The sequence below is a fragment of the Bos indicus x Bos taurus genome, chromosome 29, assembly GCF_003369695.1.
Source record: "Bos indicus x Bos taurus breed Angus x Brahman F1 hybrid chromosome 29, Bos_hybrid_MaternalHap_v2.0, whole genome shotgun sequence".
Taxonomy (NCBI): Eukaryota; Metazoa; Chordata; class Mammalia; order Artiodactyla; family Bovidae; genus Bos; species Bos indicus x Bos taurus.
The window spans coordinates 23,781,040-23,853,128 of NC_040104.1; the positions used below are offsets into that span (position 1 = coordinate 23,781,040).

At 38.6% G+C, this 72,089-nt stretch overlaps 4 protein-coding genes and 2 pseudogenes across 4 annotated transcripts; 5 read left to right on the forward strand and 1 right to left on the reverse strand.

Annotated features, from left to right (window-relative positions):
* Positions 1 to 6,393: 6,393 nt before the first annotated feature.
* Positions 6,394 to 7,328, reverse strand: LOC113886421 (annotated as a pseudogene).
* Positions 7,329 to 17,240: 9,912 nt separating this feature from the next.
* Positions 17,241 to 18,176, forward strand: LOC113886465 (olfactory receptor 143-like). The gene has a single exon (XM_027532670.1). The coding sequence runs from the start codon at positions 17,244 to 17,246 to the stop codon at positions 18,174 to 18,176; it is 933 nt and encodes a 310-aa protein (XP_027388471.1). The 5' UTR covers positions 17,241 to 17,243.
* Positions 18,177 to 31,562: 13,386 nt separating this feature from the next.
* LOC113886211 (olfactory receptor 8B3-like) lies at positions 31,563 to 32,489 on the forward strand. Its single transcript, XM_027532236.1, has one exon. It carries the CDS (start codon positions 31,563 to 31,565, stop codon positions 32,487 to 32,489), a length of 927 nt encoding a protein of 308 aa, XP_027388037.1.
* A 22,464-nt stretch (positions 32,490 to 54,953) lies between these two features.
* Positions 54,954 to 55,880, forward strand: LOC113886229 (olfactory receptor 8B3-like). The gene has a single exon (XM_027532267.1). The coding sequence runs from the start codon at positions 54,954 to 54,956 to the stop codon at positions 55,878 to 55,880; it is 927 nt and encodes a 308-aa protein (XP_027388068.1).
* A 5,391-nt stretch (positions 55,881 to 61,271) lies between these two features.
* Positions 61,272 to 62,206, forward strand: LOC113885948 (annotated as a pseudogene).
* A 6,384-nt stretch (positions 62,207 to 68,590) lies between these two features.
* Positions 68,591 to 69,523, forward strand: LOC113886313 (olfactory receptor 8B8-like). The gene has a single exon (XM_027532411.1). The coding sequence runs from the start codon at positions 68,591 to 68,593 to the stop codon at positions 69,521 to 69,523; it is 933 nt and encodes a 310-aa protein (XP_027388212.1).
* The last annotated feature ends 2,566 nt before the right edge of the window (positions 69,524 to 72,089 follow it).

Genomic DNA, 72,089 nt, shown 5'->3' on the forward strand with positions numbered 1-72,089 from the left:
CAAAATTTTAGGAAATATTTAAGACCTGCATTAAAGGAACATTCTAAAGTGATTTCACACAAGTGATAAAGAAAAAATTGAAAAAAATCTTTGTGTGCAATAGTTGAATGATTTTTTTCTCATTGACCTATATTTAACTATATTTAGATAACATGATGTATTTATAAAACAGTAGTACTTGAAATATTTTAACACGCAGGCTGCAGGAAGGTTTCACCTGGTTACTTTCATTACCCATGAAAAGTCCCTAACAAGTAGAATAAGTTAATGACACTAATTCTATAAATAAGAGAAATATTGAGGAATAATATAGAGATCTGTCAATGTTAAAAAATTTGCTTAAAATATAGAGTAATAAAAAAAAATCACATTCTGGTTTAAGGTGGCAATCTAGGAAGATCCACAACTCTGACTGCAACAGTATAACTCATATTTTTTTTATCTTTAAACTAAATACATTGAACTATAATTTACATGGATAAAATTCTACATACTAAGAATTTTCTCAATGTCAATATAGGTGAAGTTTTTTTCCAATCTAGGTATGGGAAACCATAGTATTTTAGACCGGAGTGTTCAAGTTCCAGGTACCACTGTATCTCTAGATTTGCTGTGTTGACCCATCAGATAACAAATATACATATTATTTTTTAATGCATGTATGTTGTATGCTTGATAACCAAGAGTTTTGCTTCAAGTATTTTGGGTTTTTGACTTTATTTAATGACTTAAGAAATCAGGTGTTCGCAAGTTATCTTACCTGCACTCGGGTTTGATATAGAAGTTACTCAAGTTCATGCTTCTAAAAATTTGTATAGAAATAATTTAGGATGTCATCAGTTTTATTGCAGATTTTTTTTAAATTTTAAATTTATTTTAATTGGAGGCTAATTACTTTACAATATTGTACTTGTTCTGCCACACATCAACATGAATCCACCACTGGTTCATGTTGCTCCCCATCCTGAACCCCCCTCCCAACTCCCTCCCCGTACCATTCCTCTGGGTCATCCCAGTGCACCAGCCCCAAGGATCCTATATCAAACCTGGACTGGCGATTCGTTTCTTATATTACTATACATGTTTCCATGCCAATCTCCCAAATCATCCCACCCTCTCCCTCTCCCACAGAGCCCAAAAGACTGTTCTATATTTTTGAAGAACTCTTCAAACATAAATTTAATTGATTTTAACTGTTAGAAGTCATATGTAGATAATTGGAGAAAGTAATGAAAAAAGACAGTATGAAATATATATGGCTTCCCATAAATATTTTTTAAAAGAAAATAAGAAAATTGTCAAGGTGTTTCCAGTGTCAGGAACTATCTTATGTCCTGCATATATGGCAATGAAATACATGAATAGGGATAATCTTCATGAACATTACAGTACATTTTGGACAATAAGCACGCAAGTACACACCCGCAACAATAAATGGCATAGTAGGAGGCATACAGGTTTGAGCAATGGTACAAAGCATGAAGGAGATCTTAACTCAGATTGTAAGCTCTGGTAAGGATTTTGAAGTAAGAGAACCATATATCCATACAATATAATAAGCAAAGACTAGCTCTAAAATATCATGTTCATATTATGTCTGATCACAAAAATATTCTTCTGTCAAGTATTTTCATCAGGAAAACACTGACATCTTTATACCTGAGCTGTTGATCAGGGGATTCAGCATGGGCAAAACAATAGTATAAAACACAGAGGACATTTTTCCTTGGTCCATGGATCTCACAGGTGATGGTTTCAGGCACATGAATGCTGTAGACACATAGAAAACAGCAACATCTGAGATGTGGAAGCTGCCTGTGCTCAAGTCTTTGGATCTGCCTCCGTGGAATGAATGTGGATGCTGCTGGAACTGATGAAGATGTAGGAGCTGAAAATGATCAGGATGGAGACAAAGATGTTAAGTACAGCAAAACATAGAACCAGTAATTCATTGAGATAGGTGCTAGATCAGGAGAGCTTGAGGAGGGGAAGAAGATCATAGCAACAATGGTTGAGTGCAGTTCAACTCTGTTCTGTTGCTCAGTCATGTCTAACTCTTTGTGACCCCATGGATAGGGGCAGGCCAGTTTTCCCTGTCCAAAACCAACTCCAGCATCTTACTCAAAATCATGTCCATCGACTTGGTGATGCGATTCAAAAATCTCATACTCTGTCATTCCCTTCTTCTGAATTCAATCTTTACCAGCATCAGAGTCTTTTCCAATGAGTCACTTCTTCACATCAGGTGGCCAAAGTATTGGAATTTCAGCTTCAGCAATAGTCCTTCCAATGAATATTCAGGTCTGATTTCCTTTATGATGGACTGATTGGATCTCCTTGCAGTCCAAGGGACTCGCAAGAGTCTTCTCCAACACCACAGTTCCAAAGCATCAATTCTTTGGCCCTCAGCTTTCTTTATAGCCCAACTCTCACATCCATACATGACTATGGAAAAACCATAGCTTTGACTAGACAGACATTTGTTGGCAAAGTAATGTCTCTGCTTTTTAGTATGCTGTCTAGGTTGGTCACAGCTTTTCTTCCATAGAGCAAGAGACTTTTAATGTCATGGCTGCAGTCACCATCTGCAGTGACTTTCGAGCCCCCAGAAGTAAAGTCTGTCACTGTTTCCCCATCTATTTGCCATGCAGTGATAGGACCAGAGGCCATGATCTTAGTTTTCTGATTGTTGAGCATTAAGCCAACCTTTTCACTCTCCTCTTTTACTTTCATCAAGAGGCTCTTTAGTTCTTCGCTTTCTGCCATAAGGATGGTGTCTTCTGCATATCTGAGGTTATCGATATTTCCCCCAGCAAACTTGTTTCCAACTTGTGCTTCATTCATCCCAGCATTTCTCATGATGTACTCTGCATATAAGTGAAATAAGCAGGCTGACAATATACAGCCTTGATGTACTCCTCCTATTTGGAACCAGTCTGTTGTTCCATGTCCAGTTCTCACTGTTGCTTCCTGACCTGCATATAGGTTTGTCAAGAGGCAGGTCAGGTGGTCTGGTATTCCCATCTCTTTCAGAATTTTCCACAGTTTATTGTGATCCACACAGTCAAAGGCTTTGGCATAGTCAAGAAAGGAGAAATAGATGTTTTTCTGGAACTCCCTTGCTTTTTCAATAATCCAACAGATATTTATCAGTTTGATCTCTGGTTCCTATGACTTTTCTAAATCCAACTTGAACATCTGGAAGTTCATGGTTGACGTACTGTTGAAGCCTGGCTTGGAGAATTTTGAGCATTACTTTACTAGCGTGTTGGACAAGTCCAGTTATTTGGTAGTTAGAGCATTCTTTGGCATGTGTGATATTATTAACATTTAAAACTGTGTCACTTCCCTATTAAAAAAGAATTAGCAGCTCCCTTCACACACAAAAAAAAAGTAAATAAATAAAAATTGACATCTCGTAGCGATCCACACGTGATTCATGAACTGTCTGCTGTCTACTTTGCTGCTGCCGCTGCTTTTCTAGTCTGGTAGAATGATCACTTCATGTGAAGTATGATCTGTTTTTTTCTGGATCTACATAGGCTTTTCTTGTCTAGTGGTCTAGTGGTCTAATGAGACCATTTCCTGTCACTTACCTATGTTTTACTTAGGAGCCTAAGCCCTAGTAATTCAAGGATTTTCCATCAAAACTCTTATTATCTGTCCTCTGTTAATCCATTTGTGCTTGTTGGGAAAAGCACTGGACTAGAAATGTTTCCTATGACAGGAGTTGTGATTGTAACCATCTCCCTTCCTTTATACCCCAGGCTTCCCAGGTGGCTCTAGGGGTAAAGCATCCCCCTGACAATGCAGGAGATAGAGATGTGGGTTTGGGAAGATCCTCTGAAGTAGGAAATGGCACTCCACCACACTATTCTCACCTGGAAAATTCCATCAGGAGAGGAGCCTGGTGGGCTACAGTCCATTGGGCTGCAAAGAGTTGGACACGACTGAGCAAATAAGACTGATGTAAATTAAGTCAAATGATAAATATGAATGTTCTTTGAAAATGATTATCTGCTATTGAATTAATGTTTAATGAAATACAAGGAGGTAAAGTTATATTATGTGGTTCCCCTGTGGCTCAGCAGTAAAGAATCCACTTGCAAATGCAGGAGTCATGCATCTTCCACTGCATTGGGATGATCTTTTGGGAAGATCCTTAGAGAAGGAAATAGAAACCCACTCCAGTATTCCTACTTGGGAAATCCCATGGACAGAAAAGCCTGGCAGGCTACAATCCATGGGGTTGGAAAGAGTTGGATAGAATTTAGTGAGTAAAAAGCAACAAAGTTATATTATATATTTGTCCAATATTTGTATACTATAAGTAAACACTGCAACTTGTTATATTAGGTGAATAGACAGCATACTATTTAAAGGACATTGATATGGCAATAATGAATAGGATGGTTTGAATTAGGAAAAGACAGAAAACAACTGAGCATTTATAATAATATGAGAATTTATAATTATAAGATGTTTAAGAACCACAATCAAAAAGCAATAGTATGAGGGAAAAGAAGAGATGTTTTAAAGAGAACATAACATGAAATGGCAACTGTATAAATTATGGCACAAAAGAGCATTAACATATATCAAGGCTGTATATCGTCACCCTGCTTATTTAACTTATGTGCAGAGTACATGATGCAAAATGCTAAGCTGGATGAAGCACAAGCTGGAATCAAGATTGCCAAGAGAAATATCAATAACCAAAGAAATGCAGATAACACCACTTTTATGCCAGAAAGTGAAGAGGAACTAAAGAGCCTCTTGATGAAAGTAAAGCTGGTTTAAAACTCAACATTGAAAACACTAAGACCATGGCATCTGGACCCATCATTTCATGGAAAATAGATAGGGAAACAATAGAAACAGACAGACTTTATTTTCTTGGGCTCCAAAATCACTGAAGATGGTGACTGCAACCATGAAATTAAAAGATGCTTGCTCCTTGAAAGAAAAGCTATGACCAACCTAGAAAGCATATTAAAAAGTAGAGATATTACTTTGCCAACATTGTCAAACTATGTTTTTTCCAGTAGTCATGTATGGGTGTGAGAGTTGGAGTATAAAGAAAGCTGAGCGCTGAAGAATTGAAGCTTTTGAACTTTGGTGTTGGAGAAGACTCTTGAGAGTCCCTTGGACTGCAAGGGGATCAAACCAGTCAATCCTAAAGGAAATCATTGTTGGATATTCATTGGAAGGAATGATGCTGAAACTGAAGCACGAATACTTTGGACACCTGATGCAAAGAGCTGACTCCTTGGAATAGACTCTGATGCTGGGTAAGATTGAAGGCAGCAGGAGAAAGGGACGACAGAGGATGAGATGGTTGGATGGCATCACCGACTCAATGGACATGAGTTTGAGCAAGCTCCAGGAGTTGGTGATGGACAGGGAAGCCTGGTGTGCTGCAGTCCATGGGGTTGCAACGAGTCAGACACAACTGAGGGACTGAACTGAACATGAATACACAATTCAATAAAGTATGGAACAGAAGAGCATTAACAACATTAAAGTGATATAATCCAGCAGGATTTTTTTCTTTTATGAACAGCTGCTTCATAAATAGTTATAGTGTTATTGGTATAAAGATAAGACAATGTTGTCTGGGCTGCTTTTATAAATATTTACATTTCAATTATAATTTGAATCTCTTTAATGACTGTCTACTGTGAAACCCTGCAATAAATCTCCATCCTTGCAATTGTTGCTTTGACCAATACTGTTTGAAAGATTTTGATTATTTTCATTTTATCAAAGGAAATAAAAGTGAAAATAGCATAGAAGATATCTAGAGAAAAGAAACACAGTCTTATAGGAAAGTGATGATGCTTGACATATAGAAGGGAATTCTCAGGGGGGCATTGGACCTATTCACTATCTTCTTGTGCAAAAGTATCACTTATTATGTTTTCTTTATCATTTATTATGTTTGGGACCATGGCAAAAACACAAATTAAATAACCTTCCATTTCTTCTTTTCAAAGGAAAATAATACTAGAATTTGTTCTGAAGGAATATAGTAAATAAAGATATCCATTTAAAGTACTGGGCATAGTGCTTTATATTTCATAAATCTTGATAATATGCATATTGTGACTTTCACCCTAATCATCATAAGCATTGTTGTTCTTCCTAGATATATTATTATTAAAAAATAAAAGTAAGCTCCTTTAATATTCAAGATTTTTAAAAAATTCTATTATTGTATTTTTCCTTATATAATCATTGAAATGTATGTTCAAAGAAGTAGCCAGGAGAATTTTGGAGATGAGTTATATAGAGAAGTATCAGTAAATTTCCAAAAATTTGAACAATATATCTAATACACTGCGTAGCTCAGCAAACCAAATGACTTCTATGACATCATACTATTGATTCTATTCATATACATTTTCCTGTTTCCAGAATTTTCTTCAGGACAAATTTGACATCCTTATTCCACAGACTGTAAATCAGAGGATTCAGCATGGGAACAATGCAGGTATAAAACACAGAGGACACTTTTCCTTGATCCATGGAACTCACAGATGATGGCTTCAGGTACATGAATGCTGCAGATCCAAAGAAAACAGCAACAGCTAAGATGTGAGAGCTGCAGGTGCTGAAGGCTTTGGACCTGCCCTCAGGGGAGTGATTTGGAGGATGCTGGAGAGGACGAAGAGGTAGCATGTAAGGATGGTTAAGTCAGGAGTCAGGGTGTTAAATGCACTCAAGACTAGAACCAACAATTCATTGACATAGACGCTAGAACAGGATAGCTCCAAGAGTGGAAAGAGATAACAGAAATAATGGTTAACCACATTGTTCTCACAGAAAAGGAGTCTCAACACAAATCCTTTATGGATTGTGGATCCAATGATGACCAAAATATAAACTCCCACTGTGAGGCAGAGGCAGATGTGGTAAGACATGATAACATTTTAAAGCAAGGGATTGCAGATGGCAACATAGCGGTCATATGCTATTGCAGCCAACATGTGACACTCTGAAATAGCTAAAATGCAGAAGAAGTAGAGCTGAATAATGCATTCAGAGTAAGAAATGATGTTCTGCTTTGTCATAAAGTTCACCAGCATTTTGGGGGTAATGACAGTGGGCTGACAGAAGTCAATACAGGACAAATTGCTGAGGAAATAGTACATGGGGGTGTGCAGGTGAGAACTGAGCCCTGTCAGTGTGATCATGTCCAGGTTCTCCACCACCATGACCACATAGATTCCTAGGAAGAGGAGGAAAAGTGACAGCTGGAGTTGTGGCTATTCTGTGACCTCAGAGAGGATGAACTCAGTCACTGAAGAGTGACTTCTAGGGTCCATTATCCTAAGCATAAAAAGAGTAGATGAGTGTACTTTTGTGTTCCTCTATGTGTGTATGTACATATTTATGTGTGAGGAAGAGTAATTCTGGGGAGATCATTAATTTATTCCTCATCAGAAGAAGTTCATAATGTGCTTTATTCCACCTGAGATCTGCTGCTTTAGTGCTCACCTTCTTCCAGCCTGGATCATGATCCAGTAGTTTAGAAACACAACTGCTTAGCAGGCATCATATTTATATCTCAACAGATTTTCCAAGTCCCAGGAAAACCCTGCTCCTATTTCTAATTTGAATACTCTAAGGGAACATAATGGGATGGCATATATTTAAGTCATATATTCCACCCCTGTGACCCTGGGAGCAGTGCACTAAGAATGGTATAGGCAATTTGAGCTTCATGGCTGAAGTACTGGAGGTCAAATAATTATTCATATTTCTAAAATATAATAATGTTTTTTGAAGACAAACTAAGGGTCATTTATGATGTGCTTATTTATTTATTTATTTATTATTATTATTATTTTACTTTACAATATTGTATTGGTTTTGCCATACATCAACATGCATCCGCCACGGGTGTACACATGTACACCATGGGGTCGCAAAGAGTCGACACGACTGAGCGACTTCACTTTCACTTTCTTACTTGCTGTGTGACCTGGGGATAATCCCTTCTATTCTCCAGCTCTCTGAAAAACAAAACTTAAATATCTGCTTTGTTTGAAAACTAAATTAAATGCTGCCTACTTGTTTCTTAGCACAGTTCCTGGTTCTTGGTAATAGGGAGAACAAGATGGCAGAGGAGTAGGTGGATGTGGAGTACTTCTCTCTCCACAGATACATCAGGAATATGACTTCAGACAGAGTGTATGCAGAACACCAGGTGAGAGCCGACAGGAGTACCTGACCAGTGGTAAATAACATGTAGAATCATGCAAAACTTGGTAGGATGAAGAAACTAGGAAGAAAAACAACAGTGTTAGTAGGACTGGATCTGCCCCCTGCAGGTGGGGGAACTGAAGCAGGGGTCTGATCCCCACATTGGGGCAACTGTCTGAGTCAGAGGAGAAACATTTAAGGCTGAGAGTGAAACAGCTGATCTGTGGCAGCCTAAATGGAGACAGTCCTTGTTGTAGCCATACATACCCTAGATGGGGACACAGGTCCCCTAGAAGGTGAAGAAGCTGGGAGCTGGAGTTTAGGAACTGGGGAAATATCCCAGGGCAAAGGCTGCTGTTGACTGTGGAGAAATGGATCGAGGGGATATGATGGAAGATATTGTGCTGGGAAATGCCTGTGGAGGAAAGCCAAGCAGCCATGGAAGCAAGGCCATACTGCTGAGTCATGTGTAGAGGGTGAAGCCATCACCATAGCCTCTCTATCCCCACAGGCCAGCATCCACAGGTGAAAAATAGAGAGGCTGGCTCATTATACCCCTGAGGCACTGAACTACAAGAGTAGGACCCCACCCAGAGTGCTTCTTTAAGTGCCTGACAGGCTGAACAACAGAGAAAGACCCAGGCAATGAAGGCCTCTAAGTGCCTGAATGGGCAGAGCTACAGAGAAAGACTGGCCAAAGAGGCCTTCTGATCGCCAGCTACCAGAGGCTTTAAAAAAGACTCTCATAGGGCCATAACTCCTGAATCAGAGACTGTCCATGTCCCTGCACACTTGGCACCACCACGGTCCCTGCAAGCCAAGCAGCTGTACCACGTTCATGCCCAAACTTCACCCCCTGCCCCGTAATTGTCAATTTTATTGGCACTATGAAATCTAATCACGTTTTTGAGCTTTTTTTTTTTTTTCTCAGCCATATATTTTATTGTTATTACAATTCTCTGCCTCTACATTGGACATTTGCAATTCTGTGGAATTTTTTTTAACTTAATTTTTCATTTTTTAAAACTTATTATTATTTTTTCTACATGTATTCCTTTGCTTTTCATACTGCTCTTTTCCTCTTGCAGTTAATCTTTAATGTATATAAATCTTTCTTACCTACTTCTATTTAACTTTGCATATCTATTCTTTCTTTTCTTTCTTTCCTTTCCTCTCAGCGTATTTGTTAGTTTCTCTTTCATTGCTGTAGTCCCAACTTGGCACCTTGTTTTAGTTTTGTTTACCAGTTTGTGCTTTAGTTAGATTTGCTCTTAACTGGTAGCTATAACTTTTTATTTCCTTTGTTCACCACGTCAATCTACTGTACTTTAGTTGGACCATTTTGATTTTGCTTATGGGTGTATATTCTATTAATTTAATCATTATTTGCCTGATTTTGTAACTGCAATTTGCCTGGGATTGATCTTTGGTTTCTCACTTTTGGGTATTTGCTTTAATCTCACATAATACTCCATCCCAGGTATGGAGGAGACTGGTTGGCTGCCGTCTATGGGGTCACACAGAGTCAGACACGACAGAAGTGTCTTAGCAGCAGCAATGCCATAACAAAGCACTTGGGGAATCTTCATTCCTGACTGAAGATAAAGCCCTGAGACTTTGGAGTGGGAGCACTGACTCCAAGACCCTAGATTACCAAAGACCTAATGCTAGGAAGTATCAAATAATGAGAACTCACACTAAGGAAACCTCTAGAATATGAGACCCAGCATCACTAAGCCACCAGTAGCACCCTGTGCAGGACTCCTCATTTAAACAAAAAAAAAAAACAAAAACAAAACAAAAATACAAACCCAGCAATCAACAGACAGGATTATCACCTCATTCAGCCTTGCCCATCAGAGGAAAAACAAGCAAACAAAAAGAAAAGTCAGCACAAATCTCACCCTATACAGAGCTTACATAAACCACTGGAAGGTGGTTATTTAGAAGGGCAGAAACCAAAAGGAAGAACAAACTCAAACTTGAAGCCTGGGAAAAAGGAGACCTAAAATGCAATAAGTTAAAAAAAAAAAAGTAAAATGAAAACACAGAGAAATACTACACAAATGAAGGAACAAATTAGACACAGAAGTTCAAATAAATGAAGAGTAAATAGGCAAACTACCTGAAAAAGAATTCAGAATAATTATACTAAAGATAATCAAAAACCTTGAAAACAGAATGGAGAAAATACAAGAATCAATTAACAAAGATGTAGAAGAATAAAAGAATAAATGTACAGACACAAGCAACATAACTACTGGTTAAAAATACTCTCGGAGGAATCAATAGCAGAATATCTGAAGCAGAAGAAGGAATCAGTGAGCTGGAAGATAAAATGGTGACAATAATTTCCAAGGAGCAGAATAAAGTAAAAAGAATGGAAAGAACTTAGGATAATCTCAGAGACCTCTGGGACAATATCAAACACAGCAATATTGGAATTATAGGGGTCCAAGAAGAAGAAGAGAACAATAAAGGGTATGAAAACACTTTTGAAGATATTATAGTTGAAAATTTTCCCAGGATGGGAAAGGAAATAGTCAATCAATTCAAGAGACACAAAGAGTCCCATACAGGATAAACCCAGGAAAAACACACCAAGGTACATACTAATAAAACTACCAAAGACTAAACACAAAGAAAGAATAGTAAAAGCTGCAAGGGAAAAGCACCAAGTAACATACAAAGGAAACCCCATATGTTTAACAGCTGATATTTCCACAGAAACTCTTCAGGCCAGAAGGGAATGTCAGGATATATTTAAAGTACTGAAAGGGAAAAAGCTACAACCAAGATTACTCTACCTAGCAAGGATCTCATTCAAAACTGATGGAGAAATCAAAAGCTTTTCAGACAAACACAAGTTAGGAGAATTCAGTACTAACTACCAAACCAGCTTTACAACACATGTTAAAGGAACTTAAATAGTCAAGAAATACAAGAGAACAAAAAGATCTACAAAATCAACACCAAATAATTAAGACAATGACAATAGGAATATATATATATATCAACAATTACTTTAAATGTAAATGGATTAAATGTTCCAACCAAAAGACACAGACTGGTTGAATGGATACAAAAACACGACCAACACATATGCTGTCTACAAGAAACCCACCACAGATCAAAAGACACATATAGACTGAAAGTGAGAGGGTGGAAAAATATATTCCATGCAAATGGGAAGCAAAAGAAAACTGGAGTGGCAATCCTCATATCAGACAAAATAGACTTTAAAATAAAGATTACAAGAGATAAGACAGGATATTATATAATGATAAAGTGACTAACGCAAGAGAAAGACATAACAATTATAAATATCTATGCACCCAACACAGAAGCACCTCAATACATAAGACAAACACTAACAGAGATAAAAAGGAGTAATTGACAGTAACACAAAAATGGAAGGTGACTTTAACAGCTCACTCACACCAATGGATAGATCATCAAAACAGAAAATTAAAAAAAAAAAAAAAAAACTAAAATTAAAAAACACAAACACATGGAGATTAGACAATATGTTTCTAAATAACCAATATGTTACTAAAGTAATCAAAAGAGAAATCAAAAAATTTATAGAAACAAATGACAATAAAAACACTACAACTCAAAACCTATGCAGTGAAACAGTTCTAAGAGGGGAGTTTATTGAAATACAATCCTACCTCAAGAAACAAGAAAAACATTGAATAGACAATCTAATTTTACAGCTAAAACAACTGGAAAAAGAACAACAAAAACCCAAAATTAGTAGAAGGAAAGTAATCATAAAGATCAGAGCAAAAATAAATGAAAAAGAAATAAAAGAAACATTAGTAAAGCTTACTAAAACTATAATTTGGTTCTTTGAGAAGATAAACAAAATTGACAAATATTTAGCGAGACTCATCAAGAAAAAAAAAAGGAGAGAACAATCAATTCAAGAAAATTGGAAATGAAAAAGGGGAGGTTACAATAGACAATGCAGAAATAAAAATGATTATAAAAGACTATTATGAACAACTATATGGGAATAAAATGGATAACCTGGAAGAAATAGACAAATTCTTAGAAAAGTTCAATCTTCCAAGACTGAACTAGGAATAAATAGAAATTATGAGCAACCCAATTACAAACACTGAAATTGAAGTTGTGATAAAAAAAATAAAAAAAACTCCCAAAAAACAAAAGCCCAGGATCAGATGGCTTCACGGGAGGATTCTATCAAACATTTAGAGAAGAGCTACTACCTATCCTTCTAAAACTCTTTCAAAAAATTGCAGAGGAAGGAACACTTCCAAACTCATTTTACGAGGTCACCATCACCCTGATATCAAACCCGAAATAAAAAAAATATTTTGATACCAAAATAAAAAAAAGAAAGCTACAGGCCAATATCACTGATAAACATAGATGCAAAATCCTCAACAAAATTTTTGCAAACAGAATTCAGCAACACATCAAAACGTTCATACACCATGATTAAGTTGGGATGCAAGAATTCTTCAATATACTCAAATCAATCAATGTGATACCCCATATTAACAAATTGAAAGATAAAAACCATATGATAATCTCAATAGATGCAGAAAAAGCCTTTGACAAAATTCAGCACCCATTTATGATTAAAACTCTTCACAAAATGGTCAGAGAAGGAACCTATCTCAAAATAGTAAATAAGCTGAAATTACTGAAATAAGCCTTTCAGCAAACAGTATTCTCTAGTGAAAAGCTGAATGCATTGCACCTAAGATCAGGAACAAGATAAAGTTGTCCACTTTCCCTGCTATTATTCTTCATAGTTCTGGAAGTCATAGCTGCAGCAATCAGAGAATAAAGATTAACAAAAGGAATCCATATAAGAAAAGAAGAAGTAAAGCTCTCATGGTTTGCAGATATCATGATACTGAACATTGTAAACCCTAAAGGTAGTATTAGGAAAATTACTAGAGCTAATCAGTGAATTTAGCAAAGTTGCAGGATACAAAATCAATACACAGAAATCACCTGTATTTCTATATGTATATATATATATATATATATATATATATATATATATATATATAAACAATGAAAAATCAGAAAGACAAATTAAAGAATCAATCCCATTCACCATTGCAACAAAAATAATTAAATATCTAGGAATAAACTTGCCTAATGTAATAAAAGAACTATACATTCTAAATTATAAGATACTGATGAAAGAAATCCAAGACGTCATAAACAGATGAAGAGATATTCCACATTCCTTGGTAGGAAGAATCAATATTGTGAAAATGACTACTACCAAATGCAATCTACAGATGCAATGTGATACCTATCAAATTACCAAAGACATTTTTCACAGAACTAGAACAAAAAATTTTCACAATTCATATGGGAACACAAAAGACCCTGGATAGCAAAAGCAGTCTTGAGAAAGAAGAACAAAGCTGGAGGAATCAACCTTCCTGACTTCAGATTATATTAAAAAGCTACAGTCATCAAGACAGTATGGTACTGGCACAAAAACAGAATATAGACTAATGGAAAATGATATAAAATAATAATAATAATAAAAAAGTGGGGAAAAGAACTAAACAGACATTTCTCCAAAGACATACAGATGGCTACCAAACACATGAAAAGATGCTCAACATCACTCATTACTTGTGAAATACAAATCAAAAGTACAATGAAATATCACCACAGACCAGTCAGAATGGCCATCATCAGAAAGTCTGCAAACAATAAATGCTGGATAGGGTGTGGAGAAAAGGGAATGCTCTTGCACTGTTGATGGGAATGTAATTTGATATAGCCACTATGGAAGATGGTATGGAGATTCCTTAAAAAACTAGGAATAAAACCGCCATATGATCCAGCCATCCCACTCCTAGGCATATACCCTGAGGAAACCAAACTTGAAAAAGACACAAGTATTCCATTGTTTATTGCAGCACTATTTACAATAGCTAGAACATGGAAGCAATCTAGATGTCCATCAACAGACGAATGGATAAAGAAGTTGTGGTATATATACAGATTGGAATATTACTCAGCCATTAAATGGAATGCATTTGAATCAGTTCTAATGAGTTGAATGAACTTAGAGCCTGTTATACAGAATGAAGTAAGTCAGAAAGAGAAAGATAAATGTAATATTCTAACACATGTATACAGAATCTAGAAAAATGGTACAGAAGAATGTATTTACAGGAAAGCAATGGAGAAACAGACATAGAGAATAGACTTACAGACATGGACAGAAGGGAGGAGAGGGTGAGATGTATGGAAAGAGCAACATGGAAGCTTATATTACCATATGTGAAATAGATAGCCAGTGGGGATTTGATGAATGACTCAGGAAACTCAAACAGGGTCTCTGTATCAATCTAGAAGGTTGGGATGAGGAGGGAGATTCCAAAGGGAGGGGATATATGTATACCTTTGGCTGATCCATGTTGAGTTTGACAGGAAACAACAAAATTCTGTAAAGCAATTATCTTTCAATTAAAAACAAACAAACAAAAAAGAAGTAACTGGATATTCAGATATTCCTACTTCTCCATGTAGTAAGTTAACCGCTGCCATTATCACCCAGTAAAATCTAGAGATTTATTCCTTAAAAACGCTCAAACACTCTCCAAATTAGGCAATTACCTGCACATTTGAGGGAGGCTTTACCAAACTGAAAAACAGGCATGAAAGCAGAAATTTAAGGAATGTTAACATCATTAACCTTCTTCCTCCTCTTAGAGACTGTTGAACATACAGAAGAGAATTTACCAAGGCTGGAGAAGAAGTCAGAGGAAAATCTGGGAAAGTCTTTGGAATAAAAAGAAAAACAAGAAAGAATATGGAAATAAAAGCAATCATTAAAGAACCACTAGAAAAAAAAATAAATAAAAGCAATCATTAGCAAGATGGATTCACTATGATTAGTGCTTAAATGGTATTAATAACGTACCTCAAGAATATTGATCTCACCTAATTTATGTTGAAAATCATATAGGTATGAATTAGGGATGGAGAACAGGAAGAGAAAGAGGGATATTTGTGTGTATTTGTGTGTGTGTGTGTGTTTGTTTCAGTGAGCATCTGTACAGTGATGATGAGCAGGTGACAGTGATACCTATTGTCAAATTCCATAGGGATCCACATTAGAAAACTCTTAGAGTAATTGAAATTTGAGATGAAGAGACACTGCAGAAGCTATGTAAGTGAGAAGAAAGGCCAAAATTTTCAAGGAGATGGATTCTCTGGGTTCTTGAAGACCAGATGAAAATGATGAGTGAGAATTGCTTATGCTTCATTCATGGATTCATTGTTTGGAGATTGGTGAAAATAGCTTTGAAAAGTATAACCCAGAAGACCAGCAGTGGAAACTGTAAGAAAATGCTGAATTCAATTTGGGGCACATTGAGCTGGAGGGACATAAGTAGAAATAAGAGAGAATTGTCTCAAAGGCCATTATGTTATAAGACCAGGTATAAGTAAACATCAGTCAACAATTCTTAAACACAGGTTTTTGCTACTGAGGGAACGTATGACAGTGTCTGGAGAACATTTTCATTTTCACAATTGGTGATGGGGAACATATGACAGTGTCTGGAGAACATTTTCATTTTCACAATTGGTGATGGGGAGACACTAATGGGTTGCAGAAAGGGATGATTTGCATCCTGTAATACACAGGATCATCCTGCCAAAATTATCTAGACCAAAATGTCAGTAGTGCCAGATTTCATTCGAGCCAAGTTGAGAAATCCTGATATTATGAATACAGTTGGGGAGAAGTGCCAACATTTCTCAATCTCTTATTACATTTTGTGTGACATAACTCATTTAACCCTCAAAATGGTCCTACGAGATAGCTCACTTGCAAGTCTCATTTTATAAATATACATATATCTGTCTACCTATATATATGCAAGGATCAGACAGATTATATCATTGTCTATAGTCTCACAATTAAGAAGTTTAACTTCAAGAATTAAACTTTAGGGGCACACTAATAGTCTCATAACCATTTTGCTGCACTTCTTTACAGAGATGAAATCCATAAGCAAGAAAATGCTAAAGCTATGATATACTAATGCAATCCTAGAGATGCTAGGAAAGTGCTAACCATGGCAAGTAATCATGCCCCAGATGTTCCTTTTAAGAACTGGGCATAAGTTCCAGGAGATGATGAAGAAGTGAATATTAGCTCACACACCCATCTTCTTTGGGGACTAAGAATTCTTATTGTGAAACTGTAAATTGAGTAGAACATTGTGTCCCAAAAGATCAATGACACAGGGTGGAAACACAGACTCATTAATTTCCACCCTCAGTGGGCTCATTTAACTCGAAAGGAAATCTCAAGGGAGAGAATAATTTTCTGTTTTTCTTCTCAACTTTCCCAGAAAGACAAGGAATGGGATAGATTCCCATTTGCATCACCTGATTGTTTTGGAGATCCTATGAGGTTGCTTTCCTCTTTGCAAATGAAGAAGACCTTCTGGAAAAATTCTCAAATTTATGGCCTGTTCTGTAGCATGTCAAAGACTGAGGACCACAGCAATGGATACTGACTCATTCATTGTCAGAAACTTTGAACCTCATGGAACGTAGGGCAGAAGGAGCCTTAAGGTTCAGTGGCAGTGAGCCATCGAGGAAAAAGCAGGTGAATGTTGAATTGCCTTTGTCTCAATTCCCCTCAAACCTCAAACTATATAAATGAAGGTTTTGGGGAACACTGACTGTTTATTGCTGTTTTCAGCCCTTATCTTGAACAGAGCCTGGAGAGAGGCAGGAACGTTGTGCAGAGACACTGAGAGTCTATCTGCATTTGTTCAGCACAGAGACAAACAAAAGGAGTTAAGGGCAGAAAGAAGAAAATGAGAAATCTGCAGTAATAATCATCAGAAGTCTTGTATTTTGAATGCTTTGCTGAGACAACCCTGGGGTTATAAACCAAGAGATCCAGCTCTCACTCTGGAGACAAAGAGGGAAGTTCCATTAAGTTCCCTTGTTAATCTCACTTTCTGCCCCTGTTCCTCTAGACCACGACTGTGGAGTAAATGACTATGGAAAATACCTCCTCCGTGAGTGAGTTTATCCTTATGGGATTGACAGACCAACCTAAACTCCAGCTACCCCTGTTTTCTCTGTTTCTGCTGAACTACCTGGTCACTGTGGTGGGCAATTTATTCTTGATGATTCTAATTTGTTTAAATTCACACCTGCACACACCCATGTACTTTTATCTCTTCAATCTGTCCTTCATTGATCTCTGTTACTCATCTGTCTTTACTCCCAAAATGCTAATTAGCTTTATTTCCAACAGGAATGTCATCTCCTTTACAGGATGTATGTCTCAGCTGTTTTTCTTCTGCTTTTTTGTCAACTCTGAGTGCTATGTGTTGACAGCGATGGCCTATGATCGCTATGTGGCCATCTGTAAGCCCTTGCTGTATACAGTGGCCATGTCCCCTCAGGTGTGTTCTCAGCTGATGTCTGGTTCATATGTGATGGGTTTTGCTGGGGCCATAGTCCACACAGGATCTATGATGAGGCTGATATTTTGTGATTCCAATATAATTAACCACTACCTGTGTGACATCTTCCCACTGCTCCAGCTCTCCTGCAGCAGCACATATGCCAATGAGATTGTGGTTTCTGCTGTTGTGGGAACAGTTGTCATATTATCTAGCCTCATTATCTTTATTTCTTATGCTTTGATTCTTTTCAATATCCTTCATATACCATCATCTAAAGGTTGGTCCAAAGCCTTGAGCACCTGTGGTTCCCACATTACAACAGTTAGTCTATTCTATGGATTTGGGCTGCTCACTCATGTCAAGCTACCATCTTCTGGGTTTGTGGATCAGGGAAAGTTTTTCACAGTGTTTTCCACCAATGTGGTACCCATGCTGAACCCTCTCATTTATAGCCTCAGGAACAAGGATGTCAAAATTGCTGTGAAAAAAATCCTGAAGAGAATTACAAACTGAACCAAGTCATTTATATTTCTTTGCCTTTTTTCTTTTCTCTGCTCGACTTTATCCTGTTTCTCCCATTCTTTTTTCATATCATTTGTCTTTCTAATGTCTTCTTGACAGAACTTTATCTCTAATGTCTGAGGTCTTTTCTTCTCTTGCCACATAATGTAACTCTGTGAACCTATTCTTTGCCTGAAGAATCATCCTCAGCCCTAAGTGATCCAATACCACTTGCAGACAAGGGACCAATAACCTTTCCCATCTAATGATAAAACTCTTATTTTCCTTATGCGTCATTCTCATCCAAGGTAAGCTATGGGTGTCTGTTCAGTCTAACCAATTCTTTTCTTTCTTGCTTTCCTTACACGGAGCCCTTTGCTATTTCAATAGTATCTTTACTTACCATTGCATTCAAACAGAAATGTAATGACAAAAATGTGGACATGGTAAAGTTGTAAAAATTTCCCCAAAATTTCAGGATTCTTTTAGTAATATCTCCTGTTTTATATTTTATATGCAACATAGGTAAAGAAATTGAATAGTTTGTTGAACCAGCCATAGTTCTTTCTTTTATTCTTGAAGATACTTGAATAAGCTACAGTATTCTACTCACCTTTCTGAATCCAGACCAATAACATATACCTCTTTTTATTGTATTGGTCAGTTGATATGTTGTCATAAATATAATTGAAATTGTCATCAACTTGTCCATTTATCTGTGGGTTGTAATTGTGATTAAATTTACACAGTGATATTTTTGGCTACAGAATATGTTATCAAGTGTTTGGTCAGAATTTGCTGTCTCACTGTGCAAGGAGGCCTCCCCTTTGCAAAGGAAGATGTATTTCCCACTTTCCAAAGCAAAGCAAAAATATCTGGCAGAAACCTTGTTCTATTGTGATGTATTCTATTAATTTGTAAATTTCACTCATTCCTTTTGTCTGTTAGATGAAAAATTAAATCTGTAGTTAATGTGTGTCAGAATTTTATAAATGGTCTTAAAATACAAGTCTCATTTTTTTTCTTTTTTTTGGGGGGGGCGGGGGGGAGGCTGAGTAAATAGTTGTCTTACTTGCTCAGAATCACACAGCTAAAAATGCAGAGACCAGTCTTTAACCCACTGTTCACCTCATGAAAGCATGGAAGGAAAGAAAAGCTGTGAAGGGACAGAGAGAACATCTGGAGAGTTGTTTCTGAAAGAGCTTCAAAATGGGAATTTTCCATTATGAATGTATCTCAAAAAAACTAAAAATAGAAATACAATATATCCCAGCAGTTCCACTCCTGGGTATATATTTGAAAAATATGTGTATGATATTTCAAAAAGATCTCTGTACTTCAATGTTTATAGCAGCATTATCTATCATTGCCAAGATCTGGGAGCAACTGATAAATGTTCAACAGATGAATAGATAAGATGTGGTGAATATATACAATGGAGTATTACTCATCCATCAAAAGCATGAAAATTTCCCATTTACAGCAAAGTGGATGGACTTGGAGGGTATTATGCTAAGTGGAGTAAGTCAGGGAAAAAAGGACAAAGATGATATCACTTATATGTGAAGTCAGAAAACTGTAAAAAAATTAGTGAATATAGCAAAAGAAACACAGACTTACTGATGTAGAGAACAAATTTATGTTTACCTGTGGGGAAAAGGAAGTGGGAAGAGGATAAAGGGATAGGTGATTAAGAGGTATAAATTATTATGCATAAAATAAGCTATAAGGATATATTGCACAACAGAGAAGATATAGCTAAGATATTTATAATAACTAAATGGAAAATAACCTCTAAGAATTGTGAATCACTATATTGTACAATTGTAACTCATATAATATTGTACATCAACTACAATAAAATAAATTAAAAAAAGGGGTTTTGGGTAATTGATATTTCATTCATACAACCAATGGAAAAATTACATTCCAGAAACAAGTACACATTTACATTAGGATTTTTAAGATTTATTTGGAAATGTTATCTAGTAGATAAAATCATCACAATACAGCTTTAAATATAAGAATATTTTCAGTTTTAGATAATTTATGTTAATATGATAAAGGTTGAAAATACCTATTTTTCTTACTTTATCATCAAACATAACAGGCATGCTAGAATGCTCACTGAACATTCATTTATGGTTTAATAAATAATTTAAAATTTAAATTAATATCTACAAAGGTCATGAAATGTTTCCAACATAGTTTATTCAGTACTTACAGCTATATTTTCCCCCATGTGCATTTGTTCTCAAAATCTAGCTAAATGACATGAGATAGATAAGTTTTAAAATAGCTTATTTAGTAATTTTCTGGTGGAGTTTTTAGGATTTTCTATGTAGAGGATCGTGTCATCTGCAAATAGTGAGAGTTTTACTTCTTCTTTTCCAATTTGGATTCCTTTTATTTCTTTTTCTGCTCTGATTGCTGTGGCCAAAACTTCCAGAACTATGTTGAATAGTAGTGGTGAAAGTGGACACCCTTGTCTTGTTCCTGACTTTAGGGGAAATGCTTTCAATTTTTCACCATTGAGGATAATGGTTTCTGTAGGCTTGACATATATAGCTTTTATTATGTTGACGTATGTTCCTTCTATTCCTGCTTTCTGGAGAGTTTTTTTCATAAATGGATGTTGAATTTTGTCAAAGGTTTTCTCTGCATCTTTTGAGATAATCATATGGCTTTTATTTTTCAATTTGTTAATGTGATGTATTACATTGATTGATTTGTGGATATTGAAGAATCCTTGCATCCCTGGGATAAAGCCCACTTGGTCATGATGTACGATCTTTTTAATGTGTTGTTGGATTCTGATTTATAGAATTTTGTTAAGGATTTTTGCATATATGTTCATCAGTGATATTGGCCTGTAATTTTCTTTTTTTGTGGCATCTTTGTCAGGTTTTGGTATTAGGGTGATGGTGGCTTCATAGAATGAGTTTGGAAGTTTACCTTCCTCTACAATTTTCTGGAAGAGTTTGAGTAGGATAAGTGTTAGCTTCTCTAAATTTTTGATAGAATTCAGCTGTGAAGCCGCCTGGACCTGGGCTTTTGTTTGCTGGAAGATTTCTGATTAGTTTCAATTTTCCTTGCTTGTGATGGGTCTGTTAAGATTTTCTATTTCTCCCTGGTTCAGTTTTGGAAAGTTGTACTTTTCTAAGAATTTGTCCATTTCTCCCAAGTTGTCCAGTTTATTGGCATATAATTGCTGATAGTCTCTTATGGTCCTTTGTGTTTCTGTATTGTCTGTTGTGATCTCTCTATTTTCATTTCTAATTTTATTGATTGGATTTTTCTCCCTTTGTTTCTTGATGAGTCTGGTGAATGGTTTGTCAACTTTATTTACCCTCTCAAAGAACCAGCTTTTGGCTTTGTTGATTTTTGCTATGGTCTCTTTTGTTACTTTTGCATTTATTTCTGCCCTAATTTTTAAGATTTCTTTCCTTCTACTAATTAATATACTAAAGTTGCAGGATATAAAATCAACACACAGAAATCCCTTGTATTCCTATACACTAATAATGAGAAAATAGAAAGAGAAATTAAGGAAACAATTCCATTCACCATTGCAATGAAAAGAATAAAATACTTAGGAATAAATCTACCTAAAGAAACAAAGACCTATATATATAAAACTATAAAACACTGGTGAAAGAAATCAAAGAGGACACTAATAGATGGAGAAATATACCGTGTTCATGGACCGGAAGAATCAATATAGTGAAAATGAGAATACTACCCAAACCAATCTATAGGTTCAATGCAATCCCTATCAAGATACCAACGGTATTTTTCACAGAGCTAGAACAAATAATTTCACAATTTGTATGGAAATACAAAAAACTTCGAATAGCCAAAGCAATCTTGAGAAAGAAGAATGGAACTGGAGGAATCAACCTGCCTGACTTCAGGCTCTACTACAAAGCCACAGTCATCAAGACAGTATGGTAGTGGCACAAAGACCAAAATATAGATCCATGGAACAAAATAGAAAGCCCAGAGATAAATCCACGCACCTATGGACACCTTATCTTTGACAAAGGAGGCAAGAATATACAATGGAGAAAAGACAATCTCTTTCACGTGTGGTGCTGGGAAAACTGGTCAAACACTTGTAAAAGAATGAAACTAGAACACTTTCTAACACCCTACACAAAAATAAACTCAAAATGGATTAAAGATCTAAATGTTAAGACCGCAAACTATAAAACTCCTAGAGGAGAACATAGGCAAAACACTCTCCGACATAAATCACAGCAGGATCCTCTATTACGCACTTCCCAGAATATTGGAAATAAAAGCAAAAATAAACAAATGGGACCTAATTAAAATTAAAAGCTTCTGCACAACAAAGGAAACTCTAAGCAAGGTGAAAAGACAGCCTTGAGAATGGAGAAAATAATAGCAAATGAAGCAACTGACAAATAATTAATCTCAAAAATATACAAGCAAATCCTGCAGCTCAATTCCAGAAAAATAAACAACCCAATCCAAAAATGGCCCAAAGAACTAAACAGACATCTCTCCAAAGAAGGATCCTGCTGTGATTTATGTCAGAGAGTGTTTTACCTATGTTGTCCTCTAGGAGTTTTATAGCTTCTGGTCTTATGTTGAGATCTTTAATCCATTTTGAGTTTACTTTTGTGTATGGTGTTAGAAAATGTTCTAGTTTCATTCTTTTACAAGTGGTTGACCAGTTTTCCCAGCACCACTTGTTAAAGAGATTGTCTTTTCTCCATTGTATATTCTTGCCTCCTTTGTCATAGATAAGGTGTCCATAGGTGCGTGGATTTGTCTCTGGGCTTTCTATTTTGTTCCATTGACTTATATTTTGGTCTTTGTGCCACTACCATACTGTCTTGATGACTGTGGCTTTGTAGTAGAGCCTGAAGTCAGGCAGGTTGATTCCTCCAGTTCCATTCTTCTTTCTCAAGATTGCTTTGGCTATTCGAAGTTTTTTGTATTTCCATACAAATTGTGAAATTATTTGTTCTAGCTCTGTGAAAAATACCATTGGTATCTTGATAGGGATTGCATTGAACCTATAGATTGGTTTGGGTAGTATTCTCATTTTCACTATATTGATTCTTCCGGTCCATGAACACGGTATATTTCTCCATCTATTAGTGTCCTCTTTGATTTCTTTCACCAGTGTTTTATAGTTTTCTATATATAAGTCTTTTGTTTCTTTAAGTAGATTTATTCCTAAGTATTTTATTCTTTTCGTTGTAATGCTGTATGGAATTGCCTCCTTAATTTCTCTTTCTGTTTTCTCATTATTAGTGTATAGGAATGCAAAGGATTTCTGTGTGTTGGTGTCTCTTTTTAATATCACAAACATTTCTAGAGTTTCTTAGCAGGATATTTAGTTACAATTCACATAATAATTTTCTATTTATTTTGATTCTTTTCCAAAATGCTACATCATTAATTTTCCCATTCTACCTAATTCTGTGAGTATAGCAGTTTCAAAATCCAATGTGATATACTGGAATGATCCTAAACATAGATCTTAGGTTGTAGATACAAAGAATGAATGAAAAATTTCAAAGTGAAACCTAAAATTAATATGTAAAAATGTACAATCTTTGAGTAAAGACTACTACAGACTGAATATTTGTGTCCTCCTCTAATTCATATGTTGAAACCTAATCCTCGATGTAATGGCCTTCAGTTCAGTTCATTTCAGTTCAGTCCCTCAGTCCTGTCCGACTCTTTGTGACCCCAGGAATTGCAGCACGCCAGGCCTCCCTGTACATCACCAACTCCCGGAGTTCACTCAGATTCATGTCCATCGACTCAGTGATGCATTCCAGCCATCTCCTCCTCTGTCGCCACCTTCTCCTCCTGCCTCCAATCCTTCCCAGCATCAGAGTATTTTCCAATGAGTCAACTCTTCGCATGAGGTGGCCAATGTACTGGAGTTTCAGCTTTAGCATCAGTCCCTCCAAAGAAAACCTAGGGCTGATCTCCTTCAGAATGGACTGGTTGGATCTCCTTGCAGTCCATGGGACTCTCAAGAGTCTTCTCCAACACCACAGTTCAAAAGCATCAATTATTCAGCACTCAGCCTTCTTCACAGTCCAACTGTCACATCCATACATGATCACTGGAAAAACCAGAGCCTTGACTAGACGGACCTTAGTTGGAAAATTAATGTCTCTGCTTTTCAATATGCTATCTAGATTGGTCATAACTTTTCTTCCAAGGAGTAAGCGTCTTTTAATTTCATGGCTGCAGTCACCATCTGCAGTGATTTTGGAGCCCCCCAAAATAAAGTCTGACACTGTTTCCACTGTTTCACCATCTATTTCCCATGAAGTGATGGGACCAGATCCATGATCTTTGTTTTCTGAATGTTGAGCTTTAAACCAACTTTTTCACTCTCCACTTTCATCAGGAGGCTTTTTAGTTCCTCTTCACTTTCTGCCATAAGGGTGGTGTCATCTGCATATCTGAGGTGATTAATATCTCTCCCAGCAATCTTGATTTCAGCTTGCGCTTCTTCCAGCCCAGTGTTTCTCATGATATACTCTGCATATGAGTTAAATAAGCAGGGTGACAATATACAGCCTTGACATACTCATTTCCTGTGTGGAACCAGTCTGTTATTCCATGTCCAGTTCTAACTGGTGCTTCCTGACCTGCATACAAATTTCTCAAGAGACAGGTGAGGTGGTCTGGTATTCCCATCTCTTTCAGAATTTTCCACAGTTTATTGTGATCCACACAGTCAAAGGCTTTGGCATAGTCAATAAAGCAGAAATAGATGTGTTTCTGGAAATCTCTTGTTTTCTCTATGATCCAGAGGATTTTGGCAATTTGATCTCTGGTTCCTCTGTCTTCTAAAACCAGCTTGAACATCTGGAAGTTCACGGTTCACATATTGCTGAAGCCTGGCTTGGAGAATTTTGAGCATTACTTTACTAGCATGTGAGATGAGTGTAATTGTGTGGTAGTTTGAGCATTCTTTGGCATTGCCTTTCTTTGGGATTGGAATGAAAACTGACCTTTTCCAGTCCTGCGGCTACTGCTGAGTTTTCCAAATTTTCTGGCATATTGAGTGCAGCACTTTCACAGCATCATCTTTCAGGATTTGAAAGAGCTCAACTGGAATTCCATCACCTCTACTTGCTTTGCTTGTAGCTATGCTTTTTAAGGCCCACTTGACTTCACATTCCAATATGTCTGGCTCTAGGTGAGTGATCATACCTTCGTGATTATCTGGGTCATGAAGATCTTTTTTGTACAGTTTTTCTGTGTATTCCTGCCACCTCTTCTTAATATCTTCTGCTTCTGTTAGGTCCATACAATTTCTGTCCTTTATCAAGCCCATCTTTGCATGAAATATTCCCTTGGTATCTCTAATTTTCTTGAAGAGATCTCTAGTCTTTCCCATTCTGTTGTTTTCCTCTATTTCTTTGTATTGATCACTGAGGAAGGCTTTCTTATCTCTTCTTGCTATTCTTTGGAACTCTGCATTCAGATGCTTATATCTTTCCTTTTCTCCTTTGCTTTTCGCTTGTCTTCTTTTCACAGCTATTTGTAAGGCCTCCCCAGACAGCCATTTTGCTTTTTTGCATTTCTTTTCCATGGGGATGGTCTTGATCCCTGTCTCTTGTACAATGTCATGAACCTCAGTCCATAGTTCATCAGGCACTCTATCTATCAGATCTAGGCCCTTGAATCTATGTCTCACTTCCACTGTATAATCATAAGGGATGTTATTTAGGTCATACCTGAATGGTCAAGTGGTTTTCCCTAATTTCTTCAATTTAAGTCTGAATTTGGCAATAAGGAGTTCATGATCTGAGCCACAGTCAGTTCCTGGTCTTGTTTTTGTTGACTGTATAGAACTTCTCCATCTTTGGCTGCAAAAAATATAATCAATCTGATTTCAGTGTTGACCATCTGGTAATGTTGATGTGTAGAATCTTCTCTTGTGTTGTTGGAAGAGGTGTTTGCTATGACCAGTGCATTATCTTTGCAGAACTCTATTAGTCTTTGCCCTGCTTCATTCCGTCTTCCAAGGCCAAATTTGCCTGTTACTCCAGGTGTTTCTTGACTTCCTACTTTTGCATTCCAATCCCCTATAATGAAAAGGACATCTTTTTTGGGTGTTAGTTCTAAAAGGTCTTTTAGGTCTTCATAAAACCATTCAACTTCAGCTTCTTCAGCACTATTGATTGGGGCATAGTCTTTGATTACTGTGATATTGAGTGATTTGCCTTGGAAACTAACTGAGATCATTCTGTCGTTTCTGAGATTGCATCCAAGTACTGCATTTCGGACTCTTTTGTTGACCAGCATGGCTACTCCATTTCTTCTGAGGGGTTCCTGCCCGCAGTAGTAGATATAATGGTCATCTGAGTTAAATTCACCCATTCCAGTCCATTTTAGTTCGCTGATTCCTAGAATGTCAACGTTCAATCTTGCCATCTCTTGTTTGACCACTTCCAATTTGCCTTGATTCCTGGACCTGACATTCCAGGTTCCTATGCAATATTGCTCTTTACAGCATCGGACCTTGCTTCTATCACCAGTCACATCCACAATTGGGTATTGTTTTTGCTTTGGCTCCATCCCTTCATTCTTTCTGGAGTTATTTCTCCACTGATCTCCAGTAGCATATTGGGCACCTACTGACCTGGGGAGTTCCTCTTTAAGTATCCTACCATTTTGCCTTTTCATACTGTTTATGGGGTTCTCAAGGCAAGGATACTGAAGTGGTTTGCCATTTCCTTCTCCAGTGGACCACATTCTGTCAGATCTCTCCATGACCCGCCCATCTTGTGCGGCCCCACGGGCATGGCTTAGTTTCATTGAGTTAGACACAGCTGTGGTCCTAGTGTGATTAGATTGACTAGTTTTCTGTGAGTATGGTTTCGATGTCTCTGCCTTCTGATGCCCTCTTGCAGCACCTACTGTCTTACTTGGGTTTTTCTTACCTTGGACGTTTTGTATCTCTTCACAGCTGCTCCAGCAAAGCGCAGCTGCTGGTCCTTACCTTGGACAAGGGGTATCTCCTCACCACCGCCCCTCCTGACCTTGAACGTGGAATAGCTCCTCGAGGCCCTCCTGCTCCGGCACAGCCACCTCTCCTTGGACGTGGGTTTGCTCCTCCCAGCTGCCGCCCATGGCCTCAGGCGTGGGGTAGCTCCTCTTGGCCACCGCCCCTAGGGCATGGGGTCTTCCTGTCTTCTGCCCTTGACCTCGGATGTGGGGTAACTCTCCTCGGCCTCGCTAAGTGTCCCAGGCGCAGCTGCCCGCAGCCGCCCATGCTAAGTGCGCCCATGGGAGCCGCCCTAGTGTTAAGTGCGCCTGTCGCAGCCACCCGCGCTAAGCCTTAGGAGGTGAGATGGCCTTAGAAGGTGAGAACTGTGGTAGCTGATTAGATCAGAAGGATAGAGCTCTCATGAGTGGGATCAGTTTTTTTTTTTTTTATAAAAGAGACAGCAGAGAGGTTTCCTTTCTCTTTGGTCCTGAGAGGATATAGCAAGAAATGGCAGGCTTTGAACCAAGAAGAGGGACTTCACCAGACATTGAATCTTCCAATACCTTGATCTTGGACTTGCTTGGATCCAGAACTTTGAGAAATAAACTTTGGTGTTTTATAAGGCCCTCATTCTGTAGATTTTACTGTGTGTGTGTGTTTCAGTGTGTGTGTGTGTGTGTGTGTGTTTGTGTTAGTTTTCAACACATCTGACTCTTTGCCACCCGATGGGCTGGAACCCACCAGGCTTTTCTATCCTGAATTCCCATGGAATTCTCCAGGCAAGAATACTGGAGTGGGTTGCCATTCCTTTCTCCAGGGGATCTTCTCAACCCAGGGATCAAACCTGGGTGTCCTGCATTGTAGGCAGTTACTTTCACATCTGAGCCACCAGGGAAGCCCCAGATTTTATTGTAGCAGCCAAAATGGAATCATGCAATGTCTTTTAATCTTTTCAATATTTCTCCCTTTAGAGTTGCCTTGCAAAAAAAATCCCATATTTGTGGTAGCACAGGTCATTGTTCTGGGTTTTGAATTGTGACCACTTCTTATTCTGTGCAGTTTGACAAATTTCAGAGTCTGGTACTTTCTTTTACTACTTAGGGGACCTTGCTATATAGGTTAAAATGATACTGTTTTTCCCTACTACTGCTGTTGCTAAGTCACTTCAGTCGTGTCTGATTCTGTGCGACCCCATAGATGGCAGCCCACCAGGCTCCCCCGTCACCAGCATTCTCCAGGCAAGAACACTGGAGTGGGTTGCCATTTCCTTCTCCCATGCATGAAAGTGAAAAGTGAAAGTGAAGTCACTCAGTCGTGTCCGACCCTCAGCGACCCAATGGACTGCAGCCTATCAGGCTCCTCCATCATGGGATTTTCCAGGCAAGAGTACTGGAGTGGGGTTCCAATGCCTTCTCCGATTTTTCCCTACTAAATGCTGTTTATCCTCTAGATTGTGTCTGACTCTTCTGTGACCCCATGGACTCTAGACCAGCAGACTCCTCTGTCCATGGGATTTCCCAGGAAAGAATGCTGAAGTGGGTTGCCAGTTTCTTCTCCAGTGTATCTTCCGGACCCAGGGATTGAACCCACATCTCCTTTGCAGGTGGATTCTTTACCACTGAGCCACTAGGGAAGCCCTACTAAATATGTCTGTGTGTGTGTTTAAATAAATTCATATTTATGTATTCTTTAGGCTTACCTGATGGCTCAGACAGTAAAGAATCCTCCTGCAGTGAAAGAGGTTCAGGTTCAATCCCTAGGTTGGGAAGATACCCTGGAGAAGGAGCAACCTTTTCCAGTATTCTTGCCTGGAGAATTCCACGGACAGAGGATCATGGTGGACTATAGTCCACGGGGTCGCAAAGAGTCGGACATGACTGAGTGACATTCTATGTTTTCTCTATTCTATTCTTCAGCTTCATGATTTCTGTTTAGTATTTTTAAGTTTTCTGAATCTTTGTGAAATTCTCATTTTGGTTATGTATTTTTCTCTGATTATGGTAAGCATGATACTTTTTTGAATTCTATGTTAGGTAATATGCATATCCATTCCATTAAAGTCAGTTTGCAGTGCTTTATCTTAATCTTTTGTAGAAAATATTTCAACTTGTCTTCATTTTCATTGACTCTCTGCTTTGGTGTCTGCACATTACACAAAACACCCGTCTGTCCTAATTTTCATGGTCTAGCCTTGTGCTGGAGAAATCACTAATAAGCCTGGTCAGTGTTGACTGCTCAACCTTTGTGTTAGTTCAGCTTTCTCTCTTTATTCTTAGTGGGCTTCCAGGTATTCCAAGTATGCTTCATCCCCTCAGTGGTCTAAAACAAGCAAGACTGAAGCCAAGTCCACATGCAGTCCCCAGATATGCTGTGTCCTGAGATGTATGGTGCACTTCCTTCCTCTCCAGGGAAAGCTGTAAGAGAGGGGTTTTCAGTACTTTGTTCTCTGTTGATCCAGTGAGGGAGAGCTATAGTGGCTTCCAGCCCAATCCATCATCTTGGTTCTCTCTCATCTGGGATAGCTACAGAATTCTGTATCCTGGGTCCCCTATGCTTTCTGACACACAGGCTGTCTTGAAGCCAGTCTCCTGGACAGCCTGAAGAAAAGTTGGGGCTTTGGCCACACAGTTAAGGAGAAGCTAGAACTGGAGAGTTGGTCCCAACCTGAAGGTTCTTTGGAAGAATAAGTATTATGGAAAGAGGATTTCCTGAATTTCCCTATCAGTTTCTGTATAACTAATTTCACACATTACTAGGAGCTGGACCTTTTTTAGTCTCTGGATTTCTTAAAGGAAATCTGTACCTGAAATGTTTCTGAATCAGTGTATTCATGGAAGGTAGGTGGTTCTAGGGCTTCCTTTTAAGTCATCTTGCTGAATAGGAAACAGGAGTTTATTTTCAGCTTTTCCTTGGGGAATGTATAATCTCTATGAAAGTGAAAGTTGCTCAGTCATGTCCAACTTTTGCAGCCCCATGGACTATGAAGTCCATGGAATTCTCCAGGCCAGAATACTGGAATGGGCAGCCATTCCCTTCTCCAGTGGATCTTCACAACCTAGGAATAGAACCCAGGCCTCTTGCATTGCAGGCACATTCTTTACCAGCTAAGCCACCAGGGAAGCCCAAAATGTATTTTGGCTGCACCATGTAGCATGTGGGATCTTAGTTCATCAACCAGGGTTCGAACTCAACCCCCTGAATTGGAAGCTGAGTATTAACCACTGTATTGCCAGGGAAGTCAATAATCCCTATAGTGAAGGGAAAACTTGAGTAAACTTTTGAATCCCCAAGGGACAAAAGACACAAAATGGTCATATTTGTAAATAAAATCCCCTCAGGTCCCTATTACATTTAGAATGTTTCCTTGGGGAAGTGTCTGAGCAAGCTTCTGCCCTGGGATAACTGAGCGTATGACATCATTACACTCACATTAAATCTTCTGTGACTTACAAAGTGGCAAAGATGATAATAATAAAAACTCAATTTGCTCAAAAATTATGAGCTGTAGTTCTGAAAAATTTATGGGGCATATCAGACATTAAGTGTAGGCTGAATCCTCTTAGAAACAAAGGAAATAAAGCCTCAGCGCCTGAAGTTGCTCTTCCAAGATATGGGGGTAAGAAATCAGGTTAAGGAAATAGCAAGGTTGATGGCCTAAGAAAGGTGAGTTTCTGAATCCCACTGATATTAATGCCCGCCTTTTGTGATGGATGCTCAAGGACCTAAGATAGATGACTTTTATTTTTGTAGCCCTGGGATTCAGTGAAACTGGCAGAATATATGTTAAAGGAAGGGTGCTGGGAAAGTTTAAAGATATTATTTCGTTCAGAGAATGTGTTATCTCAATCAGTTCCATCAAAGGACATCTCACTCTTCTTTATGTTTTTTTACTTTGTGACATGGAGCAGTAACTTAATCCCTCCTAGATTCTGGTCCCTTAGTTTTGGTTTAGAAAATCTACTTGATTCTTACTCCACCAAGTCTAATATGTGTTGGAGGTCAGTACCAGGTTGGTGGGGTTGCTGCCTCCAATTTTACTGGGAAGAGACGGATCATGTGAAAGAAGAATTGATGAAAGAGAGAAGGGTGACTATGTCCTGATCCAAACTTCTCCACAATCCTGTGGTTTTTACAGCAGTCATGTTTGCATATGGAACCAAAGTGCTTCATGCTACAGGCTAAGTTCTGATAGTTTTTGCTCATACAGCTTATAAAGACTAATGAAAGAATGCCCAAGTCACTCAGTTTCATGATAATGGTAAAATAGACTATGGTCCACATTGGTCAGGTCTCAGATCTTACAAGTGCATGCAGCATTCTTTGGAGAACAGATGTTGTGGGAAAGTTGAATTTTTCTCTGTGTAATTCTTTCTCTTCTGTCCAGATTCTCTTAGAGAAGAATGGCTTCTGGAAATGGTTCATTTGTGACCGAATTCCTTCTGTTGGGATTAACAGACCAACCAGATCTCCAACTCCCCTTGTTCTTCCTGTTCCTAGTAATATATACAGTCACTGTGTTGGGAAACTTGGGCATGATAACTTTAATTGGGATGAATTCACATCTACACACCCCCATGTACTTTTTCCTCTTTAACTTGTCCTTCATAGATTTCTGTTATTCTTCTGTGTTTACACCAAAAATGCTGGTTACCTTTATATCAAAGAGTAATATTATTTCTTACGTGGGGTGCATGACCCAGCTTTACTTTTTGTGCTTTTTTGCTATTTCTGAAATCTATGTGCTGACATCAATGGCCTATGATCGCTATGTGGCCATCTGTAACCCACTTTTGTATAATGTTATCATATCCCCTAAAGTGTGTTCCAGCCTTGTCCTTGGTTCTTACTTAATGGCATTTTCTGGTGCCATGGCTCACACTGGAAACATGTTGACACTGACTTTCTGTGATGCAAACATCATCAACCATTTTTTCTGTGATGTGCTCCCTCTTCTCCAACTCTCCTGCACAAGTACCCATGTCAATGAACTGGTAATTTTCATGGTGGTGGGCATCAATATCATTGCGCCCAGTCTCACCATCTTTGTCTCTTATGGTCTCATCTTTTCCAGCATCCTCCACATCAAGTCAATGGAAGGAAGATCCAAAGCCTTTAGCATCTGCACTTCCCACATAATTGCTGTTTCCTTGTTCTTTGGGTCAAGTGCATTTGTGTATCTCAAACCATCTTCTGATGGATCCAAGGATGAGGGGAAAATTTCTTCTGTCTTTTATACTAATACCGTTCCCTTACTGAACCCTTTAATTTATAGCTTGAGGAACAAAGATGTTAAGCTCGCTCTGAAAAAAACCCTGAATAAGAGATAGTTTTGATCAAAAGTATCTGTCTGTGCAGTTGGTTATATGACAACGAGATTCTGTGTTTCAATTATATATTATTTGTTGCATCTTTCTGATCCTATTTTTTCCTTAACCTGATAAAGGAAATTTGAGTCTTTCAGTTCAGTTCAGTTCAGTCGCTCAGTCGTATCTGACTCTTTGTGACCCCATGAATTGCAGCACGCCAGGCCTCCCTGTCCATCACCAACTCCCGAAGTTCAACCAAATCCACATCCATCGAGTTGTGATGCCATCCAGCCATCTCATCCTCTGTTGTCCCCTTTTGCTCCTGCCCCCAACCCCTCCCAGCATCAGAGATTTTTCCAATGAGTCAACTATTTGCATGAGGTGGCCAATGTACTGGAGTCTCAGCTTTAGCATCATTCCTTCCAAAGAATACCCAGGACTGATGTCCTTTAGAATGGACTGGTTGGATCTCTTTGCAGTCCATGGGACTCTCAAGAGTGTTCTCCAACACCACAATTCAAAAGCATTAATTCTTCGGCACTCAGCTTTCTTTACAGTCCAACTCTCACATCCATACATGACTACTGGAAAAAACATAGCCTTGACTAGACGGACCTTTGTTGGCAAAGTAATGTCTCTGCTTTTGAATATGCTATCTAGGTTGGTCATAACTTTCCTTCCAAGGAGTAAGCATCTTTTAATTTCATGGCTGCAGTCACCATCTGCAGTGATTTTGGAGCCCAGAAAAATAAAGTCTGACACTGTTTCCACTGTTTCCCCATCTATTTCCCATGAAGTGATGGGACCAGATGCCATGATCTTCGTTTTCTGAATGTTGAGCTTTAAGCCAACTTTTTCAATCTCCTCTTTCACTTTCATCAAGAGGCTTTTTAGTTCCTCTTCACTTTCTGCCATAAGGGTGGTGTCATCTGCATATCTGAGGTTATTGAGATTTCTCCTGGCAATCTTGATTCCAGCCTGTGCTTCCTCCAGCCCAGGGTTTCTCATGATGTACTCTGCATATAAGTTAAATAAGCAGGGTGACAATATACAGCCTCAACATAGTCCTTTTCCTCTTTGGAACCAGTCTGGTGTTCCATGTCCAGATCTAACTGTTGCTTCCTGAACTGCATACAGGTTTCTCAAGAGGCAGAGCAGGTGATCTGGTATTCCCATCTCTTTCAGAATTTTCCACAGTTTATTGTGATCCACACAGTCTAAGGCTTTGGCATAGTCAATAAAACAGAAATAATTGTTTTTCTGGAACTATCTTGCGTTTTCTATGATCCAGCAGATGTTGGCAATTTGATCTCTGGTTCCTTTGCCTTTTCTAAAACCAGAAACACACTGGTCATAGCAAACACCCTCTTCCAACAACACAAGAGAAGACTCTACACATGGACATCACCAGATGGTCAACACCAAAATCAGATTGATTATAGTCTTTGCAGCCAAAGGTGGAGAAGCTCTATACAGTCAGCAAAAACAAGACCAGGAGCTGACTATGGCTCAGATCATGAGCTCCTTATTGCCAAATTCAGACTTAAATTGAAGAAAGTAGTGGAAACCACTAGACCATTCAGGTATGACCTAAATCAAATCCCTTATGATTATACAGTGGAAGTGAGAAATAGATTTAAGGGACTAGATCTGATAGATAAGAGTACCTGATGAACTTTGGACTGAGGTTCGTGACATTGTAGGAGACAGGGATCAAGATCATCCCCATGGAAAAGAAATGCAAAAAAAGCAAAACAGCTGTCTGGGGAGACCTTACAAATAGCTGTGAAAAGAAGAGAAGCAAAAAGCAATGGAGAAAAGGAAAGGTGTAAGCATCTGAATGCAGAGTTCCAAAGAATAGCAAGAAGAGATAAGAAAGCCTTTCTCAGTGATCAATGCAAAGAAATAGAGGAAAACAACAGAATGGGAAAGACTAGAGATCTCTTCAAGAAAATTAGAGATACCAAGGGAACATTTCATGCAAAGATGAGCTCGATAAAGGACAGAAATTGTATGGACCTAACAGAAGCAGAAGATATTAAGAAGTGGCAAGAATACATAGAAGAACTGTACAAAAAAGATATTCACGACCAAGATAATCATGATGGTGTGATCACTCACCTAGAGCCAGACATCTTGGAATGTGAAGTCAAGTGGGCCTTAGAAAGCATCACTACGAATAAAGCTAGTGGAGGTGATGGAATTCCAGTTGAGTTATTTCAAATCCTGAAAGATGATGCTGTGAAAGTGCTGCACTCAATATGCCAGCAAATTTGGAAAACTCAGCAGTGGTCACAGGACTGGAAAAGGTCAGTTTTCATTCCAATCCCAAAGAAAGGCAATGCCAAAGAATGCTCAAACTACAGCACAATTGCACTCATCTCACACAATAAAGTAATGCTCAAAATTCTCCAATCCAGGCTTCAGCAATATGTGAATTTGAGTCTTTATTCATAAGCAATTTCTATTCTTCTTGGGGTAGGTCTTTTTTATTTTTTTTCTCACAATTACAAAATATCTTCTATACCTTTCTTTCCTGTTTAGTAATAGCATTAATTAAATCATAATATTATCTCTGTCTTTTTATATAATTGTCACTTTTGAACTCTGTTTTTTCATTGTCTAGAATATTATACATGGTCTTCAAATAATGGCATTCTGTAACACTTGAGTATCATTGTATCACTGAGGGTGTTTTAATCTGCCACTTGCTATTAAAAGCATGAATTAAATATTTCTACTATTTTCATGCTCCAGCTGGCAAGAATGTCAGAGTTTAAAGGTTCTATGATGACTATCAAGGATAATCCATTTTACATATATAAATGCTATGCTTCAGGCTTCTTTTAGCAAAGTTTTTTTTTTTTTTTTTTAACCTTGGTATAGTCAAGCGTTGACATAACAGTTCATCAAACTATATTTATTACACATGCAAAAATAAAGGTTAGAGTTGATAGATTTACTTAAGTCACCTAGCTTTATAAAGGAAAGTTCATTTCAAGTTTGCTACTTTGTAATCTATTTGCTGCTACTTTCTTCTATTACTATTATTTCAGTAATGGTGGAATTTGTGAAAACACTGCTAATTTCAAAGGTGACTCTGCCTTGTCGCAAGATGATAAATGAATTTCCCTCAGTGTGGCTGTCACTGTTTTAGTTATTTTCTAGAAAATAATTTGATTGTGCTTTTTGTTGGGACAGAGGAAAATTTTGGGTTAATATATTGGGGAGAAGACTGGCTCAAACAAGGAAGTTACTTTTTCTGAAACAAAATTTTAAAAATTGAGCTTAGACAGTGTGTAACTATATTTAATTCAGGAACAGGACATGGAAGAAAAAGGAGCCTAAATCATGGCAATATGTCAGGACTCAGAGAGACACACGGTCAGTATATAAGAGGTTCCCCATGAGAATGGTCATGATACTATTTCAATCTGAATTTATATTGCATTGATTATTTTAAATACATTCCAGTGTCCATAAAGCCTTGATAAAATTATAATGCACAGTGTCCATACGTTAGTTTGGAAATGAAGATGGAAAATTATAGCCATGTTTGGGGATTCATGTTGATGTATGGCAAAACCAATACAATATTGTAAAGTAATTAGCCTCCAATTAAAATAAATAAATTTATATTAAAAAATTGTTGTTCAATAGCTTACATCACATCTAACTCTGTGACCCAATAGACTCTAGCCTGCCAAGCACCTCTGTCCATGGGATTTTCCAGGCAAGAATACTGGAGTGGGTAGTCACTTCCTTCTCCAGAGGATCTTCTAACCCAGGGATCAAACCCTTGTCTCTTGCATTGACATGCAGATTCTTCACCACTGAGCCACCTGGGAGGCCCCAGGAGATAAAATAGCAAGGGATAACTGGAATTCAATTTAGGAAAAAGAAATTTAGAACGGAGAATGTTAGATAATGGAAAAGTTTACCTATTGCTTTCTTCATTCTGGAAGGCCCTAGATATATTGTGGTGGTCACATAATTTATTTGGATGGTAAAAGCATAATTTACTTGAATTAAAGAAAAGAAAAAAAAAAACTAAACCCACAGGATTGGAGGAGTCGGAAATGACTAAATAACACCTTCTTGTTGGCTTCCATATGCTATTTCCATTTGGATTTTTAGGTGTGAAAACCTTGAACTGCAGCTGGTACAGCAATGAGAAATTTTTTAAAAAATTTTTAAAATATTGGATGAATAAACCAAGTTGTGACCCTGGCTTTTCTGGAAAGGATATTGAGTTATCATCATTTTGGGGAAAAAAGTTTAAAAAAGTCAATTCTAAAAATCCTCAATTCAATGTATCAAATCAGAATTTAAATATTTTCTAAAATACCTTTGTTGATATTCACCATTTGCCACATTCCTAGTCTCCACACACTATTCAGTTATTTTAAAATTCAGTATAACTGGTTTATTGGTCTGTTAGTTTTTTGGATGTTGAGATCACTAAACCCTGTCTTAGTTTAAAAAGATCACTCATAACCCTCCCCTGATCCCAATATTAATTTAATTTATTTCAACCTTTCAAGTTCTAGTTATGTGAAATAGTTGATCTTGGATTCAGCTTTCTGCTTTTTTTCCTTTCTTTTATTTACTCTTCATTTTGAAAAACTTGTTTTCTTTGTTGAAGGAAAAGTGAGTGTATATAAACAGATATGAAAGATATCAGTGCTACTTGGAAATCTGTGAACATCTCAGAGGTGTGCCCACTAGGTTATATGTTCTATCATAATTTGAGGTGGCCACAAAAGGGCTGAAACCCAGTTACTAATCTTTCATTAAAATCCAAATGCAAATGAAATGTGCTTCATTTACAGAAAAAATAAAGTTTCCTTGAAAGCAATTTGTGTTTGACTAATTGGAAAAAATTAATAAAATAGTTTAAATATTATTTGTTATAATAAAGAGTGTTGACATTTCTAAGGAGATAACTTAGCAGAGAGTTGAGCAATTTGAACAGTATTAGTTAGCAATAAGTACTGTGTCTATTTGGACTTCTTTCAAAAATTAGGGTATTTTACTTGCACAGCATAGATATTCTTAGTTGTTTTTGCTTTTTAATGTTTGTGAATAGAGCTGAAAAGTAACAAGGGAAATTATTGAAATTTCACAACTGAGAGTCCACCAGGTAAACCTTGGAATTTGACTGTACTTATGTAATAAACAGAACTGAAAGCTCTGGTTTTCTAGTTTTAACAAGCAATGGTCCTCTGAGTCACAGACCAGAAAGTTCCTAAATTATATCCTGAAAAATGGTAGCAATTAACTACCATTAGTTAAAATGGTAAAACATAAATAGAGTCATAGATGTAGCGAACAAACTTTTGGTTACTAAGAAGAGAAGAGGCTTCCCTGGTGGCTCAGACAGATAAGGAATCATCCTATAATGTGGAAGACCCCAGTTTGATCCCTGGGTTGGAAAGATCCCCTGGAGAAGGAAGTGGATACCCACTCCAGTATTCTTTCCTGGAGAATCCCCATGGACATAGGAGCCAGGTGGACTATAGTTCATGGGGTCGCAGAGAGTCCCTTGGACAGCAAGATCAAACCACTCAATCCTAAAGGAAATCAACCCTGACTATCCATTGGAAGGACTGATGCTGAAGCTGAAGCTCCAATAGTTTGGCCACCTGATACCAAGAAGCAACTAACTGGAAAAGACTCTGATGCTGGGAAAGATTGACGGCAGGAGGAGAAGGGGATGACAGAGGATGAGATGGTTGGATGGCATCATCGACTCAAAGGACATGAGTTTGAGGAAACTCTGGGAGATAGTGAAGGATAGGGAAGCCTGGCATGCTGCAGTCCATGGGGTCACAAAGAGTCAGACAAGACTGAGCAACTGAACAACAAAAACAAAAAGAAGAAGAGGAGGTGGGATGAATTAGGACATTGGGACTGACATATAAACACTACTATGAATAATACAGATAACTAATGAGAACTTCCTGTATAGCACAAGAACCTCTACTCAATGCTGTATAGTGACTTACACGGGAAGGAAATTAAAAAAAAAAAAAGAGTGGTTATATGTATATGTATGGCTGATTGTATTTGATGTACAGCAAGAAACTAACACAATATTGTAAAGAGAAATTAGCTGCAATAGTAATCAACTAAAAAATTAAACCTATTAAGCACCATCTAGACCAGTGATATCCAATTTAAATATACTTCAAGTCCCACTTGTGATTTCAAGCTTTATGCCAGCTGAGTTAAAAAGGTGAAAGAGAAAGATGTGACATTAATATAGTAATGTTTCCTGTAACTCAATAGATCTAGAATATTATCACTTCAACATGCAACCAATATAAAAATTAAGATATTTTTACCTTTTATTGTGTACTAAGCCTTAAAACATCTATTTCTGCTTTATTGACTATGCCAAAGCCTTTGACTGTGTGGATCACAGCAAACTGTGGAAAATTCTGAAAGAGATGGGAATACCAGACCACCTGATCTGCCTCTTGAGAAATCTGTATGCAGGTCAGGCAGCAACAGTTAGAACTGGACATGGAACAACAGACTGGTTCCAAATAGGAAAAGGAGGACGTCAAGGCTGTATATTGTCACCCTGTTTATTTAACTTATATGCAGAGTACATTATGAGAAAGGCTGGACTGTAAGAAACACAAACTGAATCCAGATTGCTGGGAGAAATATCAGTAACCTCAGATATGCAGATGACACCACCCTTACGGCAGAAAGTGAGGAGGAACTCAACAGCCTCTTGATGAATGTGAAAGTGGAGAGTGAAAAAGTTGGCTTAAAGCTCAACATTCAGAAAACGAAGATCATGGCATCCGGTCCCATCACTTCATGGGAAATAGATGGGGAAACAGTGGAAACAGTGTCAGACTTTCTTTTTCTGGGCTCCAAAATCACTATAGATGGTGACTGCAGCCATGAAATTAAAAGACGCTTACTCCTTGGAAGGAAGGTTATGACCAACCTAGATAGCATATTCAAAAGCAGAGACATCACTTTGCCAACAAAGGTCCATCTAGTCAAGGCTATGGTTTTTCCAGTGGTCATGTATGGATGTGAGAGTTGGATTGTGAAGAAGAGCTGAGCGCTGAAGAATTGATGCTTTTGAACTGTGGTGTTGGAGAAGACTCTTGAGAGTCCTTGGACTGCAAGGAGACCCAACCAGTCCATTCTGAAGGAGATCAGCCCTGGGATTTCTTTGGAAGGAATGATGCTAAAGCTGAAACTCCAGTACTTTGGCCACCTCATGCGAAGAGTTGACTCATTGGAAAAGACTCTGATGTTGGGAGGGATTGGGGGCAGGAGGAGAAGGGGGAGACAGAGGATGAGATGGCTGGATGGCATCACTGACTTGATGGACGTGAGTCTGAGTGAACTCTGGGAGTTGGTGATGGACAGGAAGGCCTGGCATGCTGCGATTCATGGGGTCGCAAAGAGGTGGACACGACTGAGCGACTGATCTGATCTGATCTGAAGCCTTAAAAATAAAATAAAATTTAAAAAAATTAAAAAAAAAAGTTCTCAGAAGAGCCCCAATAAATGTGATACTAAATTTTTAAATTAAAAACACTTGATCTCCATTTATATTTCACAAAATTTACAATTAGAGAGAGAGATTCCCACACATAAGTTGTTCCAAACAGGTGCTTGAACTATCTCTAGCTGTGATGAGTGGTTGTTGCTCTCAAGTTGAAGCTCATGAGCTCAATAGTTGCAGCACTTGGGGTCTAAAACACGGGCTTCTGTAGTTGTGGGCCAAGGGCTCAGTAGCTGTGGCAAATGGGCTTAGTTGTCCCAGAAAATGTGGCATCTTTCCGTACCAGAAATTGTACCCATGTCCCCTGCATTGGCAGGTGGATTCTTTACTACTGGACTACCGGAGAAGTTCAATGGCTATACATTTTCTGTCATTTAAAAATAAAATATCTTATCTTGTTAAATAGTAACTTTTTCATACTTATGCAGTTTTATTGAGATAAAATTGACTGTATACGTTTAGTGAAAGTGAAAACCACTCAGTGGTGTCCGACTCTTTGTGACCCCATGGAGTATACAGTCCATGGAATTCTCCAGGCCAGAATGCTGGAGTGGGTAGCCTTTCCCTTCTCCAGGGGATCTTCCCAATGCAGGGATTGAACCCAGGTCTCCCTCAGTGCAGGAGGATTCTTTACCAGATGAGCCACAAAGGAAGCCCAAGAATACAGAAGTGGGTAGCCTAACCCTTCTCCAGAAGATCTTCCCCACCCAGGAATTGAACTGCAGTCTCCTGCATTGGAGGTGGATTCTTTATGAACTGGGCTTTCAGAGAAGCCCAATTTTAGGGAATATGGTTCAAGTTATTGACATGGGAACATCCTAAGCTCACATCCTTCTATGAATGCAGTGAATCTACAGCTACATAAGAAACAATCACCTCTGAAAAAGATCTGTAAACTAGCAGAGCACCTTCTTCACAAAGGTGAGAAAAAGGCCACACTGAGGTAGATAGAACAGGCTGAGATACAGTCTCACTATAAACTCCACCCCTGGTGCAGACACCAAAAATGATGAGGGAACTCACAAACCTGAGTTTTTTGCACTGTTCCAATTCTGATATAGAAGAAAATTGTTAATTAAAAGATAGCTTTCTCCTGAAGACCCAGTGATCCTTTTCTCCTTCTAATAAGAGTTAATTTCTAGACTGTGTAGAGAATTTATGGATTAGGAAATCTCACAGGGAACACTTTTCCTATGTGAGTCATTGATAGGCCAGTTAATTGGGATTCCCTGGTAGCTCAGCTTATAAAGAATACACCTGTAATGGAGGGGACCCTAGTTCAATTCCCGGGTCAGGAAGATCCCCTGGAGAAGGGATAAGCTACCCACTTCAATATTCTTGGGCTTCCCTGGTTTCTCAGATGGTAAAGAATCCATCTACTATGCACATGTGTTCGATCCCTGAATTGGGAAGATCCCTTGGAGGAGGGCCTGGCCACCCACTTCAATATTCTTCCCTGGAGAATCCCTATGCACAGAGGAGCCAGGTGGATTACAGTCCTTGGGGTCTCAGAGAGTTGGCTAAGACTGAGCCAGTAAGCACAGCGCCAGCACTGATTTGCTAGGACTCGTTTCTGAATCTTATTGTCCAGAAACACAATTTTTTTACACCCAGCTTCAATATGTCTGGCTTCATGCATGAACTAGGTGAAAGATTTTCTTAACAAGTTTCTGAACTTCTTACATATTGGCCATATTAGCTGTATTTGCATCAGCTGTTTCTTTAGTAAAAAAAGAGACTAGGGCTTCCTCTTCATTACTGTAATCTAAATAAACAGAAAATGGGAGGTCTGGCTCTTCTCTGGGGAATCCCAGAGTGAATGGAAAACTTGAGTAAACTATTGAATCTCTAAGGGACTAAGGACAGATTAAGATACAGGTTGTAAATGCAATTCTCCAGGTCCCTATTATATGTGGACTCTTTTCCTGGGGAAAGACTGAGCAAGCTTCTGTCACGTTTATAACTGAATGCATTATCAGTTCAGTTCAGTCGCTCAGTCGTGTCCACCTCTTTGCAAATCCATGAATTGCAGCATGCCAGGCCTCCCTGTCCATCACCAATTCCTGGAGTTCACTCAAACTTAGGTCCATCGAGTCAGTGATGCCATCTAGCTATCTCATCCTCTGTCGTCCCCTTTTCCTCCTGCCCCCAATCCCATCCAGTATCAGAGTCTTTTCCAATGAGTCAACTCTTCGCATGAGGTGGCCAAAGTACTGGAGTTTCAGCTTTAGCATCATTCCTTCCAAAGAAATCCCAGGGCTGATCTCCTTCAGAATGGACTGGTTGGATCTCCTTGCAGTCCATGGGACTCTCAAGAGTCTTCTCCAACACCACAGTTCAAAAGCATCAATTCTTCAGTGCTCAGCTTTCTTCGCAGTCCAACTCTCACATTCATACTGCTGGAAAAACCATAGCCTTGACTAGATGGTCCTTTTTTGGCAAAGTAATATCTCTGCTTTTGAATATTCTATCTAGGTTGGTCATAACTTTCCTTCCAAGGAGTAAGCGTCTTTTAATTTCATGGCTGCAGTCACCATCTGCAGTGATTTTGGAGCCCGCCAAAATGAAGTTTGACACTGTTTCCACTGAATCCCCATCTATTTCCCATGAAGTGATGGGACCGGATGCCATGATCTTCGTTTTCTGAATGTTGAGCTTTAAGCCAACTTTTTCACTCTCCACTTTCATCAAGAGGCTTTTTAGTTCCTCTTCACTTTCTGCCATAAGGGTGGTGACATCTATATATCTGAGGTTATTGATATTTCTCCCAGCAATCTTGATTCCAGCTCGTGCTTCTTCCAGCCCAGCGTTTCTCATGATATACTCTGCATATGAGTTAAATAAGCAGGGTGACAATATACAGCTTTGACGTACTCCTTTTCCTATTTGGAACCAGTCTGTTGTTCCATGTCCAGTTCTAACTGTTGCTTGCTGACCTGCATACAAATTTCTCAAGAGACAGATGAAGTGGTCTGGTATTCCCATCTCTTTCAGAATTTTCCACAGTTTATTGTGATCCACACTGTCAAAGGCTTTGGCATAGTCAATAAAGCAGAAATAGATGTTTTTCTGGAACTCTCTTATTTTTCCATGATCCAGAGGATGTTGGCAATTTGATCTCTGGTTCCTCTGCCTTTTTTATAACCAGCTTCAACATCAGGAAGTTCACGGTTCATGTATTGCTGAAGCCTGGCTTGGAGAATCTTGAGCATTACTTTACTAGTGTGTGAGATAAGTGCAATTGTGCTGTAGTTTGAGCATTCTTTGGCATTGCCTTTCTTTGGGATTGGAACGAAAACTGACCTTTTCCAGTCCTGCGGCTACTGCTGAGTTTTACAAATTTGCTGGCATATTGAGTGCAGCACTTTCACAGCACCATCTTTCAGGATTTGAAATAACTCAACTGGAATTCTGTCACCTCCACTAGCTTTGCTCATAGTTATGCTTTTTAAGGCCCACTTGACTTCACATTCCAAAATGTGAAGTCTGGCTCTATGTGGGTGATCACACCTTCTTGATTATCTGTGTCTTGAAGATCTTTTTTGTACATTTCTTCTGTGTATTCCTGCCACCTCTTCTTAATATGTTCTGCTTCTGTAAGGTTCATACCATTTCTGTCCTTTATCGAGCCCATTTTTGCATGAAATGTTCCCTTGGTATCTCTAATTTTCTTGAAGAGATCTCTAGTCTTTCCCATTCTGTTGTTTTCCTCTATTTCTTTGCATTGATCACTGAGGAAGGCTTTCTTATCTCTTCTTGCTATTCTTTGGAACACTGCATTCAGATGCTCATATCTTTCCTTTTCTCCTTTTCTTTTTGCTTCTCTTCTTTTCACAGCTATTTGTAAGGCCTCCCCAGACAGCAATTTTGCTTTTTTGCATTTCTTTTCCATGGGGATGGTCTTGATCCCTGTCTCCTGTACAATGTCACGAACCTCTGTCCATAGTTCATCAGGCACTCTATCTATCAGATCTAGGCCCTTAACTCTATTTCTCACTTCCACTGTATAATCATAAGGGATTTGATTTAGGTCGTACCTGAATGGTCTAGTGGTTTTCCCTAATTTCTTCAATTTAAGTCTGAATTTGGTAATAAGAAGTTCATGATCTGAGCCATAGTCAGCTCCTGGTCTTGTTTTTGTTGACTGTATAGAGCTTCTCCATCTTTGGCTGCAAAGAATATAATCAATCTGATTTCGGTGTTGATCATCTGGTGATGTCCATGTATAGAGTCTTCTCTTGTGTTGTTGGAAGAGGGTGTTTGTTACGACCAGTGCATTTTCTTGGCAAGACTCTATTAGTCTTTCCCCTGCTTCATTCCGTATTCCAAGGCCAAATTTGCCTGTTACTCCAGGTGTTTCTTGACTTCCTACCTTTGCATTCCAGTCCCCTATAATGAAAAGGACATCTTTTTGGGGTGTTGGTTCTAAAAGGTCTTTAAGTCTTTATAGAACCATTCAACTTCAGCTTCTTCAGCGTTATTGGTTGGGGCATAGTCTTTAATTACTGTAATATTGAATGGTTTCCCTTGGAAATGAACAGAGATAATTCTGTCATTTCTGAGATTGCTTCCAAGTACTTCATTTTGGACTCTTCTGTTGACCATGATGCCTACTCCATTTCTTCTAAGGGGTTCTTGCCTGCAGTAGTAGATATAATGGTCATCTGAGTTAAATTAACCCATTCCAGTCCATTTTAGTTCACTGATTCCTAGAATGTCGACGTTCACTCTTGCCATCTCTTATTTGACCACTTCCAATTTGCCTTGATTCCTGGACCTGACATTCCAGGTTCCTATGCAATATTGCTCTTTACAGCATCGGAACTTGCTTCTGTCACCAGTCACATCCACAGCTGGGTATTGTTTTTGCTTTGGCTCCATCCCTTCATTCTTTCTGGAGTTATTTCTCCACTGATCTCCAGTAGCATATTGGGCACCTACTGACCTGGGGAGTTCCTCTTTCAGTATCCTATTATTTTGCCTTTTCATACTGTTCATGGGATTCTCAAGGCAAGAATACTAAAGTGGTTTGCCATTCCGTTCTCCAGTGGACCACATTCTGTCAGACCTCTCCACCATGACTCACCCGTCTTGTGTGGCCCCACAGGCATGGCTTAGTTTCATTGAGTTAGACACAGCTGCGGTCCTAGTGTGATTAGATTAACTAGTTTTCTGTGAATATGGTTTCGGTATCTCTGCCTTCTGATGCCCTGTTGAAGCACCTACTGTCTTACTTGGGTTTTTCTTACCTTGGACGTTTTGTATCTCTTCACAGCTGTCCAGTAAAGCGCAGCTGCTGGTCCTTACCTTGGATGAGGGATATCTCCTCACCACAGCCCCACCTGACCTCGAGGCTCTCCTGTACCCGTGCAGCCACCTCTCCTTGGACGTGGGTTTGCTCCCCCCAGCTGCCGCCCCTGGCCTCAGGCGTGGGGTAGCTCCTCTTGGCCGCCACCCCTAGGGCACTGGGTCCTCCCGTCTTCTGCCCTTGACCTCGGATGTGGGGTATCTCTTCTCAGCCTAAGTGCGCCCGTCGCAGCCGCCCACGCTAAGCCTTAGGAGGTGAGATGGCCTTAGGAGCTGAGAATTGTGATAGCTGATTAGATCAAAAGGATAGAACTCTCATGAGTGGGATCAGTTTTTTTTGTTTGTTTTTTTATAAAAGAGACAGCATGTATATTTTGAGATTAGTTGTTTGTCAGTTGCTTCATTTGCTATTATTTTCTCCCATTCTGAAGGCTGTCTTTTCACCTTGCTAATAGTTTCCTTTGATGTGCAGCAGCTTTTAAGGTTAATTAGGTCCCATTTGTTTATTTTTGCTTTTATTTCCAATATTCTGGGAGGTGGGTCATAGAGGATCCTGTTGTGATGTATGTCGGAGAGTGTTTTGCCTATGTTCTCCTCTAGGAGTTTTATAGTTTCTGGTCTTACGTTGAGATCTTTAATCCATTTTGAGTTTATTTTTGTGTATGGTGTTAGAAAGTGTTCTAGTTTCATTCTTTTACAGGTGGTTGACCAGATTTCCCAGCACCACTTGTTAAAGAGATTGTCTTTAATCCATTGTATATTCTTGCCTCCTTTGTCAAAGATAAGGTGTCCATATGTGTGTGGATTTATCTCTGGGCTTTCTATTTTGTTCCATTGATCTATATTTCTGTCTTTGTGCCAGGACCATACTGTCTTGATAACTGTGGCTTTGTAGTAGAGCCTGAAGTCAGGTAGGTTGATTCCTCCAGTTCCATTCTTCTTTCTCAGGATCGCTTTGGCTATTTGAGGTTTTTTGTATTTCCATACAAATTGTGAAATTATTTGTTCTAGCTCTGTGAAGAATGCTGTTAGTAGCTTGATAGGGATTGCATTGAATCTATAAATTGCTTTGGGTAGTATACTCATTTTCACTATATTGATTCTTCCAATCCATGAACATGGTATATTTCTCCATCTATTAGTGTCCTCTTTGATTTCTTTCACCAGTGTTTTATAGTTTTCTATATATAGGTCTTTAGTTTCTTTAGGTAGATATATTCCTAAGTATTTTATTCTTTCCGTTGCAATGGTGAATGGAATTGTTTCCTTAATTTCTCTTTCTGTTTTCTCATTATTAGTGTATAGGAATGCAAGGGATTTCTGTGTGTTGATTTTATATCCTGCAACTTTACTATAGTCATTGATTAGTTCTAGTAATTTTCTGGTGGAGTCTTTAGGGTTTTCTATGTAGAGGATCATGTCATCTGCAAATAATGAGAGTTTTACTTCTTCTTTTCCAATTTGGATTCCTTTTATTTCTTTTTCTACTCTGATTGCTGTGGCCAAAACTTCCAAAACTATGTTGAATAGTAATGGTGAAAGTGGGCACCCTTGTCTTGTTCCTGACTTTAGAGGAAATGCTTTCAATTTTTCACCATTGAGGATAATGTTTGCTGTGGGTTTGTCATATATAGCTTTTATTATGTTGAGGTATGTTCCTTCTATTCCTGCTTTCTAGAGAGTTTTTATCATAAATGGATGTTGAATTTTGTCAAAGGCTTTCTCTGCATCTATTGAGATAATCATATGGTTTTTATATTTCAATTTGTTAATGTGGTGTATTACATTGATTGATTTGCGGATATTGAAGAATCCTTGCATCCCTGGGATAAAGCCCACTTGGTCATGGTGTATGATCTTTTTAATGTGTTGTTGGATTCTGATTGCTAGAATTTTGTTAAGGATTTTTGCATCTATGTTCATCAGTGATATTGGCCTGTAGTTTTCTTTTTTGTGGGATCTTTGTCAGGTTGGTATTAGGGTGATGGTGGCCTCATAGAATGAGTTTGGAAGTTTACCTTCCTCTGCAATTTTCTGGAAGAGTTTGAGCAGGGTAGATGTTAGCTCTTCTCTAAATTTTCGGTAGAATTCAGCTGTGAAGCCGTCTGGACCTGGGCTTTTGTTTGCTGGAAGATTTTTGATTACAGTTTCAATTTCCGTGCTTGTGATGGGTCTGTTAAGATTTTCTATTTCTTCCTGGTCGAGTTTTGGAAAGTTGTATTTTTCTAAGAATTTGTCCATTTCTTCCTCATTGTCAATTTTATTGGCATATAATTGTTGATAGTAGTCTCTTATGATCCTTTGTATTTCTGTGTTGTCTGTTGTGATCTCTCCATTTTCATTTCTAATTTTATTGATTTGATTTTTCTCCCTTTGTTTCTTGATGAGTCTGGCTAATGGTTTGTCAATTTTATTTATCCTTTCATAGAACCAGCTTTTGATTTTGTTGATTTTTGCTATGGTCTCTTTTGTTTCTTTTGCATTTATTTCTGCTCTAATTTTTAAGATTTCTTTCTTTCTACTAACCCTGGGGTTCTTCATTTCTTCCTTTCCTAGTTGCTTTAGGTGCAGAGTTAGGTTATTTATTTGACTTTTTTCTTGTTTCTTGAGGTGTGCCTGTATTGCTATGAACTTTCCCCTTAGGACTGCTTTTACCGTGTCCCACAGGTTTTGGGTTGTTGAGTTTTCATTTTCATTCGTTTCTATGCAAATTTTGATTTCTTTTTTGATTTCTTCTGTGGTTTGTTGGTTATTCAGCAGCGTGTTGTTCAGCCTCCATATGTTGGAATTTTTAATAGTTTTTCTCCTGTAATTGAGATCTAATCTTACTGCATTGTGGTCAGAAAAGATGCTTGGAATGATTTCTATTTTTTTGAATTTACCAAGGCTAGCTTTATGGCCCAGGATGTGATCTATCCTGGAGAAGGTTCCATGTGCACTTGAGAAAAAGGTGAAATTCATTGTTTTGGGATGAAATGTCCTATAGATATCAATTAGGTCTAACTGGTCTATTATATCATTTAACGTTTGTGTTTCCTTGTTAATTTTCTGTTTAGTTGATCTATCCATAGGTGTGAGTGGGGTATTAAAGTCTCCCACTATTATTGTGTTATTGTTAATTTCTCCTTTCATACTTGTTGGCATTTGTCTTACATACTGCAGTGCTCCCGTGTTGGGTGCATATATATTTATAATTGTTATATCTTCTTCTTGGATTGATCCTTTGATTATTATGTAGTGACCTTCTTTGTCTCTTTTCACAGGCTTTGTTTTAAAGTCTATTTTATCTGATATGAGCATCCTACAGCTCAACTCCAGAAAAATAAATGACCCAATCAAAAAATGGGCCAAAGAACTAAATAGACATTTCTCCAAAGAAGACATACAGATGGCTAACAAACATATGAAAAGATGCTCAACATCACTCATTATCAGAGAAATGCAAATCAAAACCACTATGAGGTACCATTTCACACCAGTCAGAATGGCTGCGATCCAAAAGTCTACAAATAATAAATGCTGAAGAGGGTGTGGAGAAAAGGGAACCCTCTTACACACTGTTGGTGGGAATGCAAACTAGTACAGCCACTATGGAGAACAGTGTGGAGATTCCTTAAAAAACTGGAAATAGAACTGCCTTATGATCCAGCAATCCCACTGCTGGGCATACACACTGAGGAAACCAGAAGGGAAAGAGACACATGTACCCCAGTGTTCATCACAGCACTGTTCATAATAGCCAGGACATGGAAGCCACCTAGATGTCCATCAGCAGAGGAATGGATAAGAAAGCAGTGGTACATATACACAATGGAGTATTACTCAGCCATTAAGAAGAATACATTTGAATCAGTTCTAATGAGGTGGATGAAACTGGAGCCTATTATACAGAGTGAAGTAAGCCAGAAAGAAAAACACCAATAGAGTATACTAACGCATATATATGGAATTTAGAAAGATGGTAACAATAACCCTATGTACGAGACAGCCAAAGAGACACTGATGTATAGAACAGTCTTATGGACTCTGTGGGAGAGGGAGAGGGTGGGAAGATTTGGGAGAATGGCATTGAAACATGTAAAATATCATGTATGAAACGAGTTGCCAGTCCAGGTTCAGTGCGCGATGCTGGATGCTTGGGGCTGGTGCACTGGGACGACCCAGAGGGATGGTGTGGGGAGGGAGGAGGGAGGAGGGTTCAGGATGGGGAACACATGTATGCCTGTGGCGGATTCATTTTGATGTTTGGCAAAACTAATACAATTATGTAAAGTTTAAAAATAAAATAAAATTTAAAAAAAGAAAAAGAAAAAAAAAAGAAAAGAAAAAAGAAGCAGCATAGGGAAAAAAGTAAAATAGTTAATTTAAAATCTTTGTGTACTAAATGCCCTGAGCAACATTTCTGTTGGCTGCTTTTTTCCCCTGTGTATATGACATAGTATAGGACATTCTTTCATGTTCATTTGCATGGCTTAATTTTTTGCTAAAAATGAGACATTAGAAAATAAATTGTAATAACTCTGACAAAAACAATAAAAAAGTCTTAATGCCACAAGACATTAAAATAAATAAATAAATAAAAGAGACAGCAGAGAGGTCTCCTTTCTCTCTGGTCCTGCAAGAAATGGCAGGCTCTGAACCAAGAAGAGGGACTTCACCAGACACTGAATCTTCCAATGCCTTGATCTTGGACTTCCTTGGATCCAGAACTTTAAGAAATAAACTTTGGTTTTTTATAAGGCCCTCAATCTGTAGATTTTACTGTGTGTGTGTTTCTGTGTTAGTTCTCAGTCACATCTGACTCTTTGCCACCCTATGGGCTGGAACCCACCAGGCTTTTCTATCCTGAATTCCCATGGAATTCTCCAGGCAAGAATACTGGAGTGGGTTGCCATTCCTTTCTCCAGGGGATCTTCTCAACCCAGGGATCAAACCTGGGTGTCCTGCATTGTAGGCACTTTCACATCTGAGCCACCAGGGAAGTCCCAGATTTTATTGTAGCAGCCAAAATGGAATCATGCAATGTCTTTTAATCTTTTCAATATTTCTCCCTTTAGAGTTGCCTTGCAAAAAAAATCCCATATTTGTGGTAGCACAGGTCATTGTTCTGGGTTTTGAATTGTGACCACTTCTTACTCTGTGCAGTTTGACAAATTTCAGAGTCTGGTACTTTCTTTTACTACTAAGGGGACCCTGCTATATAGGTTAAAATGATACTGTTTTTCCCTACTGCTGCTGTTGCTAAGTCACTTCAGTCGTGTCCGACTCTGTGGGACTCCATAGATGGCAGCCCACCAGGCTCCCCCGTCACCAGCATTCTCCAGGCAAGAACACTGGAGTGGGTTGCCATTTCCTTCTCCCATGCATGAAAGTGAAAAGTGAAAGTGAAGTCACTCAGTCGTGTCCGACCCTCAGCGACCCAATGGACTGCAGCCTATCAGGCTCCTCCATCATGTGATTTTCTAGGCAAGAGTACTGGAGTGGGGTTCCAATGCCTTCCCCGTTTTTTCCCTACTAAATGTTGTTTATTCTCTAGGTTGTGTCTGACTCTTCTGTGACCCCATGGACTCTAGACCAGTAGACTCCTCTGTCCATGGGATTTCCCAGGAAAGAATGCTGGAGTGGGTTGCCAGTTTCTTCTCCAGTGTATCTTCCAGACCCAGGGATTGAACCCAAGTCTCCTTTGCAGGTGGATTCTTTACCACTAAGCCACTAGGGAAGCCCTACTAAATATGTCTGTGTGTGTGTTTAAATAAGTACATATTTATGTATTCTTTAGGCTTCCCTGATGGCTCAGACAGTAAAGAATCTTCATGCAGTGAAAGAGGTTCAGGTTCAATCCCTAGGTTGGGAAGATACCCTGGAAAAGGAGCAACCTTTTCCAGTATTCTTGCCTGGAGAATTCCATGGACAGAGGAGCATGGTGGAGTATAGTCCACGGGGTCGCAAAGAGTTGGACATGACTGAGTGACATTCTATGTTCTCTCTATTCTATTCTTCAGCTTTATGATTTCTGTCTAGATAATATACATATCCATTCCATTAAAGTCAGTTTTCAGTGCTTTATCTTAATCTTTTGTAGAAAATATTTCAACTTGTCTTCATTTTCATTGACTCTCTGCTTTGGTGTCTGCACATTACACAAAACACCAGTCTGTCCTAATTTTCATGGTCTAGCCTTGTGCTGGAGAAATCACTAATAAGCCTGGCCGGTGTTGACTGCTCAACCTTTGTGTTAGTTCAGCCTTCTCTCTTTGTTCTTAGTGGGCTTCCAGGTATTCCAAGTATGCTTCATCCCCTCAGTGGTCTAAAACAAGCAAGACCAAAGCTAAGTCCACATGCAGCCCCCAGATATGCTGTGTCCTGAGATGTATGGTGCACTTCCTTCCTCTCCAGGGAAAGCTGTAAGAGAGGGGTTTTCAGTACTTTGTTCTCTGTTGATCCAGTGAGGGGGAGCTATAGTGGCTTCCAGCCCAATCCATCATCTTGGTTCTCTCTCATCCTGGATAGCTACAGAATTCTGTATCCTGGGTCCCTTATGCTTCCAGACACACAGGCTGTCTTGAAGCCAGTCTCCTGGACGGCCCGAAGAAAAGTTGGGGCTTTGGCCACACAGTTCATACCTTTCCTTCCACAAGGAGAAGCTAGAAGTGGGGAGTTGGTCCCAACCTGAAGGTTCTTTGGAAGAATATGTATTATGGAAAGAGGATTTCCTGAATTCCCCTAACAGTTTCTGTATAACTAATTTCACACATTACTAGGAGCTGGACCTTTTTTAGTCTCTGGATTTCTTAAAGGAAATCTGTACCTGAAATGTTTCTGAATCAGTGTATTCATGGAAGGTAGGTGGTTCTAGGGCTTCCTTTTAAGTCATCTTGCTGAATAGGAAACAGGAGTTTATTTTCAGCTTTTCCTTGGGGAATGTATAATCTCTATGAAAGTGAAAGTTGCTCAGTCATGTCCAACTTTTGCAGCCCCATGGACTATGAAGTCCATGGAATTCTCCAGGCCAGAATACTGAAATGGGTAGCCATTCCCTTCTCCAGGGGATCTTCACAACCTAGGAATAGAACCCAGGCCTCTTGCATTGTGGGCACATTCTTTACCAGCTAAGCCACCAGGGAAGCCCAAAATGTATTTTGACTGTGCCACGTGGCATGTGGGATCTTAGTTCATCGACCAGGGTTCGAACTCAATCCCCTGCATTGGAAGCTGAGTATTAACCACTGTATTGCCAGGGAAGTCAATAATGCCTATTGTGAAGGGAAAACTTGAGTAAACTTTTGAATCCCCAAGGGACAAAAGACACAAAATGGTCATATTTGTAAATAAAATCCCCTCAGGTCCCTATTACATTTAGAATGTTTCCTTGGGGAAGTGTCTGAGCAAGCTTCTGCCCTGGGATAACTGAGTATATGACATCGTTACACTCACATTAAATCTTCTGTGACTTACCAACTGGCAAAGATGATAATTATAAAAACTCAATTTGCTCAAAAATTATGAGCTGTAGTTCTGAAAATTTTATGGGGCATATCAGGCATTAAGTGTAGGCTGCATCCTCTTAGAAACAAAGGAAATAAAGCCTCAGAGCCTGAAGTTGCTCTTCCAATCATGGGGGCAAAAAATCAGGTTAAGGAAATAGCAAGGTTGATGGCCTAAGAAAGGTGAGTATCTGAATCCCACTGATATTAATGCCCTCCTTTTGTGATGGATGTTCAGGGAGCTAAGATAGATGACTTTTATTTTTGTAGCTCTGGGATTCAGTGAAACTGGCAGAAGAATATGTTAAAGGAAGGGTGTCGGGAAAGTTTAAAGACATTATTTCGTTCAGAGAATGTGTTATCTCAATTAGTTGCATCAAAGGACATCTCACTCTTCTATATTTGTGTTTTTTTATTTTGTGACATGGACCAGTAATTTAATCCCTCCTAGATTCTGGTCCCTTAGTTTTGGTTTAGAAAATCTACTTGATTCTTACTCCACCAAGTCTAATCTGTGTTGGTCAGTACCAGGTTGGTGGGGTTGCTGCCTCCAATTTTACTGTGAAGAAAAGAGTGATGTGAAAGAAGAATTGATGAAAGACAGAAGGGTGACTATGTCCTGGTCCAAACTTCTCCACAATCCTGTGGATTTTACAGCAGTCATGTTTGCATATGGAACCAAAGTGCTTCATGCTACAGGCTAAGTTCTGATAGTTCTTACTCATACAGTTTATAAAGACTAATGAAAGAATGCCCAAGTCACTCAGTTTCATGCTAATGGTAAAATAGACTATGGTCCACATTGGTCAGGTCTCAGATCTTGCCAATGCATACACCTGCCGGGGACCAGCCCCGGCTGATCCAGGGTATTCGAAGTGGGGACGGCGTCGGCGAGGATCAGGAAACAATTGCTTAATTAAACGTTAATTAAGGATATAAAGAGTAATAGAATGAGGATAGCTCAGTAGGAAAATTCAGTAGAGAAGAGAGGCTGAAATAAGGATAGCTCAGTGAGGAAATTCAGTGTAGAAAAGAGGCTGAATAATTCAGCCAGAAGGTAAGAGAAAGAACGACATGGTGAGACCAAGTTTCGGTGAACAAGGCCCGCACTTTATTTTTCAAAGTAGTTTTTATACCTTAAGTTATGCACAGAGGATAATGGGGGAAGGGGTAGAGTCTTGCAGCAAACCAGGCTTTCTTCCTGCAAACTTATCATATGCAAAAGCTTAGGTGATTTGCATCATCTTCTGGCCCGGAGGCCTGTTAACATTTTAAGACCTTTTCTTCAGAAAACTTATTTTTCTCTAAAGGTGATTGGTCAGGAGCCACCCTCCAAAAGCATTAGATACAGTTGCATTCCTACAGCGCAAAGGTGTGGTGGGCTACAACAAGAAAAAGAATTAACTCAAGGGTCCCAGGTTACAAACATTAAAGCTACTATTTACACCAATTATATTAACCAATACACTGCCAGGGACACAGCAGGTAAGGGATATGGAGACTTAGCAGCAAACATTGGCCCAACAAGTGAAAATCCCTTCACCAATACAATTTCTAATCAATCTTTAGACTGCTCAAAGGAATCCGTATTTAGACAGTTTAGAACATCTCATGCCTCTCACAGTTTGGAGGCTCTGAGCAATCACATGTGGCCGGAAAAACCTATTCAGGCAGGCTAGAGGACTTCCAAGGGAGTTTGTAGGTTGAAACACTGTCACACCCAGGAATTATTAACTGGAGCTATAAGCTAACTCTTTTTTCAGAGAGGTAGTGGGGGACAGCCCCCCGTAAAGTCAGAGGTGTAGGTGAAAGCACAAAGCAGAAAGTAGGCAGACTCTGGTTTTGGGGGTAGATTGCTCGAGAATTTCCAGGGAGACTCCTGAGGCTTGATCCCGCCTTTGCGTATGCCAAGCCTCCTTCCTCATGACCTTTGTCATGGGCGGAGTTCCTCACGCTGGCTACCGGCAGTGATAGAATTCCAGTTGAGCTATTCCAGATCCTGAAAAGTGCTGCACTCAATATGCAATATGCACTCAATATGCAATATGCCGGCTCCCGGCATACACCATTCTTTGGAGAACAGATGTTGTGGGGAAGTTGAATTTTTCTCTGTATAATTCTTTCTCTTCTGTCCACAGATTCTCTTAGAGAAGAATGGCTTCTGGAAATGGTTCATTTGTGACTGAATTCCTTCTGTTGGGATTAACAGACCGACCAGATCTCCAACTCCCCTTGTTCTTCCTGTTTCTAGTAATATATACAGTCACTGTATTGGGAAACTTGGGCATGGCAACTTTAATTGGGATGAATTCACATCTACACACCCCCATGTACTTTTTCCTCTTTAACTTATCCTTTATAGATTTCTATTATTCTTCTGTGTTTACACCAAAAATGCTGGTTACCTTTATATCAAAGAGTAATATTATTTCTTACGTGGGGTGCATGACCCAGCTTTACTTTTTGTGCTTTTTTGCTATTTCTGAAATCTATGTGCTGACATCAATGGCCTATGATCGCTATGTGGCCATCTGTAACCCACTTTTGTATAATGTTGTCATATCCCCTAAAGTGTGTTCTAGCCTTGTCCTTGGTTCTTACTTGATGGCATTTTCTGGTGCCATGGCTCACACTGGAAACATGTTGACACTGACTTTCTGTGATGCAAACATCATCAACCATTTTTTCTGTGACATGCTCCCTCTTCTCCAACTCTCCTGCACAAGTACCCACGTCAATGAACTGGTAATTTTCATGGTGGTGGGCATCAATATCATTGTGCCCAGTCTCACCATCTTTGTCTCTTATGGTCTCATCTTTTCCAGCATCCTTCACATCAAGTCAATGGAAGGAAGATCCAAAGCCCTTAGCACCTGCAGTTCCCACATAATTGCTGTTTCCTTGTTCTTTGGGTCAGGTGCATTTGTGTATCTCAAACCATCTTCTGCTGGGTCCAAGGATGAGGGGAAAATTTCTTCTGTCTTTTATACTAATACCGTTCCCTTGCTGAACCCTTTAATTTATAGCTTGAGGAACAAAGATGTTAAGCTTGCTCTGAAAAAAACCCTGAATAAGAGATAGTTTTGATCAAGAGTATCTGTCCGTGCAGTGGGTTATATGACAATGAGATTCTGTGCTTCAATTATATATAATTTGTTGCACCTTTCTGATCCTATTTTTTCCTTAACCTGATAAAGGAAATTTGAGTCTTTCAGTTCAGTTCAGTTCATTCACTCAGTCGTATCTGACTCTTTGTGACCCCATGAATTGCAGCATGCCAGACATCCCTGTCCGTCACCAACTCCCGGAGTTCACCCAAACCAACATCCATCAAGTCGGTGATGCCATCCAGCCGTCTTATCCTCTGTCGTCCCCTTTTCCTCCTGTCCTCAATCCCTCCCAGCATCAGAGTCTTTTCCAATGAGTCTACTCTTCGCATGAGGTGGCCAAAGTACTGGAGTTTCAGCTTTAGCATCATTCCTTCGAAAGAAATCCCAGGGCTGATTTCTTTCAGAATGGACTGGTTGGATCTCCTTGCAGTCCAAGGGACTCTCAAGAGTCTTCTCCAACACCACAGTTCAAAAGCATCAATTCTTTGGCACTCAGCTTTCTTCACAGTCCAACTCTCACATCCATACATAACCACAGGAAAAACCATAGCCTTGACTAGACGGACCTTTGCTGGCAAAGTAATACCTCTGCTTTTGAACATGCTATCTAGGTTGGTCATAACTTTCCTTTCAAGGAGTAAGCGTCTTTTAATTTCATGGCTGCAGTCACCATCTGCAGTGATTTTGGAGCCAAAAAAATAAATAAATTCTGACACAGTTTCCACTGTTTCCCCATCTATTTCCCATGAAGTGATGGGACCAGATCCATGATCTTTGTTTTCTGAATGTTGAGCTTTAAGCCAACTTTTTCACTCTCCTCTTTCACTTTCATCAAGAGGCTTTTGAGTTCCTCTTCATTTTCTGCCATAAGTGTGGTGTCATCTGCGTATCTGAAATTATTGATATTTCTCCCGGCCATCTTGATTCCAGCTTGTGCTTCTTCCAGTCCAGCATTTCTCATGATGTATTCTGCATATAAGTTAAATATGCAGGGTGACAGTATACAGCCTTGACGTACTCCTTTTTCTATTTGGAACCAGTCTGTTGTTCCATGTTCAGTTCTAACTGTTGCTTCCTGGCTTGCATATAGGTTTCTCAAGAGGCAGGTCCGGTGGTCTGATATTCCCATCTCTTTCAGAATTTTCCAGTTTCTTGTGATCCACACAGTCAAAGGCTTTGGCATAGTCAATAAAGCAGAAATAGATGTTTTTCTGGAACTCTCTTGCTTTTTCCATGATCCAGTGGATGTTGGCAATTTGATCTCTGGTTCCTCTGCCTTTTCTAAAACCAGCTTGAACATCTGGAACTTCGCAGTTCACATATTGCTGAAGCCTGGCTTGGAGAATTTTGAGCATTACTTTACTAGCGTCTGAGATGAGTGCAATTGTGTGGTAGTTTGAGCATTCTTTGGCATTGCCTTTCTTTGGGATTGGAATGAAAACTGACCTTTTCCAGTCCTGTGGCCACTGCTGAGTTTTCCAAATTTGCTGGCATATTGAGTGCAGCCAATTTACAGCATCATCTTTCAGGATTTGAAATAGATCAACTGGATTTCCATCACCTCCACTAGCTTTGTTTGTAGTGATGCTTTCTAAGGCCCACTGGACTTCACATTCCAGGATGTCTGGCTCTAGGTGAGTGAGCATACCATAGTGATTATCTTGGTGGTGAAGATCTTTTTTGTACAGTTCTTCTGTGTATTCTTGCCATCTCTTCTTAATATCTTCTGCTTCTGTTAGGTCCATACTATTTCTGTCCTTTATTGAGCCCTTCTTTGCATGAAATGTCCCCTTGGTATCTCTAATTTTCTTGAAGAGATCTCTAGTCTTTCCCATTCTGTTGTTTTCCTCTATTTCTTTGCATTGATCGCTGAGGAAGGCTGTCTTATCTCTTTTTGTTATTCTTTGGAACACTGCATTCAGATGCTCATATCTTTCCTTTTCTCCTTTTCTTTTTGCTTCTCTTCTTTTCACAGCTATTTGTAAGGCCTCCCCAGACAGCCATTTTGCTTTTTCGTATTTCTTTTCCATGGGGATGGTCTTGATCCCTGTCTCCTGTACAATGTCACAAACCTCAGTCCATAGTTCATCAGGCACTCTATCTATCAGATCTAGTCCCTTAAATCTATTTCTCACCTCCACTGTATAATCATAAAGGATTTGATTTAGGTCGTACCTGAATGGTCTAGTGGTTTTCCCTACTTTCTTCAATTTAAGTCTGTATTTGGCAATAAGGAACTCATGATCTGAGCCACAGTCAGCTCCCGGTCTGTATAGAGCTTCTCCATCTTTGGCTGCAAAGAATATAATCAATCTGATTTCGGTGTTAACCATTGGTGATTTCCATGTGTAGAGTCTTCTCTTGTGCATTATATTACACTAAGTCTTCTGTGACTTACCAAGTGACGAAAATAATAATAATGAAGAATGTTTGTTTTTATCTGCTGCTTGAGTGGACTGAAAGGCATAAAAAGAAATTGTGATCTGTATTTCTAAAAGATTTTGAAGTCAAATCAAATAATACATGTTGGCTGCATTCTCTTAGAATCAATGGAACCAAACTTCAGAACCTGTAATTGCCCTACTAAGACCAGGAGGTAAAACCAATGATAAGAAAGCCCTGAGGTTTTCTAGAGAAAGGAAGGTGAGTTTCTGAATTCTGTTTATTTGTGTCCTTCTTGTTTCAAATGGAAGTCCAAGGATCTAAGATATGACAATTTATTTCCCAATTTTCCTTCCCGAGGCTCACACAAAACTTATTCAATGCACGAATCAGTGAATGCTCAGAGATACTAGGGGCCTAAAAGTATTCATTAGACAATCAGTAAGTCCCCTCTCCATGGATGGAAATCTCACTCATCTATAGTTACAACTTTTACTCCGTGATGTGGGGTGAAGAGTTAACCTCTCATAGACTCTGGCCATTTAGTGTTAGTGGAGCAATTTTCTTTGTTCTCACCCCACCAGGTCTAATATGCTTTAGAGACCAGCACCTAAGTGTTAGGTCTTTGCCTACAGTCTTACTGGTGAGGGGAGACTTCAAGTGACTAGAAAAAAATTGAGATATGGGAAGAGTGAGTCAATCCTGGTCCAAAACCCTCTTTTATCCATTCCTTGTTTTTTTTTCCCTATGCAGTCAAGTCTGCATTGGGCAGTGGTTTCCTTCCTTCTGTAAGCTAAGTTTTGATACTCTTTCTACTTAGTTTACAAAGACCCAGTTCAGTTCATTTCAGTCATTCTTTGTGACCCGATGGACTGCAGCATACCAGGCCTCCCTGTCCATCACCAACTCCCAGAGTTTACTCAAACTCATATCCATTGAGTCCATGATGCCATCCAGCCATCTCATCCTCTGTCGTTCCCTTCTCCTCCTGCCTTCAATCTTTCCCAGCATCAGGGTCTTTTCCAGTGAGTCGCTTCTTGGCATCAGGTGGCCAAAGTATTGGAGTATCAGCTTCAGCATCAATCCTTCCAATGAATATTCAGAACTGATCTCCTTTAGAATGGACTGGTTGGATCTCCTTGCAGTCCAAAGGACTCTCAAGAGTCTTCTCCAACACCACAGTTCAAAAGCATCAATTCTTCAGCGCTCAACTTTCTTTATAGTCCAACTCTCACATCCATACATGACTACTGGAAAAACGATAGCTTTGATTAGACAGACCTTTGTCAGTGATGCAATGTCTCTGCTTTTTAATATGTTGTCTAAGTAGGTCATAACTTTTCTTCCAAGGAGCAAGTGTCTTTTAATTTCATTACTGCGATCACCATCTGCAGTGATTTTGGAGAGTGAAGTAAGCCAGAAGGAAAAACATAAATACAGTATACTAACGCATATATATGGAATTTAGAAAGATGGTAACAATAACCCGGTGTACGAGACAGCAAAAGAGACACTGATGTATAGAACAGTCTTATGGACTCTGTGGGAGAGGGAGAGGGTGGGAAGATTTGGGAGAATGGCATTGAAACATGTAAAATATCATGTAAGAAACGAGTTGCCAGTCCAGGTTCGAGGCACGATACTGGATGCTTGGGGCTGGTGCACTGGGACGACCCAGGGGGATGGTATGGGGAGGGAGGAGGGGGGCGGGGTTCGGGATGGGGAACACATGTATACCTGTGGTGGATTCATTTTGATGTTTGGAAAAACTAATACAATTATGTAAAGTTTAAAAATAAAATAAAATTAGAAAAAAAAAATAGTCTCTTACTGTTTCCACTGTATCCCCATCTGTTTGCTGTGAAGCGATGGGACCAGATGCCATGATCTTAGTTTTCTGAATGTTGAGCCTCAAGCCAACTTTTTCACTCTCATCTTTCACTTTCATCAAGAGGCTCTTTAGCTCTTCTTCGCTTTCTGTCATAAGGATGGTGTCATGTGCATATCTGAAGGTTATTGAGATTTCTCCCAGCAATCTTGATTCCAGCTTGTGCTTCATCCATCCCAGTGTTTCTCATGATGTACTCTGCATATAAGTTAAATAAGCAGGGTGACAATATATAGCCTTGGTATACTTCTTTCTCTATTTAAAACCAGCCTGTCATCCCATGTCTAGTTCTAACTGTTGCTTCTGGACCTGCATACAGATTTCTTAAGAGGCAGGGCAAGTGGTGTGGTAGTACCGTCTTTTTCAGTATTTTTCCATGTTTGTTGTGATCCACCCAGTCAAAAGATTTGCCTTAGTCAATAAAGGAAAGTAGATGTTTTTCTGGAACTGTCTTGCTTTTATGATGATCCAGCAGATGTCGGCAATTTGATCTCTGCATCCTCTGACTTTTCTAAATTCAACTTGGACATCTGTAAGTTTGTGGTTCACGTACTGTTGAAGCCTGGCTTGGAGAATTTTAAGCATTACTTTGCTAACCTGTGAGATGAGTGCAATTGCACGGTAGTTTGAACATTGTTTGGCTTTGCCTTTCTTTGGGATTGGAATGAAAACTGACCTTTTCCAGTCCTGTGACCACTGCTGAGTTTTCCAAATTTGCTGGCATATTGAGTGCAGCACTTTCACAGCATCATCTTTTGGGATTTGAAATAGCTCAACTGGAATTCAATCACCTCTACTAGCTTTGTTCATAGTGATGCTTCCTAAGGCCCGCTTGACTTTGCATTTCAGGATGTCTTTCTCTAGGTTGGTGATCACATCAGAAGTGAAAAAAGCAAAAATTCCATTTCATGATAATGGTAACACAGTTCCGTGAGATAGTAGGTAAGACAATTCTGTGAGTCCAGGGTGGGCTACTCTCAGATATTTCCAGCCCAAACACCACACTTGTGAGAGGAGATACTGTGTGAAAATTGAGTCATTGTTCTCTATGTAACCTTTTTCTTCTGTGCTCACAGACCACCTTAGAGAGGAATGGCTCCTAGAAATGGCTCTTTTGTGACCAAATTCATTCTGTTGGGATTAACAAACCAATCAGATCTCCAGCTCCCTCTATTCTTCCTGTTCCTAGGAATGTACATGGTCACTCTGCTGGGAAATTTGGGATTGATAATGCTAATTGCACTGAATTCACACCTACACGCCCTCATGTACATTTTCCTATTTAATTTGTCTTTCATAGACCTCTGTTATTCTTCTGTATTTATACCAAAAATGCTGATTAACTTTTTTTTATCAAAGAAGAATATTATTTCTTATACGGGGTGCATGACACAGCTGTACTTCTTTGTTTTCTTGTCATCCCTGAATGCTATGTGGTGACATCAGTGGCCTATGACCACTATGTGGCCATCTGTAAGTCACTTTTGCATAATGTTGTTATGTCCCCTAAAGTATGTTCCAGCCTTATGCTTGGTTCCTACTTGATGGCATTCTCTGGTGCCATGGCTCACACTGGATGCATGCTGAGACTGACCTTCTATGATTGCAAACACCATCTACCATTATTTCTGTGAGATCCTCTCTGCTCAGGATCTCCTGTACAAGTACCTATGTCAGTGAGCTGGAAGTGTTCATTATGGGAGGCATCAATATCATTGTGCTGGGTCTCACCATCTTTGTTTCTTATGGTCTCATCCTCACCAACATCTTCTACATTGTCTCCACAGAGGGCAGGTCCAAAGCCTTCAGCACCTGCAGTTCACACGTCTTTGCTGTTTCTCGCTTCTTTGGATCAGGGGTATTTATGTATCTCAAACCACCTTCTGCTGTGTCTGTGGATGAAGGGAAAATCTCTTCTGTCTTTTATACCAATATGATTCCCATGATGAACCCATTAATCGATAGCCTGAGGAACAAATATGTTAAAACTTACTCTGAGAAAAACCCTAAGTAGGAGACAGTTTTGATTAGAACTGTCTGTGTGCATGAATTATAGGACAGTGAGATGTTGAGTGTTTAATATTAGTGACAACCTTCTCGCCATATTTTTTATTATCTTTTTATATCTAGTATCTTAGAGAAATTTGAGCCAGGAGATGGAAACAATCTAGATGTCCATCAGCAGATCAATGGATAAGAAAGCTCTGGTACATATACACAATGGAGTATTACTCAGCCATTAAAAAGAATGCATTTGAATCAGTTCTAATGAGGTGGTGAAACTGGAGCTGATTATACAGAGTGAAGTAAGCCAGAAAGAAAAACACCAATACTGTATACTAAAACATATATATGGAATTTAGAAAGATGGTAACAATAACCCTGTATGTGAGACAGCAAAAGAGACACAGATGTATAGAACAGTCTTTTGGACTCTGTGGGAGAGGGAGAGGGTGGGATGATTTGGGAGAATGGCATTGAAACATGTATAATATATATGAAACAAATTGCCAATCCAGGTTAGATGAATGATACTGGATGTTTGGGGCTGGTGCACTGGGATGACCCAGAGGGATGGTACGGGGAGGGAGAAAGGAGGGGGGTTCAGGATGGGGAACACGTGTATACCTGTGGTGGATTCATGTTGATGTATGGCAAAACCAATACAATACTGTAAAGTAATTAACCTCCAGTTAAAATAAATAAATTTATATTTAGAAAAAAAGAAATTTGAGTCCTGTTTGAATAATTTATTTCCATTTTTATATATTTCTCTCACTGTTTTCAAAATACATATCATCTCTTTTTCTTGAATAGTAATAATATTAAATAATGAATATATTATCTCTTTTCATTATCATTTTGAATTTATTTTTACACTGGGAAAAGATGAATATTCTCCACATAAGGAATTGCATAACACTAGGTTGAAAACATATCACTAGGGTTGTTTTTATTTATCAACTTGCAATAAGAATGATAAATAAGATACTCTTTCTACTCTTATCTTCCATATTTCACATGGCAATAATATACCCTCTTTAAATACCTTCTTTAGATTGTTGGTTCTAAGAGTCTCAAAGATATCCATTTCCCATCTGTAAACATTTAGTGTTAAGCTTCTTGTGGCAAAGAGTTTATTTTTCACCTTTGTAAGTCAAATTGACACATAGCCAATCATCAAAATTCATGTTTTGCATGGGTGGGAAAGTGAAGCCAAGACTGGATAATGATTTACTTAGTCACACAACTTTATTTTTTTTTTTTAGGTGGGTTTTTTTTTATTTTATTTTATTATTATCATCATTATTATTTTTTTTTTTTTACTTTACAATATTGTATTGGTTTTGCCATACATCAACATGCATCCGCCATGGGTGTAGAAAAAAAAAATTGTAAACTAACTTGTTATCATTCTGACTTCAAGTGTATTATTCTTCAGTATACTCTACATACTCTTGATTATGTTATTCTATTTCAGTGAGCATGAAATATAAGAAAGCATTCCTGATTTAAAGTTGACTCTCCTCTGTCTCAGAATGACATATAAATCTTTCTCAAACTCAGTATTACTTTCTTTTCTTTTTAGCAAAACATTTTGATTGTCTTTTGCTGTTGTTGTCAGAAAGCCTTTTAAGCTCATATATTATAGAGATGATTTGCTCAAAAAGGGAAATTACTATTTTTGCAAAATTAAAAACATGAATTTGGAATGCTTGCAAGTGTTTGTACTTCAGAGAGCAGGACACGAGTAGTAAGGATGCTCAGAAACATGTAATTATGTCAGGACTCAAGGAGGCATATGGTCGATAAATAAGATGTCCCAGTGTGGGATGTGGTCATGAGATTTAGACACTCAGGCTTCTCTTGTGGCTGAGTTGGTAAAGAATCTGCCTGCAATGCAGGAGATCTGGGTTGATCCCTGGGTTGGGAAGATACCCTGGAGTAGGGAACCCACTCCACAGTTCTGGCCTGGAGAATTCCATGCATTGTATAGTCCCTGGGGTCACAAAGAATCAGACATGACTGAGTAACTTTCACTTTCACTCTGAAACTGTTTCCTGTTTTGCATATTTCACTATTGATAAATCTTTGATAAAACTATTTGCATAATGAGCACACTTGGTTAGTGTTTTGGAGAATGAAAGTGGAAGAGCTGTGATTTCATTTGGGGATGTGAATAGAGAGAAGGCATCAGTTACAGGAGATAAATCGTGAGGAGTAATTGCATTAAGAAAGGAAGAAGTAATTTACCCAAAAAACTGTTGGATAATGAAAACCTTTACCTACAGACTCACTCCTTGTTCAAGAACCTAGATACTATTGAGATCATAGAATTTCTCTATATCAGATGAAAGCTTAAGTTATTTATGATTTAAAACGTTAAACCAACAGGACTAGATGACCTTTGAACAAGTAGATTATTTCTGGTTTTTTTGGCTTCTGTGTGCTACATTCATGTGGAATTTTAGGTACAGAAACATCAAATTACAGCTGGGAGAATAATGACAATGTGGAAGAAATATTTGGAGAATAAAGCAAGTTACAACAAGAATGTTAGATTATTTTTTGAAAGCAAAGATGTGCTACCTAAAAATCTTCAATATGCTGTTATCAGTGATGCTGTAATCATTTCCTAAGATATTGTTAATAATATTCATCACTTCTTTTAAGTAGAGGGGGAATCAAGCCAGAATATCTAAAATGCTCAGTTCAGTCACTCAGTAGTGTCTGACTCTTTGCAATCCCATGGGCTGCAGCACACCAAGCTTCCCTGCCCATCACCAACTCTGGGAGCTTGTTCAAAATCATGTGCATCTGTTCGGTGATGCCATCCAACCTCACATCCTCTGTCATCCCCTTCTGCTCCTGCCTTCAGTCTTTCCCAGAATCAGCGTCTTTTCTAATGACTAATTTCTTCTGATCAGGTGGCCAAAGTGTTGGTGCTTCAGCTTCAGCATCAGTCCTCCCAGTGAAAATTCAGGACTGAGTTCCTTTAGGATTGACTGGTTTGATATCCTTGTATTTCTTCCTTTCTTGAGTTATGTGATTTGCACCGACAGGTTTTGAGGAAAGTTACAGTTCTGCTGAAGGTGTTCAATCTTGGAGTCAAACTTGTAAGCCCTGGGTTTCTCCTATGCCCATCAACCAGGACAGAGCTCTTTCTAAATTGGTATGAAATTGGATTCTTTTCCAAAAGGTTACATCCTGAATATACATTTTCTTAAATAATTAGCCAGACTAGTGATTTTAAATATTATACAATATATTGGGAAGATTCTAAACAAGAGTTAGAGAGCTACGAAGATGTTTCAAAGAAGCCTACATTTTAAATTTCACATGGCACTATTTTAATTTTCATTCATCAGAAATTCAGTGTTTAGCAGTTTCTTCCATCTCCATTTTAAGTTTTACCCCACTACAAACAAACAAACAAATTATATAATTGTGGAAGCTGCACAAGTCATTATTTTGTTTGTGGATGACCTCTTTTTGGGGGGCATTTTGAAGGCATATTTTTGAGTATCTGATGCTTTTCTATCAATAAGAGAACACTCTATTATCATAGAATGATATTCTTCTCCCTCCTTCAACTCAATATAAGTAGTGTGTTTAAAGATAGACCCATGTAGGTTGATTTTTCACACAAAAACACAAATATTTCTAAAATGGGTTGAATCTCCCAAGACAATTGAGTGGTCTTTGAAAAGTAAACATTCTCTTACTTTCTTTTATATGTTTTTGAGAAAGTTAAAGTTTTGTACCATATATGAAACGAGTCACCAGTCCAGGTTTGATGCATGATACTGGATGCTTGGGGCTGGTGCACTGGCACGACCCAGAGGGATAGTACGGGGAGAGAAGTGGGAGGAGGGTTCAGGATGGGGAACACATGTATACCTGTGTTCAGGTATTGTAAACCAATACAATATTGTGAAGTTAAAAAATAAAATTAAAACAACAACAACAACAACAACAACAAATAAAGTGTGCCAGATACTTCGATCAATCAGAATGGTACTTTCATGGCTTCTCATCAAAGTTAACTCTGACTCAATTCCTTCTTTAATTTTAACCAAGCCTTAATCATAGCTTTGAGAATTATGTTTTTACTACATTGCTTCAATTTCCAAGTGGGTAATGGAGAAGCAATGAAAGTTCTTGAACTAGGGAGGGAGACAGCTGCAATTTCAGACTTTATTCTAGCACCATTATTCATGACCAAATAAGAGTGAATATGTGGCAAAATGTGAACATAATCGTTAGGAGCCTCAATAGCTCAACATTACACTGGTTCAGTTTAATCATAAAGCCAGAAGTTGTGTGGTGGCTGGGGACAGGTGGGTGCAGGTCATTGTGGTTGTAGATGTTGTGGTTTAGCACAAGAGAAGTTTTGAATGTATTCTGAAAGCTCTTAGATAAAAATACGATGAATTTCAGAAGTATTCATTGAATTCTTTCTGTGTACTTGGCATTGTTTTTAGTTTCAGGATCCAAATAGTTAACAAGATAGAATAAATGTGTATCCTTATAGAATATACAGTTTATAGAAAAGCACAAAATAAAGAGGAAAAGTCTAATGAGTATTATGAAAGAGAATCTACTGAAATTTATGAGAAAGTAGTAATAACAGCTGACATTTATTGACTCTCATATGCCAATACTGGTCCAATCATTTTACTTAGTTTTTTTTTTTTCATTTGATTAACACAGCATCTTAATGAAAGAGAAGCTATTTTTACATTCCTTATTTTACATAGGAGAACCAAGAGATTCAATAACTTGTCCAAAGTGTTATAGTGTGTAAAAGTGGAAGAAGGAAGGTAGGATTCACAGCACTCTAACTCTATAACTATACACTTTTCTATGATGAGAAAAATTGACAATTTCAGTTACTGCAATGTTACAGAAAATTAGGCAGCACGAGAGTCTGGTAGAAATTTCAGGAATATGTTAAAAGTATAAACTATAGAAGGGATATACTATATTGCATATTTTTTCACAGACATCTCAGAAAGAGAACAACTGTAATGAGTTGCTGCAACATTTGATGTATTCAAATAAAGAAATAAACCTGAAAGTAGGTCTTTTCTGGAAATATGTCCATTTAGTAAATGTGAATAAAGAGGGAATTTGACAATGTAGTAGCTTTCCCCTCATAGGTGTAGATAATGAGGAGATGGGAATTCACTTTGATCTACCTGAGGGATGTACAGTCCCCAGAGTAAAGCAAAAATGACTAAGAATGAGTGCTTAAGGAGCTAAAGACAGATCAAGAACCAGGATCCATAATTTCATATTTTCATAATTTCCTTATTTCATATTGTACATATAATCTACACCCTGGGGAGAAGACCAAGCAAGCTTCTAACCTGTTTTTCACCAAGTGCATTACATCATTACACTCACGTTAAATCTGTGTCTAATCAAGTAGCAGGGATGATAATAAAAGGATTATCTTTCTTCTGTCACATGAGAACACTGAAAATATCAGAAATTATAGAAGCTCAGAATGCTTCCAGGGCATAGGTGAATTAATGTCTAGCTCCTCTCCCCTGAAATCAATGGGATCGAGCCTGGAGAATATGAAATAACATTTTCAGAATCAACAAGGTAAAGACATAGGGTAAGGGAGACAGTCCTGCAGTTTTAAGATAAGGTTGGGTGAGTTTCTGAATTTAATTTACAATACTTATTCCTTGTTTTGTGATCAAAGTCCAGGGACCTATATTATATGTCCATTCTTTCTCATTTTGTGCAGCTGAGACTCAAGTAAAACTATTGGAAGCATCTATTGGAGAGGGATCAGAGAATATTAGAGGGGCTCAGAGACATATCAGTCAGGAAGTTTCCTCTCTAAATAGGTAGATCTCTCAATCTTCTTCCTTTATGATTTTTACTCTGTGACAAGGTTGGTAACAATTCTCCTAGACTTGGGTCCCCTCATCTTGGTTTAGAAACAGTGTTCTTGGTTCCTGCCACATAAGGTCTATCTGCATTATAAGCCAGTGCTAGGTTGCTAGGGTCACTGCCTCCAGTTGTACTGGTGAGAGAAGAGTTCACAGGAATGAGGGAATGTTGAGAAGAGAGTAGAAGGGTTGCATCCTTGTCCATCCTTCTTTTCCCTGGGTTTTTCCAGAAGGTATATTTGCATATGGCAGCTCTTGCCTTCCCTCTCTAGTATGATTGGGGTATCCTTTGCTATATTTATCCTTTGTTTATAAAAACTCTAATTAGGAGTCCACATCACTCTATATCTTGATTATGGAAAAGGCAGATTGTATGGGACCAGGTCAGGATAGTGTCAGGCGTTCACAGTGTGTATTCTGTTTTGTAGAATGGGACGCTGAATGGACTGAGTTGTTCTCTAATGGACCCTTTCTTCTATCCACAGATTCCTTTAGAGAAGAATGGCTCCTGGAAATGGGTCTTTTGTGACTCAATTCATTTTGATGGGATTAACAGACCAACCAGGTCTCCAGCTCCCCTTGTTCTTCCTGTTCCTAGGAATGTATACAGTCACTGTGATGGGGAATTTGGGTTTGATAATCTTAATTTTGCTAAATTCACATCTATACACCCCCATGTACTTTTTCCTCTTTAACTTGTCCTTCATAGACCTCTGTTATTCTTCTGTGTTTACACCCAAAATGCTGATTAACTTCTTATCAAATAAGAATATTATTTCTTACATGGGGTGCATGGCTCAGCTGTACTTTTTCTGTTTTTTTGTCATTTCTGAAATCTATGTGCTGACATCAATGGCCTATGACCACTATGTGGCCATCTGTAGCCCACTCTTGTATAATGTTGTCATGTCCCCTAAAGTTTGTTCCAGCCTTATGCTTGGTTCCTACTTGATGGCATTTTCTGGTGCCATGGCTCACACTGGATGCATGCTGAGACTGACCTTCTGTGATGCAAACACTATCAACCATTATTTCTGTGACATCCTCCCTCTGTTCCAGCTCTCCTGCACAAGTACCTTCATCAATGAGCTTGTAGTTTTCTTCATGGCAGGCATCAATATAATTGTGCCAAGTATTGCCATCTTTGTCTCTTATGGTCTCATTTTCTCCAACATCTTTCATATCAGCTCCACGGAAGGCAGGTCCAAAGCCCTAAGCACCTGCAGTTCTCACATAATTGCTGTTTCTCTGTTCTTTGGGTCAGTGTCATTTATGTATCTCAAACCACCTTCTGCTGGGTCTGTGGATGATAGAAGAATCTCTTCTGTCTTTTATACCAATGTGGTTGCTATGATGAACCCCTTAATCTACAGCTTTAGAAATAAAGATGTGAAAACAGCTCTGAGAAAAACTGTGAGTGGAATTCAGTTTTGATTAGAAACAGTGTCTTTTTGTGCAGATATTCAAAGTATAGGAAGATTCTCTTTTCAATTATAATAATTTTATTAGCATCTTCTTATGCTATTTCATTTTTATCATATTGAAGAAATTTGAGACTTAACTTATTTATACTTATCATACAGGAGCGCTTCTCTCCTTATTCATCATTTGCATAATTTCCTTTTCTCACATATTTTGATTTATTAGTACTATTATAAAGAAATTTACTATCTTATTTGCTATTTATAACTGTGGTATTGGAGAAGACTCTTGAGAGTCCCTTGGATGGCAAGGAGATCCAACCAGTCCATCCTAAAGGAGATCAGTCCTGAGTTTTCATTGGAAGGACTAATGTTGAAGCTGAAACTCCAATACTTTGGCCACCTGATGCAAAGAGCTGACTCATTCAAAAAGACCCTGATGTTGGGAAAGTTTGAAAGCGGGAGAAGACGGGGACGACAGAGGATGAGATGGTTGGGTGGCATCACCGACTTAATGGACATGAGTTTGAGTAAACTCCAGGACTTGGTGATGGACAAGGAAGCCTGGTATGCTGCAGTCCCTGGGGTCGCAAAGAGTCGGACATGACTGAGTGACTAAACTGAACTGAACTTACTATTTATGGGCTTCCCAGTTGGCTCATTGGTAAAGAATATGCCTGAGATTGCAGGAGATGCATTTTCAATCCCTGGGTCAGGAAGATCCTCTGGAGGAGGAAACAGCAACCCACTCCTGCATTCCTGCTTGGGACATCCCATGGACAAAGGACCTTGGAGGGCTACTGTCTATGAGGTCACAAACACATATGACTTAGTGAATGAGCTTGCACATGTTACTATTTGTTATAATACATTTTATTTGTTTATTATATTATTTTCTAGAAAACATTTTTCTCCATTAGTTTGAACTTCCCTTTCCCTCTGAAAATATAAGACTGGCCATCAAATGATCAAATCAGGGAACATTAATGTGATGTAATGTCACTGGGGATGTCTTATCTGCCAATTGCCATTGGAAGCATAAATCTCAGAATTTTTACTCCTTCCATCTTTCCAGGCTTCATTTAGCAAGACTCAGTTCAGTTCGGGTCAGTCACTCAGTCTTGTCTGTTGCTTTGGGACCCCAGATTATAACACCTTTAATTCCTGAAGTAGAAGATCTCGGGAGACTGTTAAGTATAACACACTTTGCATCTTTAAATACTGCATTATACTTCCTTTGACAAAGTATTTTTTTTACCTGTACACAACAGTTTGTCAAAATATATTTATTATATGGACAGTGCAATAAAGCTCAGAGTAGTCAATGATTTATTTACATTCATATATGTTTTTAATGAAAAAGTCTAGAATAAATTTAGGTTTCTGATTTCAAGTTTCTAATCTCCTTAGTATCCTTTCCTTCTATTTTATTTCATTAATTTTGTTTAAATAAACATGGCACAGAAAAAACTATCTAGCTTGTAAGCTGACTGTGCTTTGTTTCACAGTGGTACATGAATTTCTCTCAGGGTGAGTATTGCTCTTTTATTTTATTTTATTTTATTAAGAAGAGTTTGTCAGGGTGTTTTTTGTTGTAGTTATTTATTGGAAAGATAATACCTCTTGGGCCAGTATACTGGGGAGATGATTGGTCAAGTAAGAACGTTCCTTCTTTTACAAAATTTAAAAAAACAAAATAGATTTGGAATGCTTGCAAGTGTTTGCAATTCAGAGAACAGGGCATGAGAGAGAAAGGAGTCCAGAAGCCTCTCCTGAGGCTGAGCATCAACAAACACAATAAATAAGACGTTCCCTGTGGAGCATGGTTGTGGGGCTTGGGTCCTGCATTTTAGTTTGGAAGTTTATTCTCTTCCATTTGGTGAAATAAATATATCCAGTCCATAAAGTTTTTTCTAAACTTATAGTACACAGTGGCCATACAGTAGTAGAATTAGGTGAACAAAGTTGAATAACCTATGATCAGAACTGGGGAAAAACAGGTACAAATAAGACTATTTTTCATGACATAAAATGGTGAGTAATTAAAGCTCAAATTAGAAGGAATCTAGAAAATATGATAGAAAACTAAATCTATATTTATTAGTCTCCTAATAATTTGTATTATTTAGTATATAGTATATAGACTAATAAAAATTAGTCTCCTTTTTCTGGACAGCCCTAGAAATATTATAGAGATCATGGGATTTATCTGGATAGGATAAAAACAGAAACTTTTGATATTAAAAAAAGCTAAACTCACAAATCTCCATTCCTTTGGTGTAAACTTGACACAATAAAATCACTCCTGCTTTTGTTGGCTTCTATATGCTACTTCCTTATGAATTTTAAGGTATAAAACCATAAATCAATTTGCAGTTAGAACTGTGATAATTTGAAAGAAACATTTGGTGGATAACTCAAGTTGTAATAATGTGTTTTCTGGAATAGGTTATTGTATTTCTTTTTTTTTTTTTTTTTGAGAAAATATGGAAAATAGTCTAAAATTCATAAACCTTAATTGTGACAATTTCAACACTTTTAAAGGTAATTTTAATAATATTTTTGATTTTACATGTTTT

What these genes read in the sequence shown, in the direction of transcription:
- LOC113886313 (XM_027532411.1), top strand. Translation starts at nt 68,591, where the DNA reads ATGGCTCCTGGAAATGGGTCTTTTGTGACTCAATTCATTTTGATGGGA.
- LOC113886229 (XM_027532267.1), top strand. Translation starts at nt 54,954, where the DNA reads ATGGCTTCTGGAAATGGTTCATTTGTGACTGAATTCCTTCTGTTGGGA.
- LOC113886211 (XM_027532236.1), top strand. Translation starts at nt 31,563, where the DNA reads ATGGCTTCTGGAAATGGTTCATTTGTGACCGAATTCCTTCTGTTGGGA.
- LOC113886465 (XM_027532670.1), top strand. Translation starts at nt 17,244, where the DNA reads ATGACTATGGAAAATACCTCCTCCGTGAGTGAGTTTATCCTTATGGGA.